This window comes from Felis catus, chromosome A1 (genome assembly GCF_018350175.1).
Source record: "Felis catus isolate Fca126 chromosome A1, F.catus_Fca126_mat1.0, whole genome shotgun sequence".
Classification (NCBI taxonomy): domain Eukaryota; kingdom Metazoa; phylum Chordata; class Mammalia; order Carnivora; family Felidae; genus Felis; species Felis catus.
Genome location: NC_058368.1, coordinates 233,772,718 through 233,844,806, shown reverse-complemented (window position 1 = coordinate 233,844,806; position 72,089 = coordinate 233,772,718). Strand labels below are relative to the sequence as shown.

General features: G+C 45.0%; 1 protein-coding gene and 1 long non-coding RNA gene across 9 annotated transcripts in view; both read left to right on the top strand.

Moving 5' to 3' along the window:
• The first annotated feature begins 13,432 nt into the window (after positions 1-13,432).
• On the top strand, positions 13,433-43,096 carry LOC123380526. The gene is made up of 4 exons (XR_006586423.1): positions 13,433-14,205; positions 41,838-41,893; positions 42,313-42,398; positions 42,908-43,096. It is a non-coding gene; the product is annotated as an uncharacterized LOC123380526 (long non-coding RNA).
• A 24,989-nt stretch (positions 43,097-68,085) lies between these two features.
• Positions 68,086-72,089, top strand: part of ADCY2 (adenylate cyclase 2) — a 413,092-nt gene continuing 409,088 nt past the window's right edge. For 4 of the 8 annotated variants that reach the window (XM_023239655.2, XM_023239653.2, XM_023239661.2 and 1 more), the window contains exon 1: positions 68,090-68,354. In XM_023239655.2, coding sequence (XP_023095423.2) covers positions 68,124-68,354 — 231 coding nt within the window. In that variant the 5' untranslated portion in view covers positions 68,090-68,123. Of the gene's footprint in view, positions 68,355-72,089 lie in introns of all 8 variants that reach the window. The other 4 variants (XR_006586411.1, XR_006586410.1, XM_045038986.1 and 1 more) reach the window with 4 other exon arrangements.

Below are 72,089 nucleotides of genomic sequence, written 5' to 3'. Positions count from 1 at the left end.
GACCGTGAGCCGGGGTTCCAGGCCTCCGGGTGGTCCTCACAGCAGAGCCTGACAAACCTTCAGCTGGACCCCCAGGCGGGGGATGGGGAGGTCTTCCAGAGGAATGGAGCTGGGCCAAACAAACCTCAGCAGCAACCACATTCCTCATTCTAGAACTCCATGCTGTCTGTGGTCTGAAGTCCCCTTTCTTCAGAGCCCCTGACCTGAGCTGTCTGTTCCGATCAGAGGAGTCTCTCCTGGGGGATCCTTCCTCATCAGGCCCCCGTGCTCCCATCACCCCTCCACCCCTGGGCTTTTGCTCATTTGCCCCCCTGCTCAGTATCCAAATCTGACCTGGACCCAAGGCCCCAGTCAAAACACACCTCTGCCAAGACCCCGTTAGAAGAGCAAACTCTGCTTTCCATGTTGGAAGTTACCAAATGGCCTCTCTTTTGGCAACTTGGTTTGTCACAGTGGAACACGCGGACCTAAAGCACGCAGAAATGCAACAGCCCTGAAGTCCCAGGTGGAAGGAAAAAAACACAACTGAGCCCTGGAGCCATGGGTGTGGCCCTCGCTATACCAGTCAACTGAGCAACTGAGCGTTGGCTTTGAGCCTACTTCCTGGGCCCGAGACCAATATTCAGAACCGCTTCTGTTTCCAGAAGGATCTAAATTCTTTTATCAAATTAATTTTGATTTTTCTTTTTTGAAAGAATTGTGGTTTTTTTACATATTTCGTGCTTTCCTTGATTTATGTCTTTCACTGTTTAGCAAATGTCCACTGGGTAGATAGCACTAAGTCAGGGATTCTGGCCCCAAATCAGAGAAGAGAAAGTCACTGTTTCAATCCTTGAGATGTTAAATTAAGGAAGGGCTAATGAAATAACCTAAATTTTTTAAATTATTATTATTTTTTAAAATCCTACTTTGTACTAAAGCTGGGCAAAGCAGGAAGCTAGTCTCGTGGGGTGCCTGGATGGCTCAGGTCATGATCTCACGGTTTGTGAGTTTGAGCCCCTTGTCAGGCTCTGTGCTGACAGCTCAGAGCCTGGAGCCCGCTTCGGATTCTGTGTCTCCCTCTCTCTTCTCCTCCCCCACTCATGCTCTCTCTCTCTCGCTCTCTCAAAAATAAATAAACATTAAAAAAAAATTTTAAGAAACTAGTTTCCTGGCATGTAAAATTATAAGTGGAAACAGAGTAGGAGTAAGCGAAAATATGCTGCAAATCCACACTGATTCAATCTGGTTCAGTGATCAAACCCCATACAAATAAGCCCCCAAGTCACTGATGATCCAGTTGTCCCTGGCCGTGATTTCAGGCCAGTGCCGGGAAAGACTGCCAGTGGCCCTACAGCTGCAAAAAGCAAAAAACACCTTTTGTCTTAGCCTCTCGGACACTGGAGCCCTTGTCTGCTAGAGCTCTTCATGATGAGTCGTTGCTTTGGAGAAGGGATAACAAGCTTTGAATGAAATGTTGCATCTTTGGAACATCTTATGTGTGTGACATTTGCTTGCCCTGAAGGCAACACCCAGGTGAGCTGTCCTGTCGTCCTGGAGCCCGCAGACCCATTGGGGCCACTTGCCATCTGTCTTAAAAAATACAGAAAGAGCCAGGAGTGCGTGGAAGGCTGAATGATGGCCTCAAACATATCCAGGTCTCAAGCCCTGGGTCCTGTCAATGTCACCGTCCATGGCAAACTGGCTTTTGCAGGTATGATCAAGGATCTTGAGATACGAAGATGATTCTGGGCTGTCTAGGTGGGCTGAAAGGCAATCACAAATGTCTTTGTAAAAAGAAGGCAGAAAGATATTTGACTACAGAAGAGAAAAAAGCAACGTAGAGACATTGGAAGCCAGGGAAGAAAGGCAGATGATGTGGGGCCATGAGCCAGGGAATGAGAACGGCCTCTGTAAGACAGAAAATGCCAGAAATGGGTTGAGCCTGGGTGGCTTCATTGGTAGGCATCCGACTTCAGCTCAGGTCATGATCTCACAGTTCGTGGGTTCGAGTCCCGCGTCGGGCTCTGTGCTGACAGCTCGGAGCCTGGAGCCTGCTTCAGATTCTGTGTCTCCCTCTCTCTCTGCTCCTCCCCCGCTCACACTGTGTTTCTCTCTCAAAAATAAATTAATGTTAAGAAAGAAAGAAAGGGGGCGCCTGGGTGGCACAGTCGGTTAAGCGTCCGACTTCAGCTCAGGTCACGATCTCACGGTCCGTGAGTTCGAGCCCCGCGTCGGGCTCTGGGCTGATGGCCCAGAGCCTGGAGCTTGCTTCCGATTCTGTGTCTCCCTCTCTCTCTGCTCCTCCCCTGTTCATGCTCTGTCTCTCTCTTCTCAAAAATAAATAAACGTTAAAAAAAATTAAAAAAAAAAAGAAAGAAAGAAAGAAAAAGAAAGAAGGAAGAAAGAAAGAAAAAATGCCAGAAATGGATTCTCCCCTAGAGCCTCCAGAACTTTAAGAGAATAAGTGTGTATTGTTTTAAGCCACCAAGTCTGTGGTAATTTGGTATAGCGGCTGTAAGAAACGAATACAGGGAATTCACATAAAAGGCAGCGACCCCTCCCTCCCCCCACCCCCAGGGAAAGGGGATCAGAAAATATTACTGGAAAATGAACTTCAACTCATGACAAGGTTTTGGTGGCCAGAGAAATCATTTACAGTTAAGAATCTGTCCTTATAAGGAGAGAGTTGGTAGGATCTATACCAGGATGGGGCCTTTTTTATTTTTTTTTATTTATTTATTTTTTTCAACATTTATTTATTTTTGGGACAGAGAGAGACAGAGCATGAACGGAGGAGGGGCAGAGAGAGAGGGAGACACAGAATCGGAAACAGGCTCCAGGCTCTGAGCCATCAGCCCAGAGCCCGACGCGGGGCTCGAACTCACGGACCGCGAGATCGTGACCTGGCTGAAGTCGGACACTTAACCGACTGCGCCACCCAGGCGCCCCAAGATGGGGCCTTTTTTAAACAAAGATGTCTGCTCTTTCATTTTCCAGCTTCAGTATCAGGGAAGAATTCTACACTTACAGAGCTAAACATTTCACAGTCATTCTGCCATTTGGGACGTCTTTCCACCCTTCCGTGAGACAGGCATTATAATCATCCGGTAGCAATAACGAAACGGAGGCCACAAATAGGCACAGAACTTCCCAAGGTCACATGTGTAGTGGACCCAGCTGCCTAATGCCATCCAGACTCCTCTTTGGCAATGACTTTCCCCAGCTCCTGGGCATACTGCCAAGCAGACAGCTCTCCATTGTTAATCCTCTTTGGGGATTGCCTGGGCTGAAAAAAATGCCTCCTTGCAAGGGCAGCCACATCCCTTGAGGGAGCAAATTCATGCCTCCCTCTGCCCGACTCAGGGCGATCTGAAGAATCACCCCATCTTTACAGCCTCCCCCAGGGTCTGCCAAGGACCTTCTTAGGACCACACCACAGCCGAACTTCTCCCTCTGACCAGTTCTGCCTCCTCCCTGCCCCTCTCACAGATGTCAATACCCAAAACGACCCTTAATAAAAATCCTACGCACAAACTTCCATGTCGGAGTCCATTCCTAAGAGAACCCAGGCTACCAACGTTGGCTGCGTGAAGCATTAACTTGGGACTCTGCTCCAACACCTGTACCCTTTCTGCCTTAATCTAGTGCTCCCTGGTGGAACACAATACATACATCTATGGCCTAGAACCTTCATCTTCTATGCAGAGTGCGAAAGAGAAGCAGGTGACAGAAAGCCGGGGCTGGAGAGGAAATATGCCAATGAGAGTTCCTCTGGCAAACGGGGACCACATTTTCCAGTTCCCCTCCCTGCTGATGAACGTGTGTTACTTGGACCCGGGCTGTACAGCTTATATTTAAGTAACGCTGAATAGACACCACGTGCTCTCAGGACAGGACCGCTCATCATTCCCGTAACTACTCAATCCACCTGCTGGTGAAGAATGAGATAGGGTACCACAGCTCAGTCACGAGTGGCAGCAACTGATCCAAGAATCATCCATCAGGAAAGAGTGGCCTCTTGGAGCTGACAGCGCATTTTTTTTTTAGGAGCTGGAAGATGGCCCCGAAGCCATCTACATTTAAAGATGTGCGGCTTCTAATTCTGGGTTTGGTTGACCAGTGCACCAAAGGATTGCTTTCAAAGACGCAAAACTTCCACCCAGCACTTAGCCAAACATGACCTATATTACCAGTATTTTCCAAAAAGCTGGGGCAGGACTTTCTCTTACTCCACTGAAGATGATTAGCTCTCGAAGGACCAGAGTGACCTCATTACAAACCGCCCCAACCTGTATGACTGTTGCATGGTATAGGGACAGCTGATAATGAAGGTGTCTTGCCTTGGCTTAGCCATAGGAAATGAAATACATTCTACATTAAAAAACACACACACACACACACTAGAGGGCTGCATCTTGTCTTACTGGAATACCAAGGTGTGCTTGACATTTTTGAATTGGAGTTTCATACATACCTACCTAGCATCTCTCTGTAAACTCTGCCACCACTGCCCCCCCCCCAAATACCTTTAAAGGTACCAGAAAACTAACAACAAGATGAGAAACCTCACAGCACTGATAATGCAGACAGTCTAATGGCCAAATCTTTGGGATGTCGCATTAGCTTCACAGCAGCCTGAGTCGCTCCGTGACGCAGAGAATGCCTTTCTAGGCTTTTCTAACCTTGGAGCCATTTGTCACTTCTGCCACCTGCACCCACCAGGAGATGTCACAGGCTCTACTCCTTGCAGGCGACTGGAGTGAGCAATCTGGCAGAAGGCGAGGAGGAGAAGCCCAGAGACAAGGGCAGGGGGCAGGAGTGGTGACAGGAACAGCTTTTGTGAGCGGATCAGACACAGCCTCTTGGAGCAGGACCCTCAGGCATGACAGCTTTGAGCCACAAATCACAGTGGCTCTCATGTAGACAGAAAGAAAGGCCAAGTGTACCCTGTCTGTTAGTAAATACTGACTCTTGCCTACAGAATTAAGTGAGGCCCATGAAAAAGTGCCACGTGAAGAAGGTTCCCTCTGAAATTGGCACACGGCAGTGTCCAGAAGAACCTCTCAAATAATATCAACCTCCCAAGTAGAAGGTCAAGGTGTAGGTAGCCGGTGATCCCAGAGACAACCGCAAAACAAATGAAATACAGACAATAATGTCAAGGATATAATATGAATCACACCGAGATAAATAACCCAAAGTTTTAAAGGGGCAATGAACTTAAATAGACATTTCATATACAAATGACCTGTAAGCACATGAAAAGAGTCTCAGCACGATTAGTCATGGGGGAAATACAAGTCAAAACCACAAGGAGATACCACTACACCCATCAGGATGGCTGTGCTCCAAAAGGCAGCTAATGACAAGTGTTGGCGAGGATGTGGAGAAATGCAAACCCTCACGCTTTGCTTGTAGGAACCTATAAAGGGGCAGCCACTGTGGAAACCAGTCTGGCAGCTCCTCAAAATGTGAAACACGGAGTCTCTACACGAGCCGGCATTTCACTCCTAATTCGATGTTCGAGAGAAATGAAAACAGATGCCCGCATGAAAACGTGTACATGAATGTTCAGAGCAATATTATTCACAGGAGCTAAAAAGGAGAAACCATCCAATGTCCTTGAGCTGATACAGGAATAAGCAAAATATGGAATATCCATAAAACAAAATCTTATTTGGAGACACAAAGGAACAAAGTACTGATATGCTCCACAGTTTGGATGAACCTTGGGAACACTATGGTAAGCAAAGGACCGGTTACAAAAGTCGGAAAGACTGTACCTATTACAAGAGTCTGTTGATAGGGAATGTCCAGAACAGACAAATCTGTAGAGACAGAAAGTACATTAGTGGCTTCTTAGGGCTGAGGAGCCGGGGGATGATTGGGGTGGGAACAAGATTTCCTTGGAGTGATAAAAACATGCTCAAATTAGATCACGGTCATGGTTGCACAACTCAGTGAATACGCTAAGGAAAACATCAAATTGTACATTATGAACAGGTGAATTGTGTGGTATGTGAATTATATCTCAACATTCAGTTAACTGTGAGTGGCGGGGGTGGGGGCAGTAAGAGAGATTTCTAAACTGGAAAAGGTCGGGGGCGCCTGGGTGGCTCAGTCGGTTGGGCGTCTGACTTCAGCTCAGGTCACGACCTCACGGTCTGTGAGTTCGAGCCCCACGTCGGGCTCTGGGCTGATGGCTCAGAGCCTGGAGCCTGCTTCCAATTCTGTGTCTCCCTCTCTCTCTGCCCCTCCCCCGTTCATGCTCTGTCTCTGTCCCAAAAATAAATAAACGTTGAAAAAAAAATTTTAACTGGAAAAGGTCTATGTATGCATAAAGGGGACCACAGCATTCCAGAGAAAAACATGAAGAAAAGATACATGTCTTGACAGATTCTGCATTATTCCTTTGGATTATAAAAGATGAAGAAAACACCCTACAAGGGATTTTCCAGGGCGGGGGTGGGGGGGAGGGGGCGCGGGTGTCACCAGAGTGACCTCAGGTCCTGCCTCTAAAAACTACAATATATAATAAATGTGTTATATGCCTTATGTAGCTAGAGAAAAGGGATTGTTAGCATATCTTTTGCTTTCTTCTTATTTTACTGCTTTCAAGTCAAAATGTATTTATCTACAACACATGAGTATTTTAGGTTAAAAACTACTGTTTTCATGAAAGCAGTTTGGGTTTATCAGAGGTCAGAAAGCGAAGATAAGCAAACAGGAGAGACCCTGTCTCTCAAACATGGAACTGTGTCTCACCCTAGTCCAGCCGAGTGCCTGATATCTTGCCAGACCCTGCTTTATAATTCACAAGGCCCAGAGCAAAATGAAAATGCAGGGACCCTTGCTCAAACTCAAGAGTTTTAAGACAGTGACTGCAGAGTGTTAAATCAAGCATGAGGGCCCTGTGGCCTGCGGACGTCACCTAGTAAGCATTTAATACATACTGGCATGCTGAATCAGTGCTAGATAACTTCTAGAAAAAGTTAATTCACGTATCCTTTACTCCTACTGTCAACATTAACAGTCACTATAATAAAAGTGTGTTCATTTAGCTATTTTCTTCCTGTATCTTCTCTCTCTCTTTTTTTTTTTTTTTTAAGTAGGCTTCACTCACACTCAATGGGGTGCCCAGGGTGGAGCTTGAATTCATGACCCTGAGATTAAGACCTGAGCCGAGATCAAGAGTCAGATGCTCAACTGACCGAGCCATCCAGGCACTCCCCTGGGTCCCCTCTTTTAAAGTAAAACTTTCATTTAATTAAAAAGTCCAGGGGCGCCTGGGTGGCGCAGTCGGTTAAGCGTCCGACTTCAGCCAGGTCACGATCTCGCGGTCCGTGAGCTCGAGCCCCGCGTCGGGCTCTGGGCTGATGGCTCAGAGCCTGGAGCCTGCTTCCGATTCTGTGTCTCCCTCTCTCTCTGCCCCTCCCCCGTTCATGCTCTGTCTCTCTCTGTCCCAAAAATAAATAAATGTCAAAAAAAAAAAAATTAAAAAAAAAAAAAAAAAGTCCAAGGGAGCCTGGGTGGCACAGTCGGTTAAGCGTCCAGCCCTTGATCTCGGCTCAGGTCGTGATCTCACAGTTCGTGGGTTTGAGCCTTACATGGAGCTTTGTGCTGATGGCATGAACCTGCTTGGGATTCTGTCTCTCCTCTCTGCCCCTTCCCCACTTGTTCTCTCCCCCCTCCCCATCAAAATAAATAAACTTAAAAACTAAATTTAGAAAGCCCAAGGTAATTAGAATGAATGATGGCCCCAATTTATCTTCACGCAGATGTTTTTCCTGAATTACCGTTTATTAGGATTCTGATATGCGGGATGACCTAACCGACAGAAGGCGTGTGAAGCGCTGTGCCATCTGCAATGGTGAGCACTAGATAGGGTGCCTGGCATCCTTCCTAGAGCGTAAGCTTCTTGCAGGGGCACCCAACCCCTTCTCCTACCTCGAGGTGTCTCTGGGACCAGTGGCCCGCCTGACTCACAGAGAAGCTCATGTAATACTTACCAGATGAAACACGATTCATCAGTTGGATCATGAAAAGAGCAAACAGATAAACCAAAACGTTTGATGTTACCAGCTGCCACGCGGAAAACCCTAGTTTACGACGTGAGGTCAGATTACGGCGTGAAATGTGGGAAGAGCCCTGGTGCACAGGGAGCCTCACGTGATCAACCACTTATCATCTATTCCACAGTATGAAATGTTCGTAACTGTCGAGTCTATAGAGACAGAAAACAAATAACTGGTTGCCTGGGGAAGGGAGAGAGGGGAGGGAAGGGGAATGGGGGAAACCCAGGTTTCAGACCTGACTTCACCCCAGCTGTCTGCTCGGGCTTCGGTTTTCCTGCCAGTAAACCCAATGTCTAGGGTCATCGCTGACCCACCGATGCTTCCAGGGCCCAGAATCCCCTCGCTCACTCCTTCCCGTGGTTTTGCGGCAAAGAGCTAGAGTAGATACATGCCCACTCAAAACAGAATGGCCTAGAAGATGCAGCTTTGCCAAGAGGTCAAGCGCACTATCTCTCACGTAGACAGGACTTTGTTCCATTCTTTGCCTCCTCAATACCAATAATGATGTTGTACAATAGTGTCGACATACAAATGCAGGGGAGGAAAGACTTCTAGCATTGAATTTTTTAAAAAGTAATTACAGTGGACTAATTATACAAATTCCAGTAAGGATCAAAAGTGTTCAATGCCTTAATTCTCTTCTCTGTGTGTGTCGATTGGTACCAGTGATAATTGCATCCAGGTGTTCTGAATGCCACAGTCAAGTGCTGCCCTAGAAGGCAGGCCAAAAACAGATAGGAACACGTCAAAATATGAAGTTGGTCGGGATAGAATCAATTGATCATCTTCTGTAGTTACCGTGTTACACGATGCTTCCTTCAGTCTGGAGGGCTCTTTAGTGTTAATAACTAAATACTGTTTTCTTTTCTCAAGGTGGTGTTGAGGTTTCAAAAAAAATTAGGTTATAATTTTGCAGCTCTTGATAAGAATGCATTGGAATTAGAAAAAAATAAACTCAGCCAGAACTGGGAGAAAGAGTCACGAGAAAATAGTATTTTCATTTCACAGAGCTAATAGGAAATAGTTTATTTTGTTTGTAGATTTATATCCCCTACCTCAGCGGTGACAGGTCTGTAAGCCAAACATTCGGGGTACCTATTAGTGGTTGAATCGTGTCCCTCAAAAGGATACGCTCAAGACTCAGTGCCAGTACCTGCGAATGTGACCGTTTGGGGGAATAGGGTCTTTGCGGATGTAATCAAATCCAGATGAGGCCATTAGAGTGGCTCGAACCCAATATGACTGGGGTCCTTAGAAGAGGTATTGGAGAGACAGTCGCACAGGGGAGAAGTGGGGGCAGAGACTGGAGCATGTGGCTACAAGCCAAGGAATCCAGGGTTTGTTGGCAGAGCAGAGCCTGGAGAGAGGTGTGGAATGGAATGTCCCTAGAGCCTTCAGAGACAGCATGACTCTGTTAACACCCAGACTTTGGACTTCCTGCTCCCAGAACTAGAAGCGAATACATTTTTACTATAAGCCACCCACTTGGTGATCCTTTGGTAGAACAGCCCTAGGAAACTAGGATCATTTCTGGCTTCCGTTCAGAGGAAAAAGCAAGTGTGGGGTAAAGTCTAAATAACATTTAGCCGAATCATTTTGGGGGGATTTCAGATGACAACAGCGCCTCCCATTTATTGACCACCTTCTGCCCAGAACTGCATTGTTTCGTGCAACCGTCAAGAAGACAACTAGGTTGTAAAGTAACCAAAAGTGCTTGTCTGGGGCCCTAGGGATTGCAATTGGGAGACACAGAATCTACCAAAATCTAAAGTATGCGCTGAATTGTGAATCGGGATCCTAGTGGTGGGGGGCGGGGGGCAGGCTTATAAAGGCGAAAACCACAAGGTCGCAGAAGTTCTTTTGGAAGAATTGTAATGGGTGCTAACGCAGCTAAACTCACTAACACACCACGGGCTATTTAGCTACCAGGTGTTACATTATCTCTGTTTCAGTCCTAAGTAGAAGGATTTGTTCCAGGAGGTGATAGAGTTGCAACAGACAAGTTGCAACTGACCATAGTCAAAAGTTCCTGGTGTTCTGAGAATTGAAACAGAAGTGCCGAGGCCCTGCGACCTCAATATCCTCCAGATTTTGAAGGGCTCTCAGCAATGCTTGCTTTATTTTGAAATCTGTCAGTGCGTGTGCAACCCCAGGGGCTTTCCGTGTTATCATGTGTGGAGGGCGTAGGTAGAGGCTGAGACGTGACCTGGCTTGCCCGTGGTAATGCTCCTTGTAAATGGTGACATCCAGTCCCAGACCAAAACTATATGACCATACAGATCTTCGACTTATGATGGGTTATGTTCTGATGAATCAAAATGCATTCAATATGGACTTCCAGGGACGATGGCAGAGTAGGAGGACCCTCGGCTCACCTCGTCCCACGGTTACAACTGGATTAACACCCACCTCAGTGTAAGTAACCCAGAACGTGATCCAAAGCCTGGCAGAACAGACTCTCCCAGCTCAATGTAGAGAAGAGGCCACATCGAAGAAGGTAGGAAGGGTGGAGACGCCATCAGGAGCTAAAGAGACCCTGGGGACATTCCTCAGGAGGGAGGGATGTGGCTGGCATGGGAAGGGGGAGGAACAGACCCCCACACCAGGCACCACAGGCACAGGGGACCCGGACAGGAAAGACGAATCTCCATAACACTTGGCTTTGAAAACAAGAAGGGCGTACCTTCGTGAGTTCTAGTGGGGCTTAGCTCCTGGAGCTTCAAAAATCAACAGGCTCAGCTCTGGGAGACCCAGGAAGGCGACAGGAAACGGAGTCCCCGTCTTTAAAGAGACGCACAGCAAACAGCCTGCTGATCTGAGATACAACATAGACGAAGCGGTTTGAACAATGCCTGCGGTGTACAGGAAGGAGATTTATTTACTAATCTCACAGCAAGTGCTGGAGATACAGGGATCTTCAGGAGACTTCTCCAAGAAGAGAAGAGCAGGGTGCCGCTTCCCTCCCGCCACCCCCAGAGAAACACAGACACGTGCAGGAGCCAGCAGAGGGCCAGCGCTCTCCCCCTAGCGCCCTAACAGCACACCCTGCCCTGTGTTCTCCTGCAGACCTGCCCTCTCCAGTGGGCCGGAGCCCATCCAGAACAAGGCCACGAGCCTGGCAGTGATCTCCAAAGTGACCCCTGCCCCGAGGACAGGGAAAGAAACCCACACGCACCAGTCTGACTGTGGCTCCGCAGGCTGGGCGCAGACATCCTCTAACACAAAGCCTATTTTTTTTTTCAACGTTTATTTTTTTTTGGGACAGAGAGAGACAGAGCATGAACGGGGGAGGGGCAGAGAGAGAAGGAGACACAGAATCGGAAACAGGCTCCAGGCTCTGAGCCATCAGCCCAGAGCCCGACGCGGGGCTTGAACTCACGGACCGCGAGATGGTGACCTGGCTGAAGTCGGACGTTTAACCGACTGCGCCACCCAGGCGCCCCGTCACAAAGCCTATTTTACAGCCGAGTGTTGACGATCTCATGTCATCTATCGAAAGTGACAGACAGAATGGTTGTTGACCCTCAAAAATTGTGTGGCCGACCGGGAGCTACGGCCGCTGCCCAGCCACACTAGAGAGGATCAGACCGCGTATCGCTGGCCGGGGGGAAAAAATCCAAATTCCCAAATTTGAGGAGTGGTTTCTACTGGATGCTATTGCTTCCGCACCATTGTAAAGTCGAAAAATCTTACGTCGAGCTGTCTGACGTTTGGGGACCATCTGTGTAAGTGTTTCCCCTTGAGTAAAATGGGGGTAACTCTTAGAATTTTGTAGGGTGATAAGGTAAGATGGGGGTATGAGTCAGACCTTCTTCCGCAAGCCAGTTTGGTTGAGGTATCACATGTTAGCCCAAAGAGTGGGCTTGGACGAAGTGAGCGCCGTGTAATGACCGGCTACTGATATGACCTGTGCTATCTCATTTTCGTCCTCATTACCCTTCCTACTGCTTCTCTGTGCTCCTGAAGTCACAGTTAAGTGGGCGCCCAAAGCTCTGCTTTAACCCGAAGCCCACCCCTCTGTTTCTGCCCCTCTGGAGGCGGCAGTGGGATGCTCTGTGGTTAAGCTTTACAGCCTAAGAGACAATTAATGAAAATAATAGATTTTCCTTTGTAGCACAACATGACTAACTTCAGTGGGATTTCTTTGCCACTGAATACACTGCCGAAAAATAAGGACTCATAAACCTAACTGAAAGTTTATTTCACTTGAAGATAAAATAAACGACGTTTAATGTGACTTGAATTTCAAATGAAGTCATAATTGCTTTTTGCTGAGATTGCTGTAGTCACTTCATGCCCTGCACCAGCACTGAGCAAATAAAGCTTAAAGATTGTAAGCTTTGGGATTAAGAAAGGGCTTTCCTCTGAGCTAGACAATCGTACAAACGATCCATATGGTGGCAACCAATGAAACCAAACAGACAGGGTCCCAGACTCAGGAGCTGGTCTGTCTCAGATCCAAATGTTTACCATTGGGTCTGGGATCTTGGACAATTCACTGACCCTCCCCGGGCATGTTTCCTACTCTCTAAAACGAGGATGATAACAGCACCTCCATTGGGTTCTTGGGCAGATGGGGTGAGTTAATACATTTAAAGTGGTTAGAACAGGGCCTGGCAGGTACTCAGGAGTCAATAAGCGTTGAAACTACTGTTATTATTCAGATTATTAATTTTTTTCCAAATGCCTATTCTTATACACCCATTCTTCCCTGTGTTCTCCATAAGAGAGAGGATTGAGGTATGAACGGGGTCAATCTCTACGGAGAGCCAAGTTGTCTCTTCAGCTCATCCGTACCCACCTGCTCAAGCCTCCAGCCCTTGTGCCCGCATGGACCAAAGAAGAGAACAGGAGAGGCGTAGACTTCTCCATTCCTACTTTCTCAGGAAAGTGCACCTTGTCCAGGGCTGGGGCCACAGAGCTTCTCTGAGCTCTGTGCTGAGTAATTAAATTGAGGGCTCTTAGCACAAAAGTCCAGAACTGGGCAGCCAAAGACAAAGAAGAAGAAGAAGAAGAAGAAGGATGAGGGGGAGGGGGAGGGGGAGGGGGAGGGGGAGGAGGAGGAGGAAGAGAAGGAGAAGAAGAAGAAGAAAAAGAAGAATGAGGGGGAGGAGGAGGGGGAGGAGGATTAGCTGGTGCATCCCTTCAATTAACTACATAATGCAGAGTCTTTAGGGAAACCTATCCTTAGGTATCCTTAAGGAGTGCTTTTTCCATTTACCAAAAAAGAATATAAAACGTACACTAGGGGCGGCTGGGTGGCTCAGTCGGTTGAGCGTCTGACTCTGGCTCAGGTCATGATCTCGCAGTTCGTGAGCTCAAGCCGCATGTTAGTCTCTGTGCTGGCCGAGAGCCTGGATCCTGTTTCAGGTTCCGTGTCTCCCTCTCTCTCTCTCCCCCTCCCCCGCTCATGCTCTGTCTCTCTCTGTCTCTCAAAAATGAATAAACATTAAAAAAAATTAAAAAAAAACGTACACTAAAAGTTCTTCCTCAAATACAAAGTGTTCCCAGTGCCTTTGATGCAGGAGTTAATGAAGCATTCGTTTAGGCGACGGAGGCACATGCTAAGGAAACATGTCTAAGGAAGGGGGTCAATCTTTATTGATCACTACCAATGCGGGGCGTTTCATGCAGTTACTCTTACTTGCATACTCCGTCAACCTACTGTGGTAGGTTTCTTACCCATTTGCAGGGCAGGGCAGGGCAGGGATGATCAGAGCAGTCGGATAACTTTGGCCCCTACCCCACAGCAAAGCAGAAATGCCGGGTTGCTGTCCTGCTGTCCTGAGTGTGCCTCCGGGACCTGTGGTCTCCAGGAAGCCCTGTCCCACAGGGCTCCTCCCTGCACAGCTGGAGCCCCGTCCTCCGGCAGCAGGTCTTTTGCATAATCCTCTTGCGTGTCATTTACCTTACCTCTCTTTAAATTGCATCACATTAACAGCCTTTGAGTCTCTCCAGGACCTCTGGAATTCCAAACAGACCTTTCCTCCAGCAGCCCCGCCGTGTTTGGGGCAGCTCCTGCATCCCTGGAGCCAAGTTTCAACGTCTTTCTCCTACTGTGCGATCAGAATTCTCTGCACATCTTATGAGCCTGTTGAGTCTTCTCACTGAAGCCCGTGGAGCTGGGAAAGGAGTGAGTAAAGGGAATGTGAGTCTAGCTGGGTTTTCTTCTGAAGCAGTGCGGTGATTGACTCGTCTATTCTGATTTACCCTTAATTGTAGTCCTGCATTGCCTTTTAAAATTTTAGACAAGAAGCAGCTAACACTACCTGCTTTCTTTTTTGGGGGGGGGGACCTGGGTTCCTTAGAGCCACCTCCTTCCCCACCAGGGAGTCAGATTTCACCCCTCCCTGGGCTGCCTCCCGAAGCTTGGAGGGTGGGCAGGCGCTTTGCTCTCTGGGCTGATGCTGTATCACGTTGGAAGCTTCATTATTCCTTTCTGGCATAAGAAGGCCTAAGGGAAAGAATGAAATCTGGCCTTTGGTAGCAACGTGGATGGAACAGGAGAGTGTTAGGCTAAGTGAAAGAAGTCAGACAGAGAAAGACAGGTACCATATGTTTTCAGTCTTATGTGGATCCTGAGAAACTTACCAGAAGGCCATGGGGGAAGGGAAGGGGGGAAAAAGTTAGAGAGGGAGGGAGCCAAACCATAAGAGACTCTTAAAAACTGAGAATAAACTGAGGGTTGATGGGGAGGCGGGGTGGGTGATGGGCACTGAGGAGGGCACTTGTTGGGATGAGGAGTGGGGGTTGTATGGAAACCAATTTGACAACAAACTTCATATTAAAAAAAAAAGAAGGCCTAAGATTGAAACCGAATATCTAATTATGTTGGAGGAGGAAATAGACATTCATTTATTAAATATCTTCCTGCAAACCTCCTGTACACACGTTCTGTTTAATGAAGCAGAGGGCACCCAAGTCCACCGCCATCGTCACAGAGATTGTAGAGATAAGATTTCAGGGCCAGCAGGGTCAGGAGGCAGCAGTTAGGAAGCAGTTTTGTTCTAGTCCGGTTGCGCTCTGGTGATGTTAGAATGACAATGTCGTTGAGGGCTCACGCCGGCCACTTGCGGGGGACCAGCCCCAGCGAATGCAGCTGGGAGGTTCATCGGAGAAACCGAAGGCCTGAGCGAACTCCACAAAGTAATTGCAAGGCACTAAAGATATTTACAATTTCTCCCCCACCCCCACCCCCCCACCTTGCCCCACCTCCAAGTTTTAGGATCAAAGCTGAGGCATCTGCATTTCAGGAAAAGAAGGGCTGGGGTAGGGCCAAGCTGAGGGGGAACGGAAGATTCCAGATGATCATCAGAGCAAAGGAAGGGCTGAGCAGTGAATTGCGGGGTTGTCTTAATTCTGATTTTCTGAATTTTGATTGCACTGGAGGCTGTGATCAGTTAGGAGCTGTTGGCATCTCCTTTAACCGAACCTCAGGCTGCTTAGTGAGGACAGTTCATTCATTGTTATGTAACGATTCTCAAGGAAAACTCTGCCTGGTTGCTCAGTTAATTGATACCCTTAAAGCCCCGCAGGAACCACCGTGGGCGACCGTGTGGCTGCTTCTAAATGGGAAGAATAGAAAATTACTCAGGGAAATACTTTTTTTGCTTCTCTCTTGTTTATGAGTTAAGAGAAAAGGGGAGTTTTGGGGGTTTTGGAATGGAAGAACTACGTGTAACTAAATAATGTGTTATTTGGGGCGGGTTTACTCTGCAGTTGTATTTATTATTGAATGAAATTCTTTCCTGTATGTTTTGAGCCTCGATGTGTGGGATCAGAGACGAGGATTATTGTTATCATTATCATAAAAGTGTCGAGAATACCCTTGAACTTATCGTGGTTACAAAAGTACTAAAGTACACTCATTCTGGGTGACGTTAATGGGTCTGGGCACTCATTGTGGGCCCTTGAAAACACATTCAAACTCTCATATACTCCTTTCAAGAAACTTGGTGTTAACACCGAGAAGGCACCACCAGACATTCCAACAGAAACCGCCGGCTGGTGAGACGTTCAGAGCTTTGCACACGGCCTCAGGTGAGAGAGAAGAGGTCCTTCATGGCATCTATTTTAAGAATCTAGAAGAGCTGTAAACCCATCTATTCACTTGACACGGTGGGTTAGCTTTGAGAAGATGATGTCGTGAAGGCTGGGCTTTGTTAAATTGGTCAGTTACAGTTCATGTGTGACCCACAGCCCATGTACAACTGACCAAAGATTTAGGGCCAGCGTTGAACAAGGGCAACCCTTTTTTTTCTACTTTAGTGGGAAGGCGAACCAAAATGGCACATCTCAAGGAAATCAATGAAAAACAGAGGTGGATTTTTTTTTTCTAGTTGAAACATTTGTTGAGGCAATTGTGCATTCAAAGCATCCTACCTACCCTTTAACATCCAGCTCCCCTAACCATGGTAACATCTTGGAAAACTGTAATGCAATAGCACAACCAGGATATTAACATCAGTACGATCTGCCAGTCTTACTGTGATTTCCCAGTGTTACTTATTTGTCTATGTGTGTGTTTAGCTCTATGCAATTTTACCACCTGTATATCCACCACCACAATCTAGATACAGAACAATTCTGGATGCGTCCTCTTTCTCTTTAAAAACCACACTCACCTTTTTGCCAACCCACCTCAGCCTTCCTTCCACCCCAGTCCCTAAGCCTTGGCAACCACCAATATGCTCTGCATTTCTAAATTTTTATTATTTCAAAAATGGTATGTGAATGGAATCACAGAGTATGTAAGCTTTTATTTGTTTTTTTCCACTCCATAAAATTCCTTGGAAATTCATCCAAGCTGTTGGGTATATCTGTGGTTTGTTCCTTCCAGTTGCTGAGGGGCGGTCCATAGCATGGATGTACCAAAGTTTGTTTAGCAGTTATCTATTGAGGGACAGCTGGGTTGGCTCCGGTTTGGGGCCATTACGAATAAAGTCATGATGAACATCTGCGTGTAGTTTTTGATGTGAATGTAAATTTTCATTTCTTTGGAATACATGCCCACAGGTGCAGTCCCTGGGCTCTATTATATTGGCATGTTTGGTTTCATAAGAAGCTGTTACACTGCTTTCCAGAATGGCTGTACTGTTTTCCGTCCCCACAAGGAATGTGTGAGCGGTCCAGTTTATTTACATTCTTGCCAACGTTTGATGTTGGCTCTATATTTTCTTTCAGGTGTGCTAATAGTTGTGTAGTGTTAGTTAGCTCTGTGTTGTTTTCATTTGGGTTTTTCTGATGGGCTCATGATGTCGAACATCTTTCTAGGTGCTCATCTGCCTTCTGTATATCCCATTTGGCAGAGGTATACGACTATCTTATCCATATTCTATTTGGACTGTGTGATTTGTTTTCACTGTTGAGTTTGAGAGTTCTTTATATATTCTGGGTACTAGTCCTTTGTGAGATATGTGGTTTGCAAGTATTTTCTCTGCGTCTGTGGCTTGTCTTTTCACCCTCTTCATACGGTCTTTCTCAGAGAATAAGTTTTTAATTTTGATAAAGTCTAATTTGGCACTTTTTCTTTTTACAGATTGTGTTTTGGCAGTGAGTCTATGAACTTGCCTAGATCCCAAAGTTTTCCTCCTACAGTTTTTGTCCTAAAGTTTTATAGCTTCAGGGTTTCCATTTAAGCCCATGACTCATTTTGAGTTAATTTGGTATAAGGAGTGAGACTTAGTGAACGTTCCATTTTTGCCCACACCTGTTCAGTTTTCTGTCAACATTGGTCAGAAAGGCCAGCTCTCATTTTCCCTTCATTGAATTGTTTACGCACTTTGCCAAAGAGTCAGTTGAGCATGTGTGCGTGTGTCTCTTTCTGGGTTCTATATTCTGTTCCATCAATCTGTGAAAAGAAAATTTTAAAAATTATTTTAGGGCTTAAACAATCCACACGGTTTTGTTATTTGTTTTGGACTTTTGAATAAGCAAACTCTGCACTTTTAGTTTCTCACAAATAGCACTTGCTATATGAGTTTAAAAATAAAGACACACACGGGCACCCGGGTGGCTCAGTCAGTTAAGTGTCTGAGTTCAGCTCGGGTCATGGTCTCACAGTCTGTGAGTTCGAGCCCCCCATTGTGCTCTGTGCTGACAGCTCAGAGCCCGGAGCCTGCTTCAGATTCTGTGACTCCTTCTCTCTCTGCCTCTCCGCCTCTGACACTCTGTCTCTCTCTCAAAAATAACTAAACATTAAAAAAAAATTAAAAAAAATAAAGACACACATACATACCTCTCTCTAGATATATACAGACGTACATGTAAACACGCGTATACTCAGGTAAGGGATATATACAAATAGACATACATTGTGTGTCTATTTGTATTCTAAATGGATAAAATTCCTAAATTCCTTGGTATAAATTACTGAGAGTAAAAACTCATCCATCATAAGCTATGAATTACAAGTTTATGATTTGCCATAGTTAGAAATAAATTTTCCGACATTATTTTTAGAGTAACAAAATCTAAGTTAGATGTAATTTATTCTACCTGTACACAACATCAATGTCATAAATTTGCTCTGTTGCTATTTTTTTTAAATTATTTTCTACTATCTTAAGATTAATGGTTAGCAGTTTGGGTATAAGTCTTCTTAACTATGTAATTAACTATGTAATTAATATGTAACTATGTGCATATATGAAACTTAACCAGAGCACTTGTTAATCATATTTTATGTCAGAGGAATGGAGTTTTCTTTTCTTTTTTCAAAATCAAGCTGAACCACACAACCTGATAGCAAGCTGATGATAAGCAGTGTTGTGCTGAAAATCATGATAATGTTTATGATAATAAGATATAAGGACCTAGATACACACACACACACACACACACACACACACAGATACACAATTTCTTTGAAGAAAGAAAATTGTTGGTGCAACATATACTGACACTTCTAAAGGCTACAAATAACAGGACAATATTGCCCCCTGAGAATTGAATTTGTGACATTAATACCTATGGTGTAGAGATTATCTCAGCATGCAATTCCCTTACATGATGGAATATATTTCAAGTCAAAGTAGAATTCTGAGTAAATTTTTATTTTTTTTATTTTTTTTATTTTTTTTTTTAATTTTTTTTTCAACGTTTATTTATTTTTGGGACAGAGAGAGACAGAGCATGAACGGGGGAGGGGCAGAGAGAGAGGGAGACACAGAATCGGAAACAGGCTCCAGGCTCCGAGCCATCAGCCCAGAGCCTGACGCGGGGCTCGAACTCCCAGACCGGGAGATCGTGCCCTGGCTGAAGTCGGACGCTTAACCGACTGCGCCACCCAGGCGCCCCATCTGAGTAAATTTTTAAATGTGAAAGACAAACATAACCAATTTAATGTCCTTGAGTTATTAGCCTGGGGATTCCAAAAAGTGAATGAAGCTTGTAGCTTATCAGCATTTCCAAAGGAACGAAAGCCTAAAAGGCAAACACGAATTATGTACGTAGATATATAATGTAGGCGTATATAGTGTGTAGATATATATGTGTGTGTGAGTATCTATACATATGGGGGGAGCAGAGAAGACAGAGAGAGGAAGACAGAGATTAATGCATCAAATGTTTATGGGTTGATGACACTGGACATTAATTTCATCCGAATAGCGTTCCATTTCCTGATGTTCTAACATCATGCTCATGAAACAACTTCCCGTTTCTTTTCATTTCCCCTACTCCGTCTCTATCTGGGAGAGCGTGCACCCACCTGCTAACATAACTGGAAGTTTGTTGGCCATTTCAGTTCCCACTTTAGTCAGTAGCCTAGGCTTCTGGTCCACATGTCAATCCCTTCTGAAGGCTGTGTAGTTATGGGTACTCTCCAACCCTGAGTACATGTGCAAAACTCTATTTCTGCCCCTGCAAAGCTGAGGGTCAGACCCTGGGCTCTGGCCATGCTCCAAGGTTGGCTACTCAGGGAGACCTGCCCTGACATGAGCTCATCTCTGGCCACTGGTGATCATCTCATCTCGTGGTTTATAGTCACTGCCACAGGGCATATACGCAGAAGCAGAGGAAAAAAGGAAAGACTGTCACAAGAGCCCAAATTCTCCAGTAGCCTCCAAAGGATGTACAGACTTACGCATTCATACACCTGACCTTTATCTCATGTGGTCCGTTTCATCTTGACTATTTATTTGTTCTTCTGCAATAAAATAAAATAAAATAAAATAAAATAAAATAAAATAATTAAAAAAACAAAAACCCGTCACAGGAAAAGCTGGCAGACTTTTCTGGACTTCTTGGCCATATCGTTTTGCACTGGTGATACTGCTCGGTCTGAATTGAATCTGCCGCACTGATTCCTGCCAAGTAACTATGTCTTCGACAGATTCCCAACTATTGTACCTTCATCTACAAGTGCTTCTTTACTAAAGTTATATTTGTACTTGATACCATTTTTTAAAGTTTTCCTTCTTGTCTGACTTGTTAGAGAACATGGCAGGTCCTTTTCTGGCGTCATTCTTTATTGTTAAAGTGAAGCCCGTGGCTCTGCCATTCAACGTGTGGTCCACAGATTGCTGGCATCCACGAAGCATCCACACCCCACCCATGAGATAAGAATGGGACGTGAGAGGACGTGTTTGCAAAGTTTTATAGCAATTTGACATTACCGTGGCATCCGTGAGCGTGATTTTGTATTTCACAAAAGCATCCGTCTGTGATCAATGGGAAATAAAAATTTCGGCTTTGGCCCGCAGATAGTTAAGAAGCATGGTTTTATGAAACTATTTTTAAATTAATTATTTTAAGACTTTCTCAAACAGGTTTGTAATTCTTCTGCACAAAGGTCTAAACATACAAATTAAATGTTAATTTAATTTTCAAAAAATTTTATCCAGTAAAATCCCCTTTGATTTGAACTATCAATATGTAGATGTTTGGATCAAAATGATGATAAAGCCACCAGGGGCTTCAAATGAAAAGTCCTCTTTGTCCTGATGGTAGTTAAATGTTACTATGTAATACATTCATTTCTTTTCATCAGTACTGCTGAGTAACCACGTTTGGATTGTTGTATTACCTTCTAGGAATTGGTTCTCTCCTTGGAGTAGAAACGGTGAAAGAGAGAGGAATATATCTAGTATCTAATACTACATGTTTTCCTAAATACTGTATTTTTTTATAAATCATCTTTATTATTTTGTTCACTTTCAGATTAGTACTAAAAAGTCACTAGAGATTTATGTTTGGGAGAGTCGTAAAAGGTTAATAAAATGGGGGTGGCTCAGTCCGTTAAGCATCCGACTTCGGCTCAGCTCATGACCTCATAGTTCGCAAGTTCAAGTTCCGCGTCGGGCTCTGTGCTGACAGCTCGGAGCCTGGAGCCCGCTTCAGATTCTGTCTCCATCTCTCTGTCCCTCCCCTGCTGCCACTCTGTCTCTCTCTCTCTCTCAAATATAAAAAATAAAACGTAAAAAAGTTTAAAAAAAGGTTAATAAAATGTTATCCATTATGTAATGAAAATCAATTCAATGAGAATGCAATGAACTCCCCAGTGTACCAAAGATTTATACAAATGGGAGAAATTCAAAAGAAATAGATGAGATTATCCTCCTCTGGAAACTTCTTATAAAAGAAGCCAGATGCAAATTAAGGGGCCCACCCAACAATAAAGAAGAACAAGGATATGTTAAGCATAGGCACCAATGTTGAAGGAGTGGCTTTTGGCGAAGGTGGTTCTGAAGGAGCCTGGCTTCAGAAGTCTGCTTAGACAGTCGGAACGTTCAGCCTGGCTTTAAAAGCACCTGCAGGATTTGAGTTGGCAAACACAGAGCAGTTGACAAGGGTCCAAAATGGATTTTGGAAGCGGGAGATGAGCCGAGGCTGGAGTTTGGAGAGTTGAAGGATGCCTAGTGGAATAAGAGACCAGTCTGATTAGAACGGAAGGTGAATCAAGTCACAAAAGAGAGATTGGATAGTTGTCAGATGTGTTTAATGAATACGTGCACGTCAGGAGTGGAGGCTTGTCACTTCGAGCCAAAAAACCTGGTGGGAAACCCTTTTGGCAGGCGAGCAGCCTAATAAAGGCGGTAAGTAATACACCCTGTGCTTGCCTTTCTCGCTCAGATCTCAGATGCAGGAGATTTAAATGCTAAAGCTCTTGAGCATGAGTTAGGAGTCACTGTTAAAGTTCCATTTCTAAATTTAAATCACCCTGGGGCAGGATATGAAAATGATCGTCAGATCTCTCGGGACATATTTGATCTCTGGCAAAAGCAGTCAACTCTGTAATTATCATTGCCACATTGTATGATTTAGGGTTAAAGGTATGTATGGTTGACATTAATACCAAAAGAAGAAAAAATCCCAAACAAACAAGAAACGGGAAAGGAATGGAAAGAGAAAATAGTTTGGAAGTGAACAGATACGTCTAATGGAGATATGTCTGGATATGTCTAATGGAGAGTTTCACCCCCAATAGGGATCCTGAGCTGCTTGCCAAAGAATCTGAGCACAGACTTATTGGAGACGACTCAGAATTGTACCGCTCAGATAAGACAGTGTCCAGTGTATGTTCTGTGTCATCTGTTTTTTTTTCTTAATAAGGAATGATGGGGAAAAAGCCCTTGAGTTACTCTAGGAAAGATATCGCAACGATCTCTGATATTTTGCTGCGTATGTTGGTATCATAGATTTCATGTATGAAGTTTTTCATCGTGCTGGCTTTGTTTCCTGTGTAAATTTCATCATGAAGCTAAGATAGGAATTCGTTCACCTTATAGAAAATAGGAAACGAGTTATCATGACAAATATGGGCAACCTTTAAAATAGAAACGTTTCGACTCAGACATAAGTGTTAAGGGATTTAGCCTGGGTTCTTAGCAGTTTACTAAAATGTCACTGTGCCGTCCAAAACGTTCACAAATTTCCCAATACCCGTGGGGAGCTATCAGCTGTAGATGTGACTACATTACTTTGTGGATGTAGAAATTATCCTTCAGCGTAAGAATTTATCCAGATCATTGAAACCGAAGCTAAGAGAGCTCCCGGGACCAAGACTCTGCCCAGGAATGGTCACTTGTTTGAAAAGTCATGCGAGGGTATCTGCGGGGAGGGAGAATTACTTGATGCTGCTGAATGACACGGAGAGGTCGGGGGACCAGGCACCACTCCAGCCACCGTGTGAGAGAGGAGGCTTGGAGGCAGAGCGCGGCCACTCACCTCATACTTGAAGAAGTAAGAACCCCCGTTTCAACTGTTGATCCATTACCATGTGTGTTAGCTAGTTGAGCCACCCCAGGTTAACGATTGCTTCTTAAACCATTTTCATCAGAATAAGCATACACTGCATTTTACTGCATTCTAGAATGTGCACGCCGTTAGCGGTGGGACGCGATGCCTCCTGTAGACAGCTCGGCGTCCTGAGACACTGGCCACGGAGTTGCCCATGTTACAATACCGCTGTGTATATTCAACCTTTCTGCAGAGACTCTGTTCCCTGTGCGACTGAAAAGGGTTTTTAATATCTCTAAGCATCTGTTGGGTATTTTCTCTAAAAAAAAAAAAAGAAAGAAAAAGAGCAAATTTCACACTTCCTCCTCAAATTCCTCCTTAAATCATACAGTTTGTCTGTGGAACACTACAGAATCCTTGCTCTTGCCTTCTACCTGCTTTTAGCCCAGGCAACTTTGAACACGCTGCTTTTGTGCTTGTAGATCCTATTAACGAAGCAGTTTGGGGACAGTGCATAATAAAAGAAGCAGTAAAGGTTAAGTGTATTCACTTCTCTTTTTTTAAGGATTATTTTTCATGTTTACTTATTTTTGAGAGACAGAGACAGAGCACAGGCGAAAGAGGGGCAGAAAGAGAGAGGGAGACACGGAATCTAAAACAGGCTCCAGGCTCCGAGCTGTCAGCACAGAGCCCGACGCGGGGCTCGAACTCATGAACTGTGAGATCATGACCTGAGCCAAAGTCGACGCTCAACTGACGGGGCCACCCGGGTGCCCCTACGTCTCTCCTAATATTTCCCATATTTGTGGCAAAGATTCTGTGTGCTTCAGTTAACGAAAATACTTTCAGTTAGATAAGACCACGGCAAGACCGGCAAGTATAAGGACAACACTGGGGGAGGCTTTGCACTTCCCCTGTCACTGTTTAAATAAGGTTTGTAGGGGCATCTGGGTGGCTCAGTCGGTTAAACGTGAGACTTCAGCTCAGGTCATGATCTCACGGTTCGTGGGTTCGAGCCCCGCGTCGGGCTCTGGGCTGACAGCTCGGAGCCTGGAGCCTGCTTCGGATTCTGCGTCTCCCTCTCTTTGCCCCTCCCCTGCTTGCACTCTGTCTCTCTGTCTCTTGAAAATAAATAAATGTTAAAAAAAAATGAAAAATAAATAAATAAGGTTTGTACTGTAGCAAGCCATTCTCTCACTTAATGGGGGCTCGAGCAAATCATCAACTGATTAATTACTGTTAAGCCTAGTCTCTTCTGCCTCGTGGTAACTGCAGTACAACACAAGAGGCAGGCAGTAGCCTTTCTGCTTTGCTAGGGAAGAAGGTGCACTCAGAGGACCCAGCTCATCGTGTAGGCATTTGGGGGGCACTCCGTCTTTCTCTTCCCTTCCTACCCTCTTCGTACCCTGGCATCTATAGAAGTCCCAGCATTGGCGTCGTCTAAGACACTTGAAGGTCTCCCACATAAAATAAAGAGAAAACAGCATTGTGCGTCCGTTATCTCAGTAGGGGGCGGGTAGTTTGTGTGTTTGTTTCAATAATGCAAACATGTCATTCTTACTTAATCCGTAAATGTCGAAAAGACATTGTGCTAGGTAAGAAATCAAGGCTAAGCATCCTTTCCAGTCGGATTTCCTGAAATGGATTCCCAGAAAAGCTTCCAAGAGCAAAAGAAAAGAAAAGAGTGAAGAGACGTCATTTGATAGATGTGACACCGTAGTGGTTATTGGGAAATAAAATAAGCATGAAAAAAACCTTCAGCCTGTCATTTCAAAGTCAAGGGGCACCTGGGTGACTCAGTCGGTTGAGCATCGACTTCGGCCCAGGTCATGATCCCGTGGTCTGTGAGTTCGAGCCCCGCGTCGGGCTCTGTGCTGACAGCTCGGAGCCCGGAGCCGGCTTCTGATTCTGTGTCTCCCTCTCTCTCTGCCCTTCCTCTGCTCATGCTCTGTCTCTCTGTGTCTCTCAATAATAAATAAACATTAAAAAAAATTTTTTTTTAATTTCTAAAAAAAGTCAAGGGTAAAGTCAGTGCCTCATAAATCTTGCAGATCCACAAGCATGCCTTATTTTGGCAACAAAAGAATTCTACCAAAAATGAAGGCACTAACAAGGACCACATCCAGTGGTGTAGCGACTCTCATACATCTTCTGTTTCTCTATTATTTCTTCCTAGCAACTTACAATCAGACTAAATTCTTCCTATGAACTTGAGTGAGTAGTTTGGCTTGAAGGGAAAAAAGGGATTAAATTACTTTGTAACACATAGCTTCTGTGGTCAGCCTCTAGCTTAGCAAATTATCATGCACCGTAGACTTGATGGAAGTCTCAACAGATTTAATAAACTTTCTGTTTTCATTCCTATTTGGTCAAATATGCTGGAACTTTTAGAGACCTCACTTGAGTCAGAACCAAGAAAGGTAGTTAAGCTTATGTTTTCAAAGACCCAAAGAGAAAAAAGGATATGAAAATTGGAAGGTAGCCCTCAAGAAAAATAAGAATAATGTAGGTGTTGCTAGGATATAGTCATAGGAGAGTAGGTGTATGCATGGAATCCGGGAATCCAGAGCCAGTGGTGACAGGCAGAAAAATGGTTTCTCAAAGATGTCCACGTCCTTGGTCCCATAACCTGTGATCAAGTTAGCTTACTTGGCAAAAGGACTTAGCAGATATGGCTGAGGTAAGCATATTGAGATGGGAACTTTATCCTGAATGGTGTATGTGGATCCAATGTAGCCACAAGGTCTTTTAATAGGGGGCCATGTTGTCAAAGTGAGAGGGGGAGATTTCAAGATGATAGGATGGTGAGGAAGAGCCACGAATCAGGAAAGACAGGTGGTTTCTAAGAGCTGGAATAGATAAGGGAGTGGACTTTCATCCAGAGCCTTCCGAGGGGTGCAGCCTGCCAAGGCATTGGTGTTATCCCATGAGACCCGTGTCACACTTCTGACCTCTGGAACTGCAGGATAATGTATTTGTGTTGTCTTAAGCTACCCAGTGTGTGGTAATTTGTCACAGCAGCCATGGGAACCCAATACAGCAGTCAATGTCAAAACACGCAACGTCTGGAAAACAAATTGTTTGCTTGACTATCTTTGTTGAGGAAATACGCTTTTCATTAAATAGCCAAAGAAAGGGACTTGTGGAAAAATTCCTGTATGGAATTGTCTCTTGGTGACACGTCCCAGACTTACCTTAGACAGAGAAGAGACCGGTGCAGAATCGTGGGATGAGGGCAGGGAGCCGCCATGTTGCTGCTGAGGGAGCACGCATGGAGCCAAGTGCATGTCAACGTCACCCTGGCAGTTACACACGAAAAGGACAGTAGTGAACCTTGGCCTCTGGGAAACAGACCTTCATGATTTTATGTGCTGGGAGTTCTTCTTCTGTTGATAACACCTGGTTTCTCTTGAGACCACCTCAGTCTCCTCTTCCTCTCCATGTGACCCAGACCTGAGACAACTGGCACCTTGCATGGGCCCTGGTCACCATGCCTCGTGCAGGTATGGTGTGGGACCCACCCAGCAGACCATTCAGGCTGATTGCCACACTTTTATTTGTGCCCTTTCCTCTGTTGTTGGACCGCTAATAAGACAGTGCAGTGGAGTGAATATTTGTGTCTCCTCAAAATTGTTATCTTGAAATCCTAATCCCAGTGTAATGGTACTCAGAGGTGGGGCCTTTGGGAGACGATGAGGTCATGAGAGTGGGGCCTTCAGGAATGGGATTTGGCCCTTATGGAAGTGGCTCCAGAGAGCCAGCCGGCCCCCTCCACCATGTGAGGACATGAGGGAGGGTCTGCATCCCGGAAGAGGAACCCCACCCGACCATGCTGGCAGGCCAGTCTTGGATTTCCAGCCTCCGGAACTGTGGGGAATACATTTCTGTTGTTTATAAGCCACCCCGTCTGTGGCACTTTGTTATAGTGGTGCAAGTGGATGAGGACAGGTGGACTGAAGGCCTGGAGCTGGAGGCATCCATCCACCCTTAACGACATCATTAAGGTAGAGGCTGAGCACTTCTGGAAATGAAGCAAGCGCCAAAGAAAGCAGAGCAGGAAGGGAAGAGAGTAAGACTGAGGTGAACCTGGTGATGTCATCTGAGCCTCTGGGCCCCTTCCTGGCAGACCCTTGGACTTCACCTCTGTGGGCTAAGACACCTCCTATTCGGGTTTTGCTTGCGACCGATACCCCTCCCTAGGAAGGAAGCCATACACGTTTTCTGGTTTCCAGTTACGCACACACAACTGCACACACCACTTGGGCCAGAATGGGCACTCGCGCCTGCAAAGGGGCCATTCGAGAAGACGAGATAAAATGAAAGCGCCTAAAAGAGCAAAGATCACCAGCAGCTCTCTAAACAAATTCGTAACGTGACGGTTCTGGTATTGAGAGGATGAGGGTGGACCAAGTGATGAGTTTCAAAGAGATCCAGGCCTACCATCAACCTCCAAGAAGGCAGAGACACCTCGGCCAAGAGCCTGGCAGTGACGACCGTAGGTGTAACTAAACTCTTACATAACGTCAAGTAACTCTCTGACAGATCCAAGAAGTGGTTTCTGTTTCTTTTCCAATTCTCTGAGGTTCTCCGGATTCTAGAGAGGACAGGGTATCCTCATCCTCATCTGGCAGACGAGGAAGTTGATGTTTGGAGCTGTCGCACGTCCAGGTTATTGATCTGGGGCTGTGGGATCGTTAGCCTTCATACCTGGACCCTCCTGCCTGACCCCAAACGTCTTTCCCGGACCCAAAGTTGGACTCTAAACAGGTGACGTTGTTTATATCACAACTCATTCCATCTGAGTGATTTTTTGATTTTTGTGATGTAGGTGTTCACTAGGCTCCTCTGGAAATATTTAGACACTAAAGTTACTCTGAGGAGGAAATCTCTTTGCAATCGATATTTAGAAAGATGCAGTGCAGAAACAAATAAAGGTCTTCTGTTCAGTGTCTCCTTATTCAATAAGTGCTGAATTGTTAAGTCAATAGGAGACGTGGCTTGTTTCAACATGGGAAGGAAGGACATTCAATTTGCCTCATACCTACCTCACCGGGGACACGGCGCGTGGACCAGACTAAAAGCAAGACCCATCAGAACCATCCTGGCGTTATCCACTGTGGCTCCGGAGTGGGTTGACCCGGCTTCCCCACCTGCTTCCTGCCGGGATTCCTGTGTTGATGGAGGATTTAAGTACAGAAACTCCTTGCTGACCTGAATACTGAGAATGTGGACCATGCAGGCTCTGCAAGACGTGAGGGAAGCTCAATTTAGAAAGGCTTTGGGAAAGGAGATAAATTTTAGTCGTGTTGGCAACAGACATAAAGCGTGACCCAAATTCATTAATGTAACAGTGAATGAGCTTCAGTCGTGAACTTCAATTATTTTCTCTGTAGAATGGGGGGCAATGATGCCTTTCCCATTATCCCCCTCCCAGACGTTTGCTTTGAGTGCACAGTGTTTCATAACCTGAAAAGAATTGTGTGAAGTTAGTGTCATCGGTGGTGTTGATATTTTTATGAGATGGTGTATCAAAGCAGCAGAGAGAACCGAATGAACAAAAATGCCATCTGTCCCCTGTACTGGGGGCACGGTCCTGCACTGGGGGGAGAGCACACCTCGTAGGCAGAGGGCATGGCAGTTAAGTATGCATGTAAAGAAACCTTTGTAACAAGAGGAATAAAATGTACGGAAATTGATTAAAGTCTTGGATTATTTTCCTGGCCGGACTTAGAATAATTTATGCATTTTCTGAAGTTTCCCCGTCTGATGATGGTGAGGAGAATAAAGTCATTAAAGCAGTTGCCATGTTAATAGACAAGAGATTGAAACCTGAAAATGCTGCAGGCTGGAGAAGTCCGTCTTCTGTCACACAGGGTAGTTTTCACTTCTGCCTCTAGGTTTCCAAAGGAATATGAATTGGTAATCAGCATGTTTCATATTCATCATGCAATCAAAATGCATATTTGAACGAAGGCCTCACTTAATAAACCATGAAAATATTCATAACAGTTGTGGTGTAATTAGGGTATGCAGTTTACATATTTTTATTGAGGTATAATTACTTGTAGCAAAATGCACGGATCTTAAGTGCGCTCGCTGATGAGTGTTTAAAAATGTACATATCCACGGAGCCAACATCCAATCAAGGCAGAGCATTGCCTTCACCCTAGAAAGTTTCTTCGTGTCCCTCAACAGTGTGTTCCCCTCCTGCACCCAGAGCTGGGTTATATTCCCGCAGATCAGCCCTTGAACTTTATAACAGTGGGAGCATAGAGAACATACCCATGTCTGGCTTCCTTCGCTAGGCATATTGTTTTTGATATTCAGCCCTATGTGTGCATCCATAGTTCATTTCTTTACAGTGCTGAGTAATATTCCACTGCATGAATATACTTCTCTTTGTTTACTCATTCTGTTGATGGGCATTTGAGGTGTTCAAATTTCTGGCTACTATGAATAAAGCTACAAAAAACACTATGATACAGATGTGTATGGGCATATGTTTTCATTTCTGCTGGAAAATTATCTTCAGGCGGAACTAGTGGATCATAAGGTAACTGGACACTCAATTTTAGGAGAAACAGCCAGTTTTCCATACTGGTTGTACCGTGGCGCATTCCCACCAGGATGCGTGAGATATCTAGTCTCTCTCGGTCTTCTCCAGCATTTGGTGTTGAAAGTCGGGTAAATTTAAACCACTCTAATGATGTGTGGCAGTGTCTTATTCTGGTATTAATTTGCATTTCCCTGATAACTAATGGTGTTAAAAGACATCTTTTCTTGTCTCTTTAGCAGTGCTTGTGTCCTCATTTGTGAGGTATCTACCTAAGTCTTTTGACAAATTTTTTTGACAATTTTTAATTGGGTTGCTTGTCTTTTGTTTTTGATATGTACAAATTCTTTATATAATTTGGGTTCAAGTCTTTGAATATATATATATATATATATATATATACTGTGAATATTTCTGCTAGACTCTAATTTGTCTTTTTAATTTTTAACAGTCTTTTGAAGAGTAGAAATCTTTTATTTTGACGGTCTAGTTTAGCTTTTTTTTTTTTTTTTTTTTTTTGCCTTCCTGTTAGTGTTCACACTTCTGTAATCTCTCTAAGAAATATTTCCTACACAGGTCACAAAGATATCTACCCCATTTTCTTGTAGAAGCTTTGTAGTTTCAGCTTTTCGTAATGTTTATTTTTCGAGGGAGAGAGGGAACACAAGCGGGGCAGGGGCAGAGGGAGGGGGACAGAGGATCCAACGTGGGCTCTGCGCTGACAGCAGTGAGCCCAATGTGGGGCTTGAACCCACGAACTGGGAGATCATGACCTGAGCCGGAGTTGGATGCTCAACCGACTGAGCCACCCAGGTGCCCCTATAATTTTAGCTTTTAAATTTTGTCTGGAATTCATCAATGCCTGTCAAACTTCATGTTAGATATGGGTCAAGCTTAAGTTTTTTATAAACGGATATATAGTTGTGCCGGCATCATTTGCTACACAGGCCTTCCTTTCTGCATTGAAATACGTTGGTACATTTGTCAAAATGAATTTTGCTGCATATACGCAGATAGGGACTTGATTCAGTTCATTAGATCTGTCCATCCTTACACCCGAATCACACTGTCTTGACCATAGGGTGGCTTATAGGAAGTCTTAAAATAAGGAAAGCATGTCCCCCAAATTTATTCCTCTTTTTCAGGGTTGAGTATTCTGAGTTCTTTAGCTTTCCACATCAATTTGGTATTTGGTATTATCTCAAAAAAAAAAAAAAGCCTGCTGGGATTGTTAAGCTATGCATGTTAAAAGTTCCTCTTCCCTATGCATATATTCCAAGCAGTTACAACAAAGTGGTGGGTTAACCCAGTTCCCCAAGTATGGTAGGGACAGAACTGCCCTCCTACCCCTGCAAAATCTTTGTGATAGGTCGGCAAGGTCAAAACTTTTCTTCTTTCTTTTAAAATTTTTAATGTTTATTATTTATTTTTGAGAGAGAAAGAGAGACAGAGCACGAGCGGGGGAGGGTTAGAGAGAGAGGAAGACACAGAATCCGAAGCAGGCTCCAGGCTCTGAGCTGTCAGCACAGAGCCTGAAGCGGGGCTTGAACCCACGAACCATGAGATCATGACCCGAGCCGAAGTTGGATTCTCAACCAGCTGAGCCACCCAGGCGCCCCAAGGTCAAAAGTTGTCTTAATTCGAAATTGAAGGGTTAACGTCACTAAGATGGTGAGTTAGGTTGCTTCTGACTTCAGCCCCTCACCAGGAGACCAACTAGCATCTATCCAGAAACAAGACACCATTGAGAAAATGCCAGATCCTGGGGGTGAGGCTGGAGCACCCCTTGGACCACAGAAACCGAGAAGAACCAATGAAAAGGGGAAGAGCAGCAGGTACACTCTGACCACATCGCCCCTCCCCCGGCCGGCACTGCAAGGCACCCAGAGGGCTCCCCAAGCCTGTGGTTTCTCCAGACAGACTATACTGTAAGGTCTCACTTATATCCAGAATCTAACAAAACAGAACTCCTAGAAAACTGACCTGGAAGGAATTTTTTGAGTTTGGGTGCAGTAACAAAGAAGGCTAGGCACAATCATCAAAGAAATCTATTCAAATACCCCTCCCTTTTTCAGCTGAATGTCTATATGAGGCCAGATTTTCTTCGTCTATTTCAACCGAAATGACCTATCCGGATCAGATTGAACACAGAAGCAGATGAAAAACCCACAGATATTCTCATCTGCTTCTCTCTCTGTTACGATAGATTATTATCATGAAATAATAGCTCACTTCTTCCTAAGGAATCTTATTTTTTAATGCGTAGAAAACTTGAAAAAAGTAAACCAGCTTGCATGCAGATGGGTTGCTGCGAAATGAATTTCACTCTTACGTACGACGACAGCTCTACCTTTTCATTTGGGATCACCGTCCTGCACAAAATGCTTTCCTGTTTCCAGACTCAGGTCTTCAAAGTTCTGTGCTTCATGCATCAAAAAAGCTTTAAAAATGCTCTTCGCGTTCCGTACGATCCAACTGCAACTTTTTTCTAAAAAGGAAAAAATCTAAGCTATAATAGTTATTCCCCCGCAAAAATGGTCGTGGCCCTCTGGTGTATAAATATATTGTGAGTTCGTGTTCCACGTGCTTTGAAAGGCTGCCATTTTTCAGGACGAACAGGCACCTTCTCACATAATCATGAGTAAGGAAGGCCTATAACTTTGGACCCAGGACACGGATAAAATGCAATGACATATCTGATGCACCCACTGGAAAACACAGTACCAAGAAGAAAGAGACATACTCGGGAAGGCTCTCCCGTAAAACCACCTGCAGACGGTGGCCTGTATCAGGATGAGGGCCATGGAATCCCACAGGACTGAGTGGTGAGGACAGGCGCCTCAGAATCCCAGGCTCTGGGGGAACCGGTGACGTAGCTGTCACAGGTGGAAATTGTCATCTTGTCCTCAGGTGACGCCCGCGGTGATGGGCATCCGCCAGTCCACGAGGCAGCTGGCTCCATAGGTTACAGCTTTCACCGGCAAACTTGACTTCCTGGAACTAACTTTAAATCTCCTTCCCACAGCCTCCACTGCCTTTCCCTTACATTAAAAAGGAGCCAAGCAAATAGCATGTTCTAGAGTCCACTTCCTATGAGCTGACCCCGGAGCAAAGCGGGATGCTGCATATGAGAGATGGTTCCTGGGTCAGACACAGTCAAAACGGGAAAAATCCATTAACCTATTTTCAGTGATAATGGACTCAGAATAGTCCTCTTGTCTTTGGAAGAGTAGAAATGTACTGTGTCCTTCTAAATTAGAGTGCTGACTTCTCAACAAACTAAGAGTTCACGCCCCCTCCCTCTCTGGTTCGGTTGAGGGAGACATTGGAATAAAACCAACAATTCGATCATGCCTACATCAGTCGCATTGGATAATTCCTGCGGCCGCTGGTAGTTTGACCTCAGAAGGAACATTCTTCTGCAAAAGGATGGAGGAAGTGCTTAGGGATTGCTGGATTTCATTCAGGAGTGGAGATGTTCCTTCCCAACGCCTCAGATCCCCCCTTACTCACTTATATAATGTTTAGAGATTGCCAGACACGTAAGTGAATATATACGGGCCCAGATGGCCTTCAGGAAGACACAGCATAGTGAAGCAGGAAGAGAGAGAGATTTACTGGCAGAAACACACTCTGAAAGTCCTCTGGCGCTTACTAATGAAGCTGAGCTGAATCCCTTACTCTTCCTTCCTTCAAGCACAAGTACATATAAGATGGCTTATGTCACAGAGTCCCTGCTGTTCTCCAACCAGTAGCTGTTGGGAGCCAGGGTGTGCCAATTGCTCAGAGAGTCCCAGAGAACAGAGCAGCGGACAAGAATTAGTGAGTACAAATAAATACGATGCCTCACAACACGCACACAGGGTTTCCAAGGGTGCCAGGCGCTGCTCCAAGCCCTTACGAATATTACTCCATTCAATCCTTGCAATTACTCTAGCAGGGACATATTGTGGCAGAGAGAGTCAGGAACGTGCCCAGAGCTATACATCCAGTAAGAGATGGAGGCTACAGTCTACGAGAGTGGCCTTTCAAGTTTCTTTTATTTATCTCCAACGCAAAATCAGAAATATCTTCGACATCGCAACTCAGCAGACACTCGTGCATGTGTGCGCGCACACACACGCACACGCACAGAACAAGGGATAGTTTCACAATACTTATTTTTACCAAGTGTCATGCACTCTTGAGAACTTTCTGTCCTCTTCCGGTGCCTTCTGATTTTGCTAAAACTTTCCGCCACCATTCAGCGAACTGAGTCGAGAGTCCCACCCTCCTAGGTCATAGGCTTGCAAGCTGAAAATCCGTGGGTTCCTGGCGGGGGCCTGGGAGGATATCAAAGGCACCATCGCAAGGTAATCCGTAAGCTTTCCAGTGTGGTGTGGAAACTCCAAGGAGGAAGAGAGGCCCTCTGTCCTGAGGACCACGCGGCCAGAGGTAAAAGCCCGGAAGAGCTTTCTCGGGGGTGTGAAGTCTGTGTTCAAGCTCTGGAGCAGGCAGGAACTTGGCCCAGTGAGGAAAGAGGAGAAGGCTCGTGTGTTGTGAGGCAGGAGACGCCAGCACCTGCTTTGAGGCTATGATGAGGGCGACAGAGGAGACAGAGGCTGTGACAGAGCAGAATCCTGGTAAATGTGTTGGCATCGGTGGGGACAGAAATGCATCGATGGGAGGACCAAGGCAGAAGCCACCCTGAGGGGTGAGCTACAGAAACAAATCACCAGGGAAGGATGGGCAGAAGGGCGAAGATGAGGCACAGAAATGATCTAACTTGACCTTGCACTTCATTCTGTGCGGCACGAGCCATGGTTGGGGAGTCCCTTGGGCCTCAGGTGCTGTGGTGGCTGCCGTTGGGGCCCCTTCCCAGCTGTGATGATGGCTCACAGCCGCCATCATTTCTGCAGTATTGCTCTCAGCAGGATGGGAACTGCCTTGCTCTGAGGTCACACGTCCCTTACCCTGGCAAGTAGCAGCCGTCAGCAGCTGTGGCCAACTGCCACCATGTATCAAAGGCTGGCCTCCTGGCCTAAAATGGGATAGCTGTGTGGTGTAGTTGATGGACCCAGCTGAGTTTACTCCGAGTCGGAATCCCTTCCTTACCTACCTTTCTCTCCTTGTCTTATCCTGCTTTCCCTCACCCCCTCCCCTGAGAGCTCTCTCATTAAATCACTCTCCCAAGAACCCCTGTCTTAGACTTCGCTTCTAGGAAACCTGACTTCAAACATGCATGATAAACAGACACGATTGGTGAGGCTAGACAGGAAAGTGGCCTAATGTTACGGACGGATACCATGTGGAACTTAATTAATATGCAATTTCTTTACCTGAACTTCACGTTGTGGCCAGTACTGACCTTTGAGTTGTTACTGACCTAGGAAATCGCTATGACCATTCTAGGGATGCCAGAAACACCCTCTCTGTTCCCATGTGTCTTCTGTACAAACTCCTTCCCCTCGCCCCAGAATCGGCAATTCGCCGTAGCGCAGGGCCTTCCTCGGCACCAATGCCTAGCTGGTTGGTCTCCGTCCAACCCGAGGCACGCTGATTTTCTCTCAAGACCTCCCATGAAGGGACTTAGAAGTGACACAATGTCATTTCAGGGGTGGGTGGCTAAGTCTGAATCAGGTACAAGTGGATCAGAGAAGGAAGGCCAAATGCACAGCAGGGAGGAAGATGGCCACAGAGATGCAGAGTGAAGCAGGCTTGCGTTGGCAATGACCCCAGAAAGGGAACGATGCAGTGGTTCCTGATCCCCGACGCATCTGCCAAACTTGCACTTACTCGCCTGCTGGGCTTTAGGGATCTGCTTGGCTTTAACCATCCAAGAGATGAGCTGCCTTTTTTAAACCAATTCTTGAATATGAGTGACAATGAGAATCAAGATAACCATGATACTTCATTAATAAAGGCAGTATAACGTATACATACAGCTGGCCCTGAACAATGCAGGGGTTGGGGGGCACTGACCCCCTGCAAGTCTGAAAATCTATATAGAACTTTTAAGTCCCCCACAACTGAACTACCAATAGCCTACTGTTGGCTGGAAGCCTTACCAATAACATGAATGGTTGATTAACACATATTTTGTATGTTAAATGCATTACACACTGTATTCTTACAACAAAAAGTAAGCTAGAGAAAAGAAAATGGTATAAAGAAAATAATAAGGAAGAGAAAATACATCTGCAGGACTGTAATGTATTTAGTTAAAGAAAAACAGAAAGAAAGAAAGAAATCAACTGCATATACGTGACCCGTGCCATTCAAACCTGTGTGAAGGGTAAACCGTGGTCGAAGATTAAATTGATTTAATACATCAGCTCATGTTGAGATAGTTACATGGACATCAACATTGCTTCCTGTATCCAAACGGCAAAGTCATGGAGTTGACTTACTCAAGAATACATTGTTTAAATATCTACATATTCTCTTGGGGTAAGAGATTAGGGACAATAATCCTATGACTTCTTTATTACCTAACTCAGTGTATTGAAGGGTCAACTACTTGATTCTTAGCTCAACAGGGATGAATGGGGTCAAGCCATGTGATCCGTTACCTTAATCCTAGAATGAATAATCTATTCATCCCGAGTCAGGTTGCTGATACGGTGCAAATACAGTCAAGTGTCCCTACTGCAGCCAAGACTTAATTGGCTGCAGAGAAATAGTCAGTGATCACAGGTATTTATAGGTAAAATATTTCTTCCTGCATACTTACAAAGAACAGAGAAAGGGGAAAAGTGTCAGAGTGGCAAGGTCTTGCATGATGAAATAAAATTCAAATGTTCAGCCCCTGCTTCTGGAGGAGCTCAGAATGAAGTTATTTGCATCGTATTCCTTGCTGGGTCTTTTTATCCTACATCAAATGGAGGTGCGTGCCCCAGGGAGGAGTCCAACAATTCATCTTGATACGTTTCAGATCCCAGAGGGCTTCCGTGAATTTTTACTTAAAAAAAGGTTTAGAGAACTGAAAGAGCATGATTCCTGACTTATTCATTCCCTCCTAGCTGGTGGAGAACAGGTTTAATTTCTGTTGACAGTTGGGGATAAATTACATTCAGAGGTAAGTGTTTTATGCAGCACAATCCCTTATCTTTCAGAACTAGAGATGTCCCCAGCAGAGTCGCAAAGCTCTGCTGACAGGCGATGTGTGTCCGTAGTTAATTCCTAAGCCAAATCTTAATTCCTCGAGAATGGTTATCAGGTGTTTCGTGAGCTATGTCCAAAAATGACCTATTTCTCGTTAATTCACAGTGAACACTTGGAGCGCGGTACCCTGGTGTGTAAATGGGATGGCTGTATTTGCAAAAAATAATGAGAGTATTCTCATTATTGTTTCTAGTCCTTGACTTAGTTTCAGTTATTTAGTTGTTTTCAGGATTTAAAAAGTCATTATAAAAGGAGTACATAGTCTTTTTAGAAAATGTAGAAGGGAAGGAGGTGCAATGATAAGGAAATAAAAAGTCCTCTGTAATTCTGCCACGCACAGTTTATTGGTGATAATGTATTTATTTGCTCGTGTATTCACTTTAAAATTTTGGAATAATTCGCTTAAAATTGTAGAATAATTTCCCAATGTTATATTTTGAGTGAAAACATGATCATTAGGGGTGGTCTATCTTTTGAGTACCCTATCTCATCTTACCCTTATGGATACTGAATAACCTCAAAATACCGCATTTTTTTCTTTTTTTCTTCCTTCCTTCTTCCCTTCCTCCCTCCCTCCCTTCTTTCTTTCTTTCCTTCCTTCCTTCTTTCCTTCCTTCCTTCCTTCCTTCCTTCCTTCCTTCCTTCCTCCCCTCTCATCCATCCTTCTAGCCATCCATCCATCCATGTATCTATCTAAAATCTATTAATAATCTGCTTGTTGTCTTTGGGCTAATAAATAAAATACCATAACAAAATATAACAAAAAATACAATAACAAGATGCTATAGGCTGGGGGCTTATAAACAACAGAAATCTGTCTCCCACAGTTATGGAAGCTGGGATACCCAGGATCAAGGCACCCCAGAGTCAGTGTCTAATGAAAATCTGACTTCTGATTCCTAGGTGGCTGTCTTCTCGCTGTGACCTCACATGGTCAAAGAGGTTAGGAAGCGCTCTGGGGTCTTTTACAAGGGCACTAATTCCATTCACGAAGGCCTCACCCTCATGGCCTAATCTCTTCCTAAAGGCCCCACCTCCAGATACCCTCACATTAGGTTTCAACATATGAATAGGGCAGGGGGTGGGGAGCAGTGGGATTTGGGGGCATAGTCTGTAGCATTTAACATAGACTTTGAATATATTTCCTCCAGCTTGTCATTTGCCTTTTAATGTATACTACGATTTTACTGGTACCTGTGTTTAAATTTAGAGTTGTTTCATGTCTTCTTTTGTGACTTCTTTCATTTGGTTTTATACTTTGAAATCACATGAATGATAAAATGTCCATAGATACTTTGATTTGGTTAATATATTTTTTTTTATTTTATTTAAGGAAAGTGATACCAACTAGTGGTAAAAATCTCAAGCACTGTAGACACACGTCACAGGGGAGAGTTAACGCCCTGTCTCCCCCTGCACAACCCTGCCCCGAGCTTTGAACACCCATTCTGCAAAAATCACGGCACTCAGCAGTTCCTACCCTCCAAAGATTTTCTTTTAGCGTACAGACGTTTCTTAATCTCATTTTCCTTTCTATTGTGTTTATTGTAAATCAGCAAGCTTGACTGAAAATGCTAGAATAAGGCAACTTGATCCTACTTTCTCTGTCCTGGAAGCAATCTCAAGCACTCGTAGATTTTCAAAGGTCCTTTAACAATTTCAAGCTTGCATCAGAAACATGTCATGGTTTCCATTTCACCATAGCTTTGTCTTGCGTTTTAGATCTCCATGAACATGCACTTCCAAATTACCCCGTTATCTAATTCACTTATATTTATTCACTGGTATTATTCTGGTCTTTGAGAGTTCAGTCAAAAACAAAGTATTTTCACATCTAGTTAATTTATACACATGGGATCATACAATACTTCGTGTATACATGGAGTATCATACATGTATACTTCTCTGCAACTTGCATTTATACTTTGTGTCTTTAACATTTCCCTATATGAGTAGATCTGTATTATTCTTTTTAAAGGCCATCCACCATTCCATTAAAAGTAACTATGTTTCATTAGTTAATTCATTAGTTTCCTGTTGGTAGACATTTAGATTTTCTCTATTTTTTAATATTGCAAAAGTACTATTACTAACATCTTTATATGCATGTGTTTATGTATACTCAAATATCTGTAGGAAACAGTTTTATAAGTACTACATGTAAATTTTAAATGTTGATAGATATTATCAAATTATCCTTCCAAAAAGTTCATTCCGATTCATGATTTTCTGCCAAAAGTTCATGAGAGTTCTTTTTCTCTCTCATTCTCTTTAATGCTGTATATTATAAGCTTAAAATATTTGCACAGGTAATTGCTGAAAAATGGTGCCATAGTATTGCAAGAATTTGTACTTATTTTGAGTAATAACTGTGATATTAAGTGGTAATTAAATATTTTAGCCTCTTGTAATGTCCTGCCTTTCTTTATTCTTTGCCCATTTTTATTAGGTACTTTGTCTTTTTGTTGTCAACATGAGAGAGATTTCTTTGATCAGAAATTTCTATTATTATTAGCATTTTATCTCTTTTCTTTTGACTTGGTATATCATGTCTTTTTTTCCCTCATAGAAATGACAGGTTCTTTTTTTTTAAAAAAAGTTAAGTTTATTTATGTGTGTGTGTGTGTGTGTGTGTGAGAGAGAGAGAGAGAGAGAGAGAGAGAGAGAAACAGGGAGAGAGAGAAAATCCCAACCAGGCTTCATATTGTCAGTGCAGAGGCCGATTCAGGGCTTGAACCCTGAGATCCTGACTTGAGCTGAAATCAAGAGTTGGACGCTTAACAGACTGAGCCACCCAGGTGCCCCGAAATGGCAAGTTCTATATAGTCAAATATATCAGTCATTTCCATTAGGGATTGTGGGTTTCTCTTCCTGCCTAGATAGGAATGTCGAACACAAACCTTTCAGCTCTTCACATTCTCCCGACCATCTTTTTCCTTCTCGAGGTGTCTCCTGCCTTCACCACCAACTTTGCTGCACTCCCTGAGGGTCCCCGAATCCATGCCAAGTCGCTGAAATGCCACATCACAAGGCATGGACCCGGCTTTCTGGAGATGGTCCCTGATGGACTAGATAACACTGCCTGGGGGCATGGGGCAGATACCTACCCGTGCAGTGAATCTGGAGCAATGGGAAAAAGGAGACGGGGGGAAACTTCTCTGAGATTCCCTCAGCACCACTTCCTTCCTTCTGTGGATACCTCTGAGATCTGATTCTTCCTTAGAGCCAGTTCAGGGGCCACATCTGCACAGCTGCCTGCCGTGCCCCCTCCCAGCTCACTGGGAGGCAGTGACATCGGGTAATGCGTGGCCTGCATTACTGCCCTGCCTTCCTCCCCCCTCCTCCCTCTCTCCTGACCCTCTACACAGCATCCGGCTCTTTGTAGAAAATCCGGGCGAAGGCATTTGACATCGGAGGTCGTTCCAGATAATAGCTCCCAGATGTAAGGCAGTTCTCAGACCCAGAGTGCACTGATTGGAGGAGACAAAGTATCTGACAATGGCACCGGGGCCGACTTGTCTACAATTACAGTGGAATGTCCAGCCAGCAAGAAACAGAGACTACTGGTGAGCTCTGTGTGTGCCATCATCCCTCTGGAGAACCGGCCAAGACTTGTTGGCAGATTGATTACATTAGATCCCTTCCGCCTTGGAGGGAAAATGGTTTCTTCTTGAAACTGTACCGAAGAAGTCTCTTGTTCCGAGGGTACACACCTCCTGAGAAGGCTCTTCTCTGTGTTTGTGGAAAACGTCAATGAAAAACATTGACCAAAGGAATAGAAAACATTAATAGATTAATAGTGTGGTTCATGTGGACAGGAGGTACTAAAAATATAGCTGGTGAGAGGGTCAAATATTTAAGGATTCTAAAAAAAAAAAATATTTAAGGATTCTATACTTCCTTATTTTATAAATATTGTAACAGAGAAATTCATTTTACACACTAGTAGGATTCTACAGAAGAAAACAGAAAATGATCAAGATGCTACTTGTTCAAATATCAAAAACTGTGCTGATTTTGAGTAGCTATGTCGTGGTGTGTATATTACGTAATTCAAGGCCAAGGATATCTTCACTGAGCAGAAACAATAAGTCTTTGCCCCTCCCTTGTTTCCTAGGCTACCTGACCCCAACGTGGCGCATCTGTTCCCAGCAGCCACTGGACCTCTGAACACCAACCCTATGAACCCCCCATCAAGTGGTGAATGAGATGGAATGGTGAATTCATGGAGCATCCTCCATACCTGATTCATGAGAATTCTAAAACCAGTTCTTCATTGGTTTTCGTCTAAAGCGAGCCTTTTTTGTGCTCAGGACTGCATTAATTTATGTGGCCTATAGATGTGGGCAAGCACATCCAGTTCTGTGGCTGTATCAGAAAATACACAAAATGTATATATTCCCTGCCTCATAGACATCACTCGAACATTTTTCCTTCTCATTTTATTATAGTTTATTTTATTTTCCCATTATCTGCCAGCAGGAAATGACAGTATAATTTTTAAATAACTTTTTCATGTGTTGAAAGGATTTGGGCTGGGGTGCCTGGGTGGCTCGGTCGGTTAAGCGTCGACTTCGGCTCAGGTCATGATCTCACGGTCCGTGAGTTCGAGCCCCGCGTCGGGCTCTGTGCTGACAGCTCGGAGCCTGGAGCCGGCTTCGGATTCTGTGTCTCCCTCTCTCTCTGCCCTTCCCCCCCTCACACTCTGTCTCTCTCTGTCTCAAAAATAAATAAAAAACATTGATTAAAAGAAAAAAGAAAGGATTTGGGCTGCCTTTTATGGCTAACATGTCAAATTAGAGAGGAATAAACATATTCTGTAAATGTGAGGTGCTAAAAGCATCTTTGGATGCTAGCCTAAGAGACCGCGTTTCTTATCATAAGTTCTCTCTCTTCAATTCCAGGATGATGCTTTTCCCACTGGCTGTGAAGACACGGCCCAAGGCTGCGCAGTCACACGGTCAGTAGAAGTCTATGTTTGCTTCACTCCAGAGCCCTTGATCTTCTCCTATCATCCTTCTTCTCCAAGGTAGTGGTACCCGACCTCAGCAAGCTCCCGCTGTCCTCGCCACAGCCTCCATATTGCCCCCCGAGGGACAGCGCGCAGGATTCTCCTTCCCCCGAGCTGCTCACTTGCAGCCCTCCTGCTTGGACCGTTTCTTCCCGTCTCGGTGACACCCTCACCTTTAGTTTTGTCACCTTCGATTTCAGTCCGGCACAGCTCTCCCGGGATACCTGTCCTCCCTCCCTTCCTTTCTCTTTCCCGTTTCTTCTTCATGACTGTACTTTTCCGAAAGAGGCAATCAGCCCCAACAGTGACAAAATCTAAGAATGGTGTTACCGATAACACTCTTATGTTGACGATGATTCCCAAACCAGGCTGATGTCCCTGGAGGGCTCTTGTCCAGAGTATCCAGGAAATGCTTCAAACCTCGGGGGAACTTTTCCAGAAGACGAGCTTTGGGGTAAGACAAGTGACAACAACTTCCTGGGGGGCAGAGAAACAAAGAAGGGAGAAGGAAGGAAAACAAAGGCACAGCCGCGAGCTCGTGTCTCTCTCGCACTGTCTCTGCCACACTCTTTCTGCTCATTGCCTGACTCCTTTCCTCACCACCACCCACCCCCCACCTTCCACCAGCCACCATCACCACCTTTCATTCTTGCAAAATTTCCTTCTTTCCCCAGCTTTCAGCTGCATGCGACTTCTTCTCAGCAGTAACGGTACTTACATGCACTTCAGACACAAAAACAGTAGCCCAGCCATGTTCAGGCACGAAGACCACAGTTCAGCCCTACTGGGAAGGGGAACTCTTCAAATACCTTGCAGAAAATCTAGCTAGCAAAGGGTCACTGATGGTCATTGTTTCCTGGACTGGCATGGCTGCAGTGACTGGATGCCCCATCTGCCTCAGTCACTTTCACGTCTCACTCATCTCTGTGGTGTCTCCGTCTCTCCTCATTGACAACGTTGCAGAAGCCCGTAAGGAATCGTTTTCTTTTCCATCATTCTGGGGCTGACGCAGTCAACAATAACGAAGTGATGGCAGAGCCCCACCGCTGCGGTACCAATTTCACGAAGGCACCGAGAGTGCATCACGATGCACGTTTTGAATCGTATCTGACTGGTGGCTCTGTTATTCCGAGCGCCGTGCTAATAAGGCAAGTTTGGTTTCGATGCGTTCCATTTTTACATCTTCATAACTTCATATCATAAGTCCCAAACAGTCTTCTCAAATACGTATTATCTTTTCATAAAAGGAAAATGAAAAAGTGTTACTGAATTTGCCGTAGAAAGGACACGTCCCAGTAATGGCACGACCAATGATGGCTTTGCATATAGAGACGCTGTTCATTTTCCAACACGCAGTGATCTTTTTGTTGCCTTACTTGGACGCTCTCGAGGTTTCTCTGTGTTTTTCCTAAGTTAGGTTATAAAATTGGAGACACCCCTCCAGGAAGTTTAATTATGATCGTTTTCGTGGTTGTGGACTATATGCTCACCTTGGAGGTGTCTAAATCATCCAAGTGAATGGAGTGATTATCATGGGCTGTACGTGTATACTCAGATGATTTAGAAAATGCTGTTTAAACACTCATAGCTGGGGCACCGTTGTGGCTCAGTCGGTTAAGCGTCTGACTGGCTCAGGTCATGATCCCACGGTTTGTGAGTTCGAGCCCCACGTCGGGCTCTGTGCTGTCAGCGCAGAGCACTCTTTGGATCCTTTGTCCCCCCATCTCTCTGCCTGTCTTCTACTCTCTCTCCCAAAAATAAATAAACATAAAAACATCAAAAAAAACCACAACAACTCACAGCCGTTATATGACCGATTGGTCCTTCAAATTCCAAACTTCCATCAAATAACAAATCATATTCCTTGAAGACAAAGGTCGGGAATATATTTCCTATACGATTTAGGTTGACATAATCAAATGCATGTGCACATACACACAACAAGAATTATGGCGCAAGGTGCAGGAAGGGTACATAAATCCCAGAATAATTAATGCCCCCGCGCTCACACGGACCTTTCTGGACAGGTCTCTAATGAAAACAACCATCGAAGACTATCTAAAAAACTCATGACAACCCTGTACCTCCTCTCAAGGATGAGTGGGGAAGGTCACTTCTGCGTGGTTACTGTTCCAAGGAAGTAGCATGAATGGACGGGGCGCTGATCATTATTCAAGTTTACCCCATGTTTATATTCCACCTGAGAATCAGCGGGCATCTTGGGTCACAGGGGCACACTCAGGCCAGGATGGGATGCTTCTCGGAGCTAGCTGTGCCTGAGGTTCATGTGAAAAGATGTTCTTCCACTCGTCTCTCTCGCTGAAGTAGGTTTCTGGAGATTTCAAGGGAAAAAAACTCTGAAAAGAAGAGAGCCCCTATTTTCGGGAATCTACGATCTTGGGGAGGACACTTTACTGATTTAAGAGGTGGGGAACAGGCCTGGCAAGAAAAGAGAACAAATCAGAAAGTGGGAGAAATAATCTATAGGATTTAGGATTTAATTACTTGAATTACGCACTTCTGAAAGAGACCAATGGCTTCATTATTTAGAAATAAATTTTTTTAATGTTTATTTATTTTTGAGAGAAGGAGAGACAGAGTGCCAGTGGGGGAGGGGCAGAGAGAGACGGAGACACAGAATCCGAAGCAGGCTCCAGGCTCTGAGCTGTCAGCACAGAGCCCAACGCGGGGCTCGAACTCACAGACCAGGAGATCGTGACCTGAGCCGAAGTCGGAGGCTTAACCACCTGAGAGCCACACAGGTGCCCCGACTTCACTATTTGAATGTACTTATACTTTAGACCATTACCTAGCTCAACTAAATTAAATATTTACTTTCGCATGAGGTGTGTTGAATGAATATTTAATATCGTAGCAAGTTTATTACTGAAAATTGTTATGATTTTTCATTTTGATCACTGATGTTTCAGTGTCATATGTAGTACATTTTTCCTCATTTATTTTGGTATCTCTGAATATAAGAAAAAAATTTTTTTTAATTTCCACATGTGTTGTATATTAAATGAAACATTTTAGATGTTCCTGTTCTTAACACTGGTTGTATTACTTCCCTACCCATTTTATAACTTGACTTCAGATCAGAGTTTTTAACCCAAAGTTAAAATGCCATACTATACCTACCATTTTCAAAGTACAAATATTTATAAAGCATAGGGGGCAGAAAAGTACCGAAAACTTCAAATGAACACATCCCCTAAAATGTAATTTTTTACATTAGATATATATCACTGCAAAATTGAGCAGTCCTTCAAGTAATGTATTAATCACATGTATTTTTTGTTTTGGCATAATTTGATGGGGATTTATTTCTGTATAAGTATTCCAACCTACAAAATACTTCTTTTTTTTCCACATACAGGTCTGAAGCACGGAATGCAGTGAGGTTCGATCGATGTACACGCCTATCCAGGCAGAGAACATTTCCATCACCTCCCAAACAGACCTCTTATTAGCGGTTTGACTCCCATCCGGTTAGTTCCCATCCCCCTTGGACAACCACTGTTTTGATTTGTGTCACCAAGACCTTACCCATTCTTCAGCTCCAATAAATGGAATCATGCAGACTGTACTGTTTCTGTGCCTGGTTTCTTTTGCTCGTGGTTCTTGAGATGCATTCATACCATTGTTTGTGCCCGTGATTCCTGTTTGTTTTCGTTAATTGGCGAATAGTGATTCCATCGTATAACTATACCATGACCTTTTATGAATTACCCAGTCGACGGACAGATGGGTCTTTTCCAGGGTTTGCTGATCATTGGAAAAGCTCTTATAAACATTCTCGTTCAAGGTTGTTTTCAGGGTTTCCTTTTTCTTCGTTAAACTCCTGTGCGTGGGATTGTTGGATCATAAGCTTGGTAGACACTGAAATTTATCAGGAACTGCTAAACTGTTTTTTCCAAAGTAACATTTCACATGGATGAAGGCTTCAGTCGCCCCACGGCGCTCAGGCTTTGGTGTTCGCCTCTGCTTGTAACCATCGGAGCGGTGTGCAATGCTCTCTCATTGTGGATGTAATTTTGATCTCGTTGAACATCTTTTCAGGTGCTTAATGGTCATTTTTATATCTTCTTTGTAAAGCAGCTGTTCAGGTCTTTTGCGCATTCTTCTTTGGGTTGTTTTCTCTTTTTATTAAGCTGTAAGAATTCTTTGTAAATTCTGGATCTAAGACCTTTCTCAAATGTACATAGTGCATATATTTTATCCTATTCTGTGGTTTGCTTTTTTTTTTTAGTAGTGACTTTCGATGCATAGAACTGTTTTGAAATAATACACAATTTGTCGATGTTTTATTTTTAATGTTTATTTACTTATTTTTGAGTTGGAGGTGAAGAGAGAGAGCAGAGGAGGGACATAGAGCTGGAAGAGACAGAATCCCAGGCAGGTTTCACTCTGTCAGTTCATAGCCCAACACACGGCTTGATCTCATGGTGAGATCATGACCTGAGCCAAAATCAAGATTCAGATGCTTAATTAACTGAGCCACCCAGCCACCCCCAATATTTTCTCTTCATGTGGAGTACTTTGGTGACCTAAAAATGGTTGCCTTCACAAAAGTCCTGAATATACGCACCCGTCCTTTACCCTAACAGATGTAGGGTACTGATTTCGGTGTGTGATTGGTTACGTGTTCCTGGTGAAATGAATCTTTTAATACTAAAAAATGCCCTTCAGGGGCGCCTGGGTGGCACAGTCGGTTAAGCTTCCGACTTCAGCCAGGTCACGATCTTTCGGTCCATGAGTTCGAGCCCCGCATTGGGCTCTGGGCTGATGGCTCAGAGCCTGGAGCCTGTTTCCGATTCTGTGTCTCCCTCTCTCTCTGCCCCTTCCCCGTTCATGCTCTGTCTCTCTCTGTCCCAAAAATAAATAAACGTTGAAAAAAAAATTTAAAAAAAATGCCCTTCATCCTTTCTAGTAATACTCCTTAAATTCTACTTTTTGTGATTTTTTTTAATGTCTAGTTATTATTGAGAGACAGACACAGAGCATGAGCGGGGGAGGGGCAGAGAGAGAGGGAGACACAGAATCCGAGCTGTCCGCACAGAGCTGGAAGCGGGGCTCAAACTCACAAACTGCAAGATCATGACCTGAGCCAAAGTCATTCCCCTAACCACCTGAGCCTCCCAGGCGCCCCTACCTTTTCTGATTTTAATTACACCAGCTTCCTTATTCTTACTTTGGTACATATTTTTGCATCTTTATACATTTCACCTGAGACTTCATATTTAAAGTGAGTTTTCTTTGTTCAATATATAGCTGGATCTTACATTTTTTAATCTGAGCTTCCAATCTCTGCCTTTAAAAGGCAATGGAGTGTTTAATCTGTTTACATTTAAGGCAATTGTTGATGTGGTTGTGAATAGTTCTACCGCTTTGAAATGTATTTTTGATTTGTTTCATCTGGTTTTTATTCCAGTGTTCCTCTCTTCCTGCCCTTCTTTACTGTTAGAATTAGAATTACAATCCAATATGTCTACTGGCTTTTTACTTATACTTTGCATTTTTTTTGGTAATTATTCTAGGACTTAAAACATACACTGTTATTTATCGCTTTCTATTTAAACCTAGTATTTCTTCACATAGACTATAAAAGCTTACAAGGTATAGCTTAACCTACCCACTTATTTTTAATGGTTTCATAATTTATTTTACCCACCTATTTTTTGCTGTTATTATAAATTTTATGAAGCATCTACAAGCAGACCCTGACAATACTGTGTTATGTATTATCTTTTTATAAAAGGAAAGTGAAAAAGTGTTACTGAATTTGCCATAGAAAGGACAAGTCCCAGTAATTGCATGACTAATGATGATTTTATGTATAGAGACACTGTTCATTTTCCAATGAACATATTGTGGGTTCAATTCTAGACCGCTGCAATAATAATATAGTGAGTCAAATGAATGTTTTTGTTATATATATATTTTTAATTAAAATTACATTTATACTATACTGTAGTCTCTTAAGTGTGCCATAACATCTCTTAAAAGACAATGTACATACTTTAATTTAAAAATAGTTTAGGGGTGCCTGGGTGGCTCAGTCAGTTAAGTGTGTTGACTCTTGATTTCCGCTCAGGTCACGATCTCGCGATTTGTGAATTTCAGCCCCGAGTCGGGCTCTGTGCTGACTACACGGAACCTGCTTGGGATTCTCTCTCTGCCCCTTCTTGTGCATGCTCTCTCTCTCTCTCTCTCTCAAAATAAATAAATAAACTTTTTTACAAATACCGATAGAATAGTTGATGACTTTATTCCTATAAAACGTTAATCATCACTTGGGCTTGTAGTAAGCTGCCATCTCCCATTGTAGATCACCATAACAAATCTTTTAATGATGAAAAAGCTTGAAATATTGTGAAAAATGTGACCGAGACACGAAATGAGTGACTGCTGTTGGAAAAAGGGCTCTGATAGACTTGCTCGAGGCAGGGTGGCACACACCTTCCATTTGTAAAAAACCCAGTATCTGTGAAGCCCAGTTAAGCAGGCACAATTAAGTGAGAAATGCCTGCCCTCCAAATCTCATGTTATAGTGTAGTTGCTTTTGCTTTAAATAATTAGGGTTTTTTAGATAAGTTAAGATTTGAATTTCCATCTGATATCACTTTTCTTCAGCCTGAATAATTTCCATTATCAGGTCTCCTGGCAATTAATTTTTTTAGATCTTATGTAATGTAAAAGCATTTCAAGTTTGCATTTTCCTTTGTACAGAGTTCTTAGTTAATATGTGTGTGTGTGTGTGTGTGTGTGTATGTGTCTGTGTCTGTGAGTGTGTGGGTCTGTGTGCATCTGTGTTTGTGTGTCTGTGTGTGCCTATGTGTGTGCCTATGTGTGTGTGGGTCTGTGTGCATGTGTGTGTGTGTGCATGTGTGGGTCTGTGTGCATCTTTGTGTCCCTTTGTGTGTGTGTGTGTGTGTGTGTGTGTGCCTGTGTGTGCCTGTGTGTGTCTGTGTGTATATGTGTGTGCCTGTGTGTGTGTTGCTCTGCTTTAAAGACATCATCCTATTATCTTCTGACCTCTAATTATTTCTTACAAGAAGTCAATCATAACCCATGCTACTATTTCGCAAGTTATTTATATTGTATTCATTCTTTAAATCTTTTTCCTTTTTTAGTTTGGATCTCTATTGTCCTATCTCAAATTCAGTGACCCTTTTTCTTCCATCTGCAATATAATGTTAAGTCCATTCCATTAATTTTTATTCAAATACCTTACTTCTCAGTTCTGGAATTTCCAGTGAATTCTTTTTCATAGTTTCGATTCCTTGTAAAACTCCCGACTGTTTACTTGTCATGACCACATCTACCTTTATATGTTTGAAGATATTTATAATAGCTATTTTAGAGGCACAGTCTGCTAAATATAACATCTGGAAAATATCAATTTCTATTGGCTGCTTTTTCTCTTGATTATAGGTCACATTTTCTTGTTTTGAACGTCTGCTAATTTTTAAATTTTGTGTTGACTATTTTAAGTGACACATAGTAGATATTGTGGACCGCATTATCTTCCTCTAATAAGAGTTGATTTTGGGTGGCGCCTGGGTGACTCAGTCGGTTCAGCATCTAACTCTTGCTTTTGGCTCAGGTCATGAGCTCCTCCCTGAGCAGGGAGCCTGCTTGGGATTCTCTCTCCCCCTCTCTCCCGGCCCCTCTCCTGATCACGTGGGCATGTGCTCTCTCTCTCCCAAAGTAAATAAATAAACATTTTAAGAAAAAGAGTTGACTTTTGTTTCAGGAGGCAGTTATCAGCCAATACCTTTCACAATCAGCAGGCTTTTTTTTATGTTTATTTTATTTTTGAGAGATAGAAACATGGTGTGAGTGGCGGGGGGGGCGGTTGTGGTGGGGGCAGAGAGAGAGGGAGACACAGAATCCGAAGCAGGATCCAGGCTCTGAGCTGTCAGCACAGAGCCCCAGGCGGGGCTCGAACTCATGAACTGTGAAAACACAACCTGAGCCGAAGTCAGACGCTTAACCCACTGAGCCTCCCAGGCGCCCCTAACAATCAGCAGGCTTTATGTGTTAGCTAAGAGTTTCAGCTTCTACCTTAGTCATAAGGAGAATCCTTTTGACCTTCTACCCTAGAGCAGGGGCCTTTTGGGGGGACTCCCTCTAGCATGGTGGAACTCACACTCCAAAGTTTATTTTTCCCGAGATGAGCGGCAGTCACATTTTCTGCTCCGCTCTCTCAGTGATTCATGTTGCCTTATGCTGCCTCCATGCACGGGCAGTGCAGGGTTCAGGGAAGCATCAGTGGATATTTATACGCAGATTTGGGACCTCTGCTTCTCCGGGTCCCTCCTTTTCCGCATCTCATCCACCTGTCACTGTTCCAGCAGATCCCAAACTCATCTTCTGATGCCTCAAGTCAGTGAGACTGTGGCTTCCCCGTTCCAGTTCCATCCGCCAGAGCACATGCTGTGGGGGTGCCTGCAGGTGAAAACTTGGACGAACATGACCCTGCTCAGTGCGCTTCCTTCTTGGAGGAGATAGGTCAGCTCCCTAGTTCATGCCTGCTGGTCGCTCTCCAGCATGTTCACATGGTTGTGTGTGCCTGTGTGTGTGTGTGTGTGCGCACACACATATCTTCTGAGTCGCTCATTACTATCTGCAGAGTCTTGTTGCAACAAAGCCATTTTTCTTTGTAAAAATCAGAACTGTCAGACTACTATTTTAAGACATAATTCAAGATAGTGTCAATGAACCTTTACCGTTTCTTAGATTCATGTTCAATACATACCAAGCAGATAGTAAAAACTGACTTAAATGAAATTTTAAAATAAGTATATATTTCAGAGCGCCTGGGTGGTTCAGGCGGTTGAACGACCGACTCTTGATTTCAGGTCATGATCTCATGGTCGTGGGTCGAGCCCCTCATCAGGCTCTGCACGGAGCACAGAGTCTTCTTAAGATTCTCTCTCTCCCCCTCCCTCTGCCCTCTTCCCTGCTTGTGTTGTTTCTCTCTCTCAAGAAAATTTTTAAAAATAAAATAAATGCATGTATTTAAAAATCATTAAATATTTCCCTGATGATCAGAGATGTTGAGCATCTTTTCAAGTGTCTGGAGCTGGAGAGTATCATGCTAAGCAAAATAAGTCATTCAGAGGGACAAATACCATATGATTTTACTCCTATGTGAAATTTAAGAAATAAAACAAACAAGCAAAGGGGAAAATAAAGAGAGAGAGAGACAAACCAAGAAACAGACTCTTAACTGTAGAGAACAAACCGATGGTGGTGGTGGTGGGGGGGGGAGATGAATGAAACAGGTGATGGGGATTAAGGAGGGCACTTGTGATGAGCACCGGGTGAGGCATGGAAGTCTTGAATCACTATATTCTACTCCTGAAACTCATATGAAACTGTATGTTAACTGTCTGAAATTTAAATAAAAACTTTTTTTCAATATATGAAATTTATTGTCCAATTGGTTTCCATACAACACCCAATGCTCATCCCAAAAGGTGCCCTCCTCAATGCCCATCACCCACCCTCCCCTCCCTCCAACCCCCCATCAGCCCTCAGTTTCTTCTCAGTTTTTAAGAGTCTCTTATGCTTTGGCTCTCTCCCACTCTAACCTCTTTTTTTTTTTCCTTCCCCTCCTCCATGGGTTTCTGTTAAGTTTCTCAGGATCCACATAAGAGTGAAACCATATGGTATCTGTCTTTCTCTGTATGGCTTATTTCACTTGGCATCACACTCTCCATTTCCATCCATGTTGCTACAAAGGGCCATATTTCATTCTTTCTCATTGCCACGTAGTAGTCCATTGTGTATATAAACCACAACTTCTTTATCCATTCATCAGTTGATGGGCATTTAGGCTCTTTCCATAATTTGGCTATTGTTGAGAGTGCTGCTATAAACATTGGGGTACAAGTGCCCCTATGCATCAGTACTCCTGTATCCCTTGGGTAAATTCCTGGCAGTGCTATTGCTGGGTCCTAGGGTAGGTCTATTTTTAATTTTCTGAGGAACCTCCACACTGTTTTCCAGAGTGGCTGCACCAATTTGCATTCCCACCAAAAGTGCAAGAGGGTTCCCGTTTCTCCACATCCTCTCCAGCATCTATAGTCTCCTGATTTGTTCATTTTGGCCACTCTGACTGGCATGAGGTGATATCTGAGTGTGGTTTTGATTTGTATTTCCCTGATGAGGAGCGACGTTGAGCATCTTTTCATGTGCCTGTTGGCCATCCAGATGTCTTCTTTAGAGAAGTGTCTATTCTCTATTCATGGAAGTCTTGAATCACTATATTCTACTCCTGAAACTCATATGAAACTGTATGTTAACTGTCTGAAATTTAAATAAAAACTTTTTAAAAATTGTTAAATGGATTTAATCACATGACAATCATTTTTTAAAATTGTTTTAATTAACCTCACACTAAAATTGATAATTCTTGTCAATAATGATACTGGCCAAAATTATTATTATTTTTGGAAAACAAGATAATAGAATTTTTTTTTGATGAGGATCCAGCCCCCAAATATACTTTAAGTAAGTGTTGATTCTTACCCTTTACAATATTCTGTATTTTCATTCAGATTTAGCTCAGGATTTTTTTTTTTTTAATTCAAGTTAACATACAGTGTAGTCCTGGTTTTGGGAGTAGAACCTGGTGAGTCATCACTTACATACGACACCCAGTGCTCATCCCAACAAGTGATCCTTAATCCTTAGGTTGATTGGGAAGGCTGCCAACAGAGAAAATCTAATTCATGAATAAAAAAATAAACTATTGGTAAGCATCTCATGATATCATTAATTTGGTCATAATTGAATCAAATAATTTTCCCCAAGTTTTTGTGTGTGTGTGTGAAATAAGAGGCAGGGGCGTTTGGGTGGCTCAGTCGGTTAAGTGTCCAACTTTGGCTTAGGTCATGATCTCACGGTTTGTGAGTTCAAGCCCACATTGGACTCTGGGCTGACAGCTCAGAGCCTGGAGCCTGCTTCGGATTCTGTGTCTCCCTCTCTCTCTGTCCCTCCCCTGTTCTCTCACTGTCAAAAATAAATAAACTCTAAAGAAAATTTAAAGAAAGAACATGCAAATTTTATGATAGTATAAAATGTGTGTGATCACTAATATTTATCTTTCAAACATCATTTGTGTCTTGATTCTATAAACTTTCAGATAAGGTGAAAACAGATGCCTCACATTCTCTAAAACTATTCCTATCGAGGCTTGGAGAGTGTTTACTTTTGAAACAGTTTCACAGTGTTACGTCCATTATACCAAAATAATGAAAAAATACCATGAAAATGCATCAAGTGTTGTTGGTAGCTAAAATGCATGGTAAGATTTAGATATTTGCCATGTGTGAATTTTCTAAGAGTAAATGGTAAGAAAACTACATCTGCTGTTGTCTTTGACCATTCTGGACTCCAAAGCATAATAGGGCCTTAAATGTATGGTATCATGCTTACAATTTTTATATAAATACCACTTTCATAAAATAACGTGATACTTTTATTGTTGACCTATTTGTGGTGCTTGTGCTTATTAGGGAGTGTTTCATGTGTATCGAAACATGAAAATCAAGTAATCAGAAGTCATCTTGTTCAATTTATAATAAACCTTCACATACCTTGTGCTGCAAAATTAACCAACTCACTAAACAATCTGTTACATTTAAAATGACTTGCGTATGGGAGAAGTCCTGCCTTATAGCAAACCCAAATTTATCTGTCATTAACTTTTGTTTACTGCTTTTAATTTTACCCCATCAAAGTGTCTCAAACAAGTTGCTTTCACATATTAGCCCAGAGTTCAGGGTCAGTTCTTAATAGACACTCATTATTTGAATAAATGATAAAATCACAAGCCTGAAAATATTTTTAAATAGCTCTTTAATTTTGTAAATAATAAACCAAGACATTTGTATTCTCAGGCCCCTCCCCAGACCATGTGTCATCGTAGCCTCAGGGGGTGAGGACTAAGAGCAAAGAGAGCATTGATTGTTTTCTACTCTTAAAGCTGACCTTCTTTTTTTTTTTTTAATATGAAATTTATTGTCATATTGGTTTCCATGAACACCCCGTGCTCATCCCAACAGGTGCCCTCCTCCATGCCCATCACCCACCCTCCCCTCCCTCCCACCCCTCATGAACCCTCAGTTTATTCTCAGTTTTTAAGAATCTCTTATGGTTTGGCTCCCTCCCTCTCTAACTTTTTTTTTCCCTTCCCCTCCCCCACGGTCTTCTGCGAAGTTTCTCAGGATCCACATAAGAGTGAAAATATATGGTATCTGTCTTTCTCTGTATGACTTACTTCACTTAGCATAATATGCTCCAGTTCCATCCACGTTGCTACAAAAGGCCATATTTCATTCGTTCTCATTGCCAAGTAGTAGTTGACCTTCTTGACTTCTTTAGCAAGGCAGTAATTGTAAAAAGGCAGGCTTTGCCAAAAGAGAAAAGAGAATTGTGTATTTCCCTATGTCCTTTCGCATGGGCACAGTAACTTGCCGATTTCTCCAATACTTTGCCCTTCTTCCTTGCCAACTCAACAAACGTCGATTTCATTGGGGCATCCGGTCAGCACACACTTTGAGAAGGTGTGCTCCGGGAGTGAATCACAATGGATTTTACCACTGACCCCACTGCTTCCTGCGATTGGTGTGAAAGTAAGTATGTGGCTCTGTTCCTGACAACAATGTAAGGAGAATTCTGCTGGGTCTGCAAGGAACAGATTTCCAACTTATGGAACAGATTTCCAACTCATGGAGCCACCCCCTGGACTCCAGACTTCTGAAGGGGTGACGAAACTATCTTGATGGAAGTAGAAAGCCCAAATCAACAGTACCAGGCAGGTAAGCGAGGGGAGAGCAGGTTCAGCTTTCCAACAACCTCCCAGCCCTCAAGTTACGTGGCAGGGGCGGGACTCCCTGCATGTGTCTGAATGTCAGGGGGCTGAGGTGAGAGCCAGCCATCTGGCGTGGGACTACCAGGGTCCCAGGCCAAGTCATCCAGCCAGGGGACATGGAAACGAGTCAGGGAGAGACGACAGAAGTCCTGGTCAGTCCGCCATCCCACCGGACCCTACCCGGGCTGACTGCCAGTGACACACGCCATCAGCAAACGCTAGTGGAGTGCCCAGGGTGGGCAGGCCTTAGCAGTCACTAGCGTAGTGAACGGGATGACAGAAGTCTTCACATGGAGCCACGGTCTCTCCTGCCTCCGGCATAATTCACCTCCCCTCGTGCTGCTTGCCATTTGGGGAAGGGCAGGGCAGGTCCTGAAAATGGGGCTGGTACGTAACAACTGGGTCCTGGGAGCTGGGGTTACACAAAGGGGCCTTCAGCTAAGGAATGAGACAGGTGACTGCCTCACACTCAGCAGGCTTGCTCTCCTCTCTGCCCCGCAGGGATAGATCCTGTAAGAAAGCTCCGAGTATTTACAGGAAAACAGAGAAGCGAGATTCTCTGCACAGTTGAGTACAGGGGCAGCAATTGTGTGACTCTGTGTGCCCAGGTGAGGCTTTTCTTTCCAAGCAGTCCCCACAGCCAGGTAGGTAGCATTGTGATTGAGGTACCCTCTGATCCTACTTTCTCAAGGCCACTTCTAAAATTCGGCTTCAAGAGCTAAATAACCACTTACAATAACCAAGTCTAGATTTCCTGTGTGCTCATCAATCATTTAAAATTAGCTAGGGGCTCCTGGGTGGCTCGGTCGGTTGGGCGGCTGACTACAGCTCAGGTCATGATCTCACGGTTTGTGGGTTCGAGCCCCGCGTCGGGCTCTGTGCTGACAGCTCGGAGCCTGGAACCTGCTCCGGATTCTGTGCCTCCCTCTCTGCCCCTTCCCTGCTTGCTCTCTGTCTCTGTCTCTCTCAAAAATAACAAACATTAAAAAAAAATAGGTAAATAAAATAAAATTAGCTCTATTTTAATTAGTTTTAGCGTCTGTCTCCACTATTATCCAATTGAAATTATATCCCACCTATTTCCAAAAGAGTTGGTATTCACTTTTTCATTAGGCACTATTTGAAATGTAACAACCAGAGGACTGTCACTAATCCCATAATCCCTCTTGGGAAGTGGGTGGGTTTTCACTCAATCATCCATCAAGAAACAGAAAAGCTTCCAGGTGGTTAAGAGAAAGAGGGCAACTCAAGGAATTACAGGATTACATACGTAATTACTACAGTAAAAAAAAAAAAAAAAAGTAAACAAGACGATGAGTGTGAATCATCCTGCTGTCTGAACAGCTTAAGCGCATGTGGTCCCTTCCCTAAAGGTCTTACATTACAAAGTGTGCTCGTGTGAGAATTTGTTTATGAATCCTGGGCCAATGATCAAAAAGAAGATAAACAAACACAAGTAATCATCCTTTGAATGTTTAATAAAAAAATGGTAAACATCCCTACAGTTTATTATCCAACAATCGCTAGGCTAACAGATTGAGTGGAACCAGGAGCCAGTCCCCACATCTGCTTTGGCTTGTGTTGGTGGTATTTGGTGAGAAATACAGCCTTCCGGTGGTTCGGTATTTCCTCATGCAGATCTCTGTGGTTGTTGGCTTTTTTCATACCCAGAGCCCATGCTTAAACTTTGGGCTCTGTAAGGAGTGTGAGTACCAGCCGAAGTCCAAAGATCATTTTATAAGTTTCATTTGGTACTTTTATTTAGGTGTAATTCGCTGAAACACTGAATGGAGCCCCAAAGAAGGAAAATGCTGAAAATTGTTTGGGTAAAGAATACTTCACTCACAGCAAGAATATAAAAGGTAAAGAGGGTAAAGAAGACTAGGGGATATCTTTCTACACCATCAACATAGCATTAGCAAAAGGGATCTATACTTACATTTGTAAACTTTTGTCCAGAACCAACATAATTTAGTGTTTGCAAATTTAGAAAGACCAGATATAGGGGCACCTGGGTGGCTCAGTCGGTGAAGCGTCCGACTTCAGCTCAGATCATGATCTCACAGTTTGTGGGCTCGAGCCCCGCATCGGGCTCTGTGCTGATAGCTCAGAGCCTGGAGCCTGCTTAGGTTTCTGTGTCTCCTTCTCTCTCTGCCTCTCCCCCACTGTGCTCTGTGTCTCTTTCTCTCTAAGATGAATAAACATTAAAAATTAAAAAAAAAAAGAGGGATGCTTAGGTGGCTCAGTTGCTTAACCATCCAACTCTTGATTTTGGCTCAGGTCATGATCTCGCGGTTTGTGGGTTGGAGCCCCGTGTCGGGCTCTGTGCTGACAGCTCAGAGCCTGGAGCCTGCTTCTGATTCTGTGTCTCCCTCTCTCTCTCTGCCCCTCCCCCACTCGCACTCTGTGTGTGTGTGTGTGTGTGTGTGTGTGTGTGTGTGTGTCTCAAAAATAAATAAACATTTGGGGCGCCTGGGTGGCGCAGTCGGTTAAGCGTCTGACTTCAGCCAGGTCACGATCTTGCGGTCCGTGAGTTCGAGCCCCGCGTCGGGCTCTGGGCTGATGGCTCAGAGCCTGGAGCCTGTTTCTGATTCTGTGTCTCCCTCTCTCTCTGCCCCTCCCCCGTTCATGCTCTGTCTCTCTCTGTCCCAAAAATAAATAAAAATGTTGAAAAAATAAATAAATAAATAAATAAACATTTAAAAAATTTTAAAATTTAAAAAGACCAAATATAATTTTGCCTCCATGTAAGAAAAGCAGGAATACCTAATTGCAAACTGTATGTCTTAAGAATAGACACATTGCACTTTACTGAAACAATATAAAGCAATTTGAATCAACATCGAGCTACCTCCAAGCCTGATACTGATTTTTTATAGTTTAGTCCAGATATTGTAATATTAATATCCTTAAAATTTTGAAGTATGTTTGTTAAAAAGATGAGCCTTCCATTTGTTGTCTCTTGAGGAAAATATATTTAGAAGCGAAGAACAACTTTACCACAGCAGGGAAGGCAGATTTTTTTTTTCATGTATTAGTTATTAGACTGTAATGCAGTAATGAGGGTCTAGGTTTAAGATTGCCTTTTTATTCCTTTAGCCTGCTGAGCATGAAAATGTCTTCAATGCTTCCCAGTAACAATGTAAATACAGCCTGTCCAGATAGAGTTGGCAGGTAAGCTGTATCTGGCCATTTGGAGGTTATTTAATCAGAGGCAATTGGCCCCATGAACCCAGCAACCTCCCCCCTCAATGGTCCAGGGCACCACCTGGCACTGATGTGGGAGCTGACAAAGGAGCATTTCTGGTGACTCCTGTGCAAAAGAAAGCAGATTCTGGGCCCTTCCGCAAGGCTTCACTGGTTCTTCCTTTGAAATATCATTTGTTGCATGACAGTATTTTCTTTATCTAACTAGTTTTTGTATTAAACTGTACTCATTTATCTATGTATTTATATGTGCTATTTAGAAAAAAAAACCAACCACTTCACAGAGCTACAACAAGCAATTCTAAAATTTGTATGGAACCAGAAAAGACCCCAAATAGCCAAAGCGATCTTGAAAAAGAAAACCAAAACTGGAGGCATCACAATCCCGGACTTCAAGATGTATTACAAAGCTGTCATCATCAAGACAGTATGGTACTGGCACAAGAACAGACACTCTGATCAATGGAACAGAATAGAGAACCTAGAAACAGACCCACAAACGTATGGCCAACTAATCTCTGACAAAGCAGGAAAGAGTATCCAATGGAATAAAGACTGTCTTTGGCAAATGGTGCTGGGAAAACTGGACAGCGACAGGCAGAAGAATGAACCTGGACTATTTTCTTACACCAGACACAAAAACAAACTCAAAATGGATGAAAGACCTAAACATAAGACAGGAAACCATCAAAATCCTACAGGAGAAAACAGGCAACAACCTCTTAGAGCTTGGCTGCAGCAACTTCTTACTTGATATGTCTCTAGAGGCAAGGGAAACAAAAGTAAAGATGAACTATTACGACCTCGTCAAGATAAAAAGCTTCTGCACAGTGAAGGAAATGGTCAATAAAACTAAAAGGCAACCAACGGAATTGGAGAAGATATTTGCAAATGACATATCAGATAAAGTGTTAGTATCCAAAATCTATAAAGAACTTCTCAAACTCAACATCCAAAAACAAATAATCCAGTGAAGAAATGGGCAAGAGACATGAACAGACACTTCTCCAAAGAAGACATCCAGATGGCCAACCGACACATGAAACAATGCTCCACATCACTCCTCGTCAGGGAAATACAAATCAAAATCACAATGAGATACCACCTCACACCTGTCAGAATGGCTAACACGAACAGGAAACAACAGATGTTGGCGAGGATGCAGAGAAAGGGGGGCCCTCTTGCACTGCTGGTGGGAATGCAAACTGGTGCAGCCACTCTGGAAAACAGTATGGAGGTTCCTCAAAAATTAAAAAAACAAATAAATAAATAGAGCTACCCTATGACCCAGCAATTGCACCACTAAGTATGTACCCAAGGGATATAAAAATGTTGATCTGAAGGGGCACATGCACCATGATGTTTCTAGCAGCACTTTCAACAATAACCAAATTATGGAAAGAGCTCAAATATCTGTTAACTGATGAATGGATAAAGAAGAGCTGTTACACACACACACACACACACACACACACACACACACACACACACTGGAATATTACTCAGCAATCAAAAAGATGAAATCTTACCATTTGCAACAATGTGGATGGAACTAGAGTGTATTATGCTAAGTGAAATAGAGAAAGACAAACATAATATGATTTTACTCATATGTGGCATTTAAGAAACAAAACAGATGAACATAGGGGAAAGGGAGGAAAAATAAAATACAAACAGAGGCAAACCATAAGAGGCTTTTTAAAAATGTTTATTTCTTTTGGGAGTGAGAGATGGGTAGAGAGAGGGAGAGAGCGTATCCCAAGCCAGCTCTGGCTGTCAGCATAGGGTCTGACACGGGGCCTGAACTCACAAACTGTGAGATCATGACCTGAGTGGAAATCAAGAGTCATATGCTTAACTGACTGAGTCACCCAGGCACTCCCGTAAGAGACTCTTAAATGCAGAGAACAACCTGAGAGTTGCTGGAGGGGGGGAGGGGGGTAAATGGGGGATGGGCATTAAGGAGAGCACTTGGGATGAGCACTGGGTGTTGTATGTAAGTGATGAATCCCTGGGTTCAACTCCAGACTACACTGTATGTTAACTAACTTGAGTTTAAATAAATTAATTTTTAAAAAAGGAAGAAAAACATTCAGTGTTTAGAAATCCTTGTACTTATTGATATAAATTATCATGCTTTTATAATAATTATATGCTTTTATATATATAACAAAATAAGTTTGGATGTTATTCACTCACTATAGTTGGTTACTGAAAAGATGTCCTTTCAAAATGTCTTTTCTTTAACCCTCCAATACCTGAAGTACTGTTTCATGTTAGTGCCTTTCTATTTTATAAAAGTGATCGGGGTTAAAATAGCTATGGGTGTAGGAAGGGTATCAAAGAAGATTCCCAGATGAGATGATGAGTGTCCGTTTTCCAGGTAAGGGAAGTGGCAGGTGGGTGAACTGGTGACTGCCCGAGTGGCTCAGTCGGTTAAGGGTCCAGCTTCGGCTCAGGTCACGATCTCCCCGTCTGTGAGTTCAACCCCCGCGCTCAGAGCCTGGAGCCTGCTTCGGATTCTGTGTCTCCCTCTCTCTCTCTCTGCCCCTCACCCACTCGCACTCTCTCTCTCAAAAACAAATAAAACATAAAAAAAAATTTCAAGAGAAACAGATAAACCAAGGCACATCAAGACATTTGAAAAAAAATATTTGAGCAAACATAGATTCTAATCAGGCAACGCCAAACCAAAAGTGGTTATAGGCTCTCACCAGCAGGTGCTTGGGGGCAAGGTCTTTATAGAGAAAATATATAGGAAGCAGAGCAAAGCAGTGAGTTGATTGGCGGTGGCCTTATTTGGGAAAGCCTGGTTGACTGCGATTGGTGGTTGGAATGTTTCACTGTCTCAGATTCTAGCACGCAGTGACCCGGGTGTCGGTTTTGGTTTGCTTCGATGGGCCACCAAGTTTGCGAACCACCCCAGTCTCAGGGCCTCCGCATTCAAATAATGCAGAGGGGAGGGGCGCCATTCAGGACCGAGGGAGAAGGGAGAAGTAGGTGGTACCTCCTGGCAGGTCTCTATTTGGACCCTAAATCAGGAGGTCAGCAGAGTTAAGAGTTAAGAGTTCGAGAGTTAAGCAGGGCTGCTGCGAGCAAACCCTGGCATTCTATGGCAGGAGGCGATTTTTGTCCATAGATGGCACAGAGCAGGCCCGATTTCTCCTCCAGGTGGAACGCTTGGGGTATGGATCCGAGCAGTCAACAAGGCAGGCTAGACATTCGGAAGCCCTGAGGCAAGAGAGTGGGGCCGTGGAGAAGGGGGAGGCTCCAGAAAAACGGAGATGAAGTTGCAGGAGGGATGGTTATTTGGACGTGGGCAGGTGACAGAGTCAGGAGTGGATGACAAGTCCGTGTTTCTGTAGCTCCGTCAGATGGCCACGGAGGGAGGGGGTTTGGTGGGCAGGATTTTTGAGTTCGGTTTGAGACCTGTCACCTGGGACCAGAGGACCATTTGGGAGGGAAGTGCCTAATGACCTAGACACGCAGATATTTGCATGTGACACATGCCCCCCCCCAACACTCAGGGTCCTGCTTAAAAAATATTTACTTGGGGTTCTTTTTGAAATCTTCCATTTAAGAGCAAAACTTCCCTAATTTGTAATAGGGAATCTATAACTTAGTCCACATCATGAGGGTCATAATATTTGGGGTTAAATTCAGAAGTATTTTTACTTTTTTAAAAATGCTAGCAATAATAAGCAACATCCAACAAGCGAAACAACCCTCTTCTGAGCTGTTAACCTTCATCTTCCTTTGCCCAGTTCTGGTATTCATGCTTGGCTGTTAGTATGGAGATGACCCATTTCACTCTGTCCTACTCTGCCTTCTTGCTATCCAGTTCTCAACCATGGCTGAGGTATAGAAAGGATGAGATTTTAGGTGGACGTTTCAGCAGTCCGGTCTTCATTGCCTAGTATTATTTTGCCTCTCACATGTAACTGGGCACTATACGACTGATGGCCGTTGTCTCTTGAGAAAGCCAACCCCAAATGGTACTTTCTTCAGACACTCTCTTCTCCCAGACGTATTTATTCACTGGTTGTTTCTTCAGTGTTTTATCTCATATATGCTCTTACCCTTTTCTCTACTGGGCAAGTGGAATTGGTAGCAATAGGTGATCCACGCTGCTCGGAAATCTTAACCATTTTGGAGTTGAAAACATTGTGAGGTTAAAAAAAAATGTACAGAGTGCCAATAGCAAACATTTATATACATACAACCTTTTCAGGGCTTGGGCAACATTTCTATCAACTCAGGTTCTGATTAAAGCAACCTATTTGTAGCATCATTTGTCAACTGTACTCCTCCGAAAAGAACGATCCAGTCAATCGTTCATTCATCTAGCACATATTTATTAAGTACTTATTATGTGTTTTGCAAATTTCAGGTAAGGGAGATATAACAGTGGAGAAAAGACACTAAGCCTCCTGCTCTTAATGAATTTACCTTCTCCAGAGGGAAGACAGATCATATTAATACAGAAAGATTCGTGTCTATCCACTAAATTGCCACGGCACAGCATGGAAATGCTGTCATTCTTGCCTTTCAACCTAAGGAAATAGTACTTGGCTACCAGATGCTTATATACCACTTAGCTAACCTCTTTTGGGCCCAGTTCATTTGTTTTTATTGAATTTAAGTGATTTTTCCACCTTGATGTAAAAAAGTTGATTAAAATCCATCCCATTATCCAGCTCAGGATAGTATAAACATATTAGAAAGATCCTTAGGGTAGTTGCCACACCCTTCTTCCTTTACAGATACATCGACTGAAGCTCAGAGATGTTTATGACTCTTTGAAGATGCACAGTTGATGTCAGAGATAAGGCAAAAATCTTGCACCTTGAGAAAGTTATTATAAGAATATTGATAATTATTACAACCGTGTGGGATAACACAAGCAGTGAGTTTATTTTCATATTTAAATGTAAAATGGTGAATCAAACAGTAGTAGAGTGGCTTAAAATCTTAAGCTAAGTCATCTCATCTGAATTGAGTGAATTCAGAATTGGGCAAAAAATATTCGTGAACTGTTTCATAGCATTTTCATAGACCATTTCTTGTCCCTCAAAGTCATTATCTATCAGTTTTGGAGGATGATTAAATTATCCTTTCGGTGACTATTTTAAGGGACACCTAAAAGGGTATAAAAAGAAAAGTCAATGTATCTAAGTGAGCCACTTACGCTTGCTAAATATGTGCCCTTTTCCTGTACCTCCCTAGGCAACAAATCCTGAGCACACATCTCCGTGCAGTGAATCATTGCTTTTTAGATCACATTCTCTGAGCAAGAACAGAGAAATCGATATCTCTCACAAGATTATAGACGTGCTGGAAGCTGATTAGTCATTAACCTGTTCTCACTCCTCCCTGTATTCTTGAAGGGAGTCACAGTGTCTCTCAGTGGATTTTGAAAAAACAAAACAAAACACCGGTAACAAACTTTGGAATGGAAGCAGGAATTTGTGAAGGGTCTGTTCCAAAACACTGGCGCCATCTTCTCATATGTTCAGGGCCGTAAATCCCAAGAAATCACCTGAAATCAGATTTTGAAGATGATTCTCTGAACTATTTTTTACAATTGTGTCACTTGAGAAATAACTTCTCAAATAAGCCAAGGAAGCAGGATCTTTCAAAGACCTGTAGAGATCATGCCTCACTCGATGGGAACGAAAATGAATATATTAATGTCACATTCAGCCACTTTGCCGAGGCTCCAAGAACTGAGCTGCAAACAAGTTCCTTAGTGAGCTGCAAGAGTTAATGAGACTTCCAGGAGCCATAAGCTGGCTTGGGTGGTGTGGTTTCTGTATTCACAGACTCTGGTTCAATAAAAATGTAAATGTTATCTGGGTACACAAAACATATTTCATTGGTGATAATGAATCTGTTGACATACTGTTCCTACTTTATTATATAAATTTTAGTGATGTATTTGCCAGGGAGAAACGAATACACAGGGAAATACTCTGTGCACAGCCCTACAATATGCTCCGGGTTGGCACATGTCTGTGTCTGTCCTTGGCAGTTTGCTCGCCTGCCTCTATTGAATCAATCAGAGCACTGTGACATTGGGCGGAGGACAACGGTGTCCTTATTGACTGAGCTAATCTAACTGGATTTGGAATAGGGACTAGAAGATGAGTTATTTTTAAAGCAGAAGCCATTGATTCAAAAGCCTGCCATGCAGCCTGATTACTTAACAGATTTATAAAGATTCAGGTGTGTCCGTGTGGATGTGAAAGATGACCAGACGAGGAGGGATGGGCGGCCTGCCGTGGCCCAGGCGGAGGATCCTGCCTGCTGGTCCGCAAGCCTGCACCCGGCAGGCAAAGATGGAGGGCCGTTCGGTGTCACCAGCCAGCCAGACCTGCCCCCGGACTTAAAATGAACAGGCGTGACCTGTCCTTCCAAGAGTTTCAAGATGGTGACAGCAGAACCTTAAAGCAAGTGTGTGCACCCCCCCCCACCCCGTGCAACTGCACACACGCCCTTAACGCCTGTCCTGCCTGCTGGGTTCCGGGGGTGGAGGGCTGCCCTCTAGCGTTCCAAAAGAGCATTTTTCCTAATGCTTTTTCTTTTTTCACTTCCTCAGCCCCAGTTGGAGCTTGGACAGTTCATTTCTTGGCGCACTTTGTCACGAATCAATGGCTATGGGGTAAATTATGGGAGGACCCTTTACTGTCCATACCTCAGCGGTGGCGTAGCAGCCCTGCTTCCCACAGATGGGAAATGACCCCGAGGACGCCCTGGGATCCTTTTCTTGCCCGAGCCTACCTACCCTTCGTGCTCCTCCTGGCTTTGTGCTGAAGGGCATTTTTCGTTCCGCGCCATCCCTGGCTTACTTTGCTTTCTTCTTTTCTTTCAAACTCGGAACTGTTGTGAACTTTCAAAAAGGCGCTCTTGATGCAATAGGTTCTAAAACACTTACGGAATAACTAATAATTGTACAGGTTCACATTTTATTTGGTCTTAAAAACAAAGCAATGACCGAGGTCGCCATACAAATAAGCACCAAAACAAAACAAAAAAAACCTCGGGGAAGTCTCACATATCCTTGATTTTTATATTCAATTCCTTCCATGACCTTAGTTTATGATACGAATCAAATGAAATGGAGGTGTTGGGAATGAATGTTGGTTTTTCATGTTTCATATTTTGTAGCCCTACTTTTGAAAGTACATTGGAGATTCCCAGAAGGGATGCAGGAGGGCCCGGTCCTTTTTTGTTTTTATTCCCCTTTCTGAACATCTGGCACACGGTAGGCACAAAAATAAATATTTCTTGAATAATTTAATGGAAACAAATGAATGACAAAAACACGGCAGAAGGGTCAAGTGCAAAATCTTCTCCGTGCAGAGTCTCTCTGATTATATTTTACCATTGCATTTAGCAAAATCCCCTCAAAGTCTTAGAACAACTCCCCTTTACCATATGGAGAATATACACGAGAGATACTGGTGGTTAAAAATACCCCACTCCCACACTAGAAGGAAAAAGAAAATAATGAAACATTTACTTTTCTCTCATAATCTCTCAGCTCTTTTTGCCCATAAACCTAAATGACAGATTATTTACTTTTTCTTCTTTCTTGAGTGGGTGAAGGAAGATGTTTATCAATACAAGGGGTGAGGAAGCACCAAGAATTGGGGAGGTGAATAATTAGTATGTTGTGCCAACAGCACGAGACTGTAAGTGCACAACTCTGCCCGACTCGGAGACCTCAGCCCAGAGGGAGGCAAAGAGAATCCACACAACAGAAACTGTGTAACCTGGCCCTCCACCGAGTCTCCTTGGGCGATGTCCGGGTCTGGCTATTTATAACTCCCCTTTATCAGTGCAGTCATTACGACTTGCTCCCAGAACCACCATAAACCTAAAATTCCCCGCCCAAAAGAAAGGATCAAGCCCAGTGGGTGGGTTTGGCTGATACTGGAATTGCCAGGGTTAAGTGGTCTATACAGTCCGGGTGATTTTAGAGCGGGGGGGGGGGGGCAGACAAGGCAGGGTGAGGGCGATAGACAACTAAGTCGACATGGAATAGTTTTATTCTTCCGCTGGGGCGGGAGGGTATCAGCCTTGTGACCAACAGGAGACCTTCAGCGGGGACCTTCTCCATCCACGGTCTCCTCCATTTCTCCTGCTCTCCACGTCTCGGGCAGGAGGGAAGGCCCGGACCAGGTGAAGGCTGGTGGGGCAGGACCCCGGAGCGAGGAAGGGGCGTTCGGGACACGCCCCTGAGCCCAGCCCCTCTTCTCCCCCCCACCCCGTCCCCCGCCCCCTCGCCAGCCCAGCTCTGCGGCCGCCGGGGTAGAGCTGAGCTAGTCGCTGGCCTTAGCCACCCACCCCCCCCACCCCCCCCCCCCCCCGGGCGGAGCGGGCGTGCTGCTAAGAATACGTATTGCCGGCCTCCAGAAGGCTCGCAGCTACCCAGTTCGCCCCGGCCCTGCTGGGGAAGGGGGACGGGACAGTGCGGGCGGGCAGCGGGGCAGGGAGGGAAGGTTCCCGAGGGTAGGCGAAGCCAGGTGTCGTCTCCTGGAAGAGACTACGAGCGCTTAGGAATGAGCCCCTCTGCGCTGTTTGCTGGCGGCGTGACCGAGGAGGGTCGCCGTGCCTCGGAATCCTTAGGCTTTGGGAGGAGGTGGGATTTTCGGGTCTTTGCGCCGGACAACACTCGAATAGGAGGAAACCTCCAGAAGGGTGGAATCCTTCGGGGAGCCCCGGGGAGCTCCTCTATCCTTCGGGGCGAGGGCCAGAGGTCACGACTCCCAGGCGTGCGGGGAGGGCACACGGCTCCCGCCAGCGTCTGCCCCCACGTGGCTCCGGCGCGGTCTCTGGCGCCTCCCCAGGTGGCTGTCCCCGAGGTGGGGGCGATCCCGGAGCGGACCCCGCCCGCGCCAGCGCTCGGCAATCCGGGCGCGCCCTGGCTGCCATCCCCGCCAGGCACAAGGGGCTCGAGGGGGGGGGGCGGGGGGACGGTGCAGGTCAGAGGGCGCCCCCGGAACCTCCGATAAGGAACCCTTTGGCCCAGTGGGCACCCCCAAAGTGTGACAAGCCGACCATGCAGGGCGCAAGTGAGGCTGCCCACCCAAGGACGTGGCGGGGTGCTGCACTCGGTCACAACCGCCTCGCTCCTCCATTGCGCATCTGGGGCAGTTCTCCACTAATAAGGGGACTCCTCGCGCCCCAGGCCCTCTCCGCCCCCCCGCCCGGAAGTCCCCTGCCCTCCGCGAGAGGGGGAAGGAGCGTGGGCACCCCACCCTCGCCGCGCGGGGAGCAGGAGGGTGGGAACCCCCTACCCACTAAGGGGGGAAGGGAGAACCCCTCCTCGGCGCGCCCAGATGGTGAAATGGAGAAGTTCCAGCTGTCCTCGGGGTCGGGGGCACGAAAGGATGGGAGGTGTCCTCCGGCCTCGCGCTGAGCTCGTGCAGAAGAGCGCGGGAGCACCCCCGCCCGCAGCCCACTGGGAGGCCGGGGGGGGGGGGCGCCTCCCGCCGCGCCGCGAGCTCGTGGGGGGCGGGGGGAGGTTGGGCGCCCCCGCAGCCTCGGAGCGAGGTGGGACGCGTGTGTGGGGGCGGGCAGCGGGAACCCCGGGCCGCGCTCCGGTAGCTGGGAGAGGGTGGGCCCCGCCGAGGCCGGGCGTGGGCGGGCGGGAGGAGGGGACGTCCCGGCCGGCGCGCGGCCGGCGCCCCCCTCCCCTCCCCTCCCCCTCGGGCCGCCCCCAGCGCGTGGCTCGGCCGTCGGGGGGCGGCGGCGGTGGGCGGAGGCCGGGCCGCGCGCCGCGCGGTTGGTGGGGGGGGGGGGGAGGGAGGAGAGGGGCGGGCCGAGGGCCCCGGTCGCACCCGCCCCCTCCCGCGCGGTGGCGGCAGCGGCGGCGCCGGGAGCTGCCCCTGAGGCCGCCGCCCGGCCCCCGCCCGCGCGTCAGCGCCCAGCCCGGGGCGCCGAGCTCCGCCCGCGCCGGAGGCCCCTGCGCGCAGCTCGGAGCGCGGCAGCCGGGCCGGCCGAGGCGGCGCGGGGGTGGGACGCGGGCGGCGCAGCCCCGGCCGGGCGCGCTCGGCGGACGCCCCGCGAGCCGGCCCGATGTGGCGGGAGGCGATGCGGCGCCGCCGCTACCTGCGGGACCGCGCCGAGGCGGCGGCTGCGGCGGCGGCGGCGGCGGCGGGCGGCGGCGACGGGCTGCAGCGGTCCCGGGACTGGCTGTACGAGTCCTACTACTGCATGAGCCAGCAGCACCCGCTCATCGTCTTCCTGCTGCTCATCGTCATGGGCGCCTGCCTCGCCCTGCTCGCCGTCTTCTTCGCGCTCCGGCTGGTGAGTGGCCTCCCCGCGCGACCTGCCCCGGCGCCGTCCCGGTCCCGGAGCCCGGAGCCCGGCGCCCGGAGGTGGACCCGGCCCGGACGAGCCGCGCGTCCCGCCCGGGGGCTGGCCCCTCGGCCCGCGGCTCCCGGCCCGGCTCGCGGTGGGGGGGGGGGGGGGCAGCGGGCGAGAGAAAACTTTCCGTGGCAGGTGGGGCCCCAGATAAAGTTGCCGGGGTGCTCCCCGGGGTGGACGGGCAGGGCGTGTGCTCCCCCACCCCGGCCCCGCGCACCCGCTGGCCCGGCCCGCTGCTCTTTCCAGCCGGCGCCGCGGCCGCAACATCTGCCCGAGACGCGACCCCTCCGGCCGCTGCCCGAGGCCGTGCACGGGCCCCCGGAGCCGGCGTTTTAGTTGGGAGTGCACGTTAACTCTCCCAAACCTGCCCTGGGAAAGGGGTTAATGGCGAGGGAAATGGGGGGGGGGGAAGCAGAGGATTATGCATCTCTGCCCTTATATCTGTTTAGTCCCATAGACATAACGAGATGGGGTGTTGACCTGTTGTGAGTCTTCACGCTTTGAGTCTGTAAGTAGCAAGCACCCACGGACCGTTGATTTCCTGTTTCTAGGGAGGTTGTTCATCGTGTCGACTCTTTCGTGCGGGTTTTTAAAGTGGGTTTCATCACCAGGATCATCGGTGCAACTCAACAGCTGATGCCACTTTTGCCAATTTATGTTTTTCAGGCAGGAATCCTTGGCTCGCTCCCTGGAGCGGGGAGGGAAAATCTGTAGATGGCGGTAAACTTCCTGTTACCGATCATTCTGGTTGTGTGGTTCAAACTTTTGCACTGCCTGTGATTATGTATGTATGTGCAGACTGCCAGGCATCGATTTATCCAGTGGGGTATTTTGGGTCAGCGGTTGATCTGGAGATGTCTCTACTGAATGACTTTGTGTGTGTGTGTGTGTGTGTGTGTGTGTATAGCTTAGAATAGAAGTATGCACGTGCGTTCGGGTCGCGGAGCAAAGAAATAAATGGACGTTTGCCTGTATTTCACCAAGTGTGTAAAAAAGCTGTCCTTCCTACTTGCCTCCTGAGCCAGATGGCACTCAGTTATTATGCACGGGGAAAACTTGTTATCATCATAGGGTTCTTTTAAAAGTAAAGTTTTCTTTCTCCCCACATTTCCCGAGAAGTACTGTCTCCTGATGGAATTCGGTAAGAGTCCAAAATAGAATGTAGGGGATCCGGATGCCCCCGGATCACACACTGGTTCTTCTATCACAAAATCCGGAGCGGAGAGCGCCTTTTGGTTCTGTTTTCTGGGTGTGACTTCAGCGCTGTCCTCCTAACCACGGCAGCAGCCCCGGATGCCCCCTGGAATGGGCATGGCATCTCTGTCTCCCTTCACCACTTTCAGGACTGGCACCAGGCTCTCTAAAAGCATCTTTTGTTCATTCCTGCACTTGCAGGGAGGAAAGCACGTCAGCTTTCCTCTGGAAATCTCTTCTGCTAGGACGTCGCTGCTTGTGATTCTGTTGAATCTGTAATTCAAACCCTTCTGCCTCGTTCTCTTCTAAATGGAAAGGGAGGAGCAGGTGATGGCCTATTTATAGCACCATTAATATATTTAAAGACAAGTGTGTAGTTCATGTCTCCCCTGCACACACAGCACTTTGTTTTCTAAGATACAGGTCTCGAATTTCTTAAACCCCACTGATACAGATGTTCTTGCCTGGGCTTTTCTTGAGGTTCAGCATCGTCCAGCTGTGACGCCCTTCTCTGAGTTGTTTTTGAGCTCTCCGTTAGTCTCTCTTTATACACCTCCTTTATGTTCCATATCACATGGTGCGAGTGGTATCCTTTTCACAGTTTATCCAGGCGTCTTTACCTTTCCTTGAGAAACCCACCATTTCCACACTTCCCTGGCGTTCAGCTAAAGCGTTTAAAGCACAGAGTAAGCACTTCCCGGGCCATGGCTGTGGCCTAAGATGATGCCCAGAGGCAGCGAAATAGACTGTTCCTTGCTGTACCTGGTCTGTGGACTGACTACTGTATGAATCTTTCAAGGTGAAGAGCTCTGCAGAAACGTTCCAGAATCAGGGAGTATGAATGGTTTTGGTGGAAAGGCTCCCTTCAGGTGGGGACTGGGGCTGCAGGGCCCAGCGGGAGGTGGGAAGCCCCGCAAGCCATAGGCAGTATCCTTCCATACTAGACGTTAGGGACGACTGGGTCAGTTCTGAGCTCCAGACGGCTCGTTTCTCTTTTGCTTTTAGTAATATCATAAACAGCAGTTCCGCTTTCCGGAAAATGTTCTCTGTTCACACAAAGATGGAGCGTTGAAAGACAGGCCGGTGTTCACGTAGAGCTGTGTTCACACCAAGTGGGGTGAGTTCGTTTCTCAGACTGACCAGAGCTTGGCTGCTGAGCGATCTACCTCTGGGGGATGGAAATAGCCGCCTGGGGCCAGCCCAGGTTTCCACCTTCGAGCGCTTTACAAGAATAGCTGGGCTCTGATGTAATTCAGGAGCTCGGCACATCTATTTTTGCTGCCTGAAATCTTGGACAGATTTCTTCTTTCCCATGAATCTGCCTGATTTTGGTTTCTATTAGACTTCCATCCGTTCTTGTAGTAGAAAAAGTCTGGCAATCTTCTTCATGCACATCCAGTAGTCTCCTAGAACATTTGGATCACAAAATGATCTTAGCATCATCCAAGTACAGAGTGATGTTTTGCTGTATGGACTTGCCTTTGTACGAAGTGATTTGGAATAGCTGGTAAAGATAAAATGGTAAGTTTTGTCTTAGTAGCTCCCTAATTGACATGATTCACAAATCAGTTTCACTTAATTTCAACTTACGATCAATCAGTCCATGAAACTGCGTGAAGTTAAAGTAGTTCTTGAAGTATTTTTAAACTTTTATTTTTAATGTTTATTCAGTTTTGAGAGAGAGAGGGAGGGAGGGAGACACAGAGTCGGAAGCAGGCTCCAGGCTCCAAGCTGTCAGCACAGAGCCCGATGCGGGGCTTGAACCCAGGAACCATGAGATCATGACCTGAGCTGAAGTCAGACGCCCAAATGACGGAGCCATCCAGCTGCCCTGAATTTTTATTACATTGTAAAAATAAATTCTGAATGGAAACTTCACCATCTTGCTTAGTTATTTTCTACATAGGAAGCCGTTACATAGGTTTTATCCCACATTTGCTAGGAATTATCTAGACATAGAATAAATAGGACGCCTGATAGCATGTCAAGTAAACTTGACACCTGGCATCAGAAAATAATGGAACTCATGAGATCAGACTTTAAGTTCTGAGTCTTATGATGTCACTTCATTTTCCAGGACTGGCTCTCATTACTACATGCGTGGAAACTGTCTATCAGAATTAAATCCTCTCTGACTTATCACGTCCAAAATCAGCAAGCTTTTTTTTTTTTTTTTTTCGAAATTGGCCTGTCATTGTTAGCAAAGTTGACATAATTTTTTTAGTTTGTCAAAATACCAGCTGGCTCCAACCAGATTTGTTTTAGCTAAAATTCATGATGAGAAATAGTTAATATTTCAACTGGAATGGAAAACTTTTATTCCCATACATTTTAAATAGATATTGCAACAAAATAGATTTTTTTTTGTTTTGCTATGAGATGGAAACCCATGCAGGTATACATGCTTTTATTAAATATGTAATATGCATGATTTCGACTGAGAATATGACCTGTCTTCTTCCTTTTTTGTGATTTGGTGAG